Below are 71,917 nucleotides of genomic sequence, written 5' to 3'. Positions count from 1 at the left end.
ATTGTTTCCACTTTCAATTGAAAGATTTGGGCTATTTTGACCAATGTGAACGAGGCTGTCTCTTTCTCAGGGCTATTTCTACCGTGGTGATGGTCAGTTAACATCGCAGCTGTGACAATGAAGGAGACAGTCACATCTTTCAGTTCTGATTAAGAGAGGTTGCGGTCATTGAAATATGTTGGAGCTGCCTCTACAGGTGGCCCTGGCACCTCAGTGAGACTTGAAGGTGACTTTTCAAAGTGTTGAAACCAAACAAAACCAAGATGCAATATTGCTGGAGTATCTCTGACCATTTCCATGTCTGTCTATCGCTGCACACTTTGCTGTCTGCTGATGTAAATGCTCATTGTATTAACCAATAATATTGAATATTGGTACATGTGTCTTTGCTTCAACTAATTACTTGTGTTTTTATATATAAAAAACTCAGCTGCCTTTTCAGCAAAACCCCTTACTGTGAATTATGGAAATCTGTCAGGAAATTGGATTTGTTTGTATTCTTGTTTTAAACACACTTGTCAAACTATTGTGCCAATATTTTGAACCTGATCTTTGAGTTCATTCTTTCTCATGAACCTAGGAATTGTTGTGCCAACCTTTGAAAATCTTGGCTTTTTAATTGGGAGTAAGGCAGTTTGGTATCCGGGGTGTTGGAGTGTTTAAAGTGCCAGGACTTTATTTCCACATAAGGTCCTCAGAATGAGTTACTATTTGGTCAGCCTTTCCATTGCCAATGTGACACCAACTCTTCAGTATCCATTTCAGGTGAACCTAAAGATGGACAGGATGTATGGGTGGATTGGAGAATGTAAAGATACCAACTTCCCCGGTAAAATCAATTACCGACTGCCTTACCCTCCAGGACCGGGTGGAGCACACGGTTCAAGCGGGAGAGAATTTGCAGGGCTATGGGGGAAGAGCTTGGGGTGGGGATGGGGGAGCGAGACTAATTGGATCGCTCTTTCAAAAAGCTACAGCACAGGCATGATGAGCCCAATGGCCTTCCCCTGTGCTGTGAGGTGCTACTACTGGTTTAAATTACTATTGCCGAGAAGGCAGTAGCTGAATGTTTGCCCCGACAGAATGGTGGAGTAACTGTAGTGATTTTAATGTGCAATATTCGACAGAGGGAAAGATTTCCTCACAAATATTAACCCACAGAGCTATTTTTATTGGCTATTTTCCTAACCAGTGTTGTCTTCAAGAGACCATTTCCGGAATGCTGCCAATAGGTTGTGGTTTTATACCTTAGTCCCCCAGTGATGAGGCGCCCCCCAGTAGCAAGGCATTGGTTAGAGTCAAGACCATGATGGGCAGTTGCTAAGTGGAGGCCTGGTGTTTCTGCAGGAAGAGCAGCCATTCTATTTTTAATAAGATGAGGTTGGGGCCAGTAAAAGACTCCAGGTCCCAAAAACATCTGTCTGCCTCTCTCCTCGCAGAGACGCTGAGCATCATATCCCTCAGGTCCCTCCCCGGGGTGTGAAATCACTGTCTTTTGTGCAGATTGGGTTTACACCCAACACCTTGCATTGTGGTGAATTCCCGACACGCCACGCTGCAGTGTATCTCGTGCAAACAGCTGGTGGTACAGCATGGGCATGCCATGTGGTTTACCAAACGCTCTTCCAACACACTATACAAATTGGTGACTTTCTGTGTTGTGCCCGTATGTCCACGCGGTTTTGTCAAACTGTCTACTTTTAATTGGCATCTATGCATCCTATGTTTTGGGAAAGTAGATCAGACCGCACTTCCTGTGAGAAGGGGTTGGAGGGACTGTGACAAGATGTTATCGCGAGAGGCGCGCTGTGGGAAATTGTTACTAGTGCAGAGTCTGGGATTCCAAGATGCCCTTTGGCAAGAGGTTTCCTGGGATGAGAAGGGCGATGCGTGTGTTTCAGATTTTTAAAACAGGGTGAGAGGGAGGGCAAGGAATTGGGCAATTGATTTATATATTTTTAACCTTTTCAAACTAAAAAAGATTTTCACACACCAAATGGAAAGCTGGGAATGAGTGATTTTGATATTTTGACCTGTTTGTATGTTTTACATTTATTTTCCAAATGACACTCCTGATTAAAACGTGCTGTGATTTTTCACTGGCGGGACTGACAGTACGGACAGGAGTTATTTAAATAATAAAAACATTTTCAACAATTTGATAACCTGCGTCTTTCTAGATTTGTGCCTCAGATTGTTTGAATAAAAATTTTTTGAGAAACCTATCAAGGGACAATGTTTCCTGCTCTGTGCTAACACATGCGAATGTAAGTGGTCATGATGTGGAGATGCCGGCGTTGGACTGGGGTAAGCACAGTAAGAAGTCTCACAACAGGTTAAAGTCCAACAGGTTTATTTGGTAGCAAATACCATAAGCTTTCGGAGCACTGCTCCTTCGTCAGATGGAGTGGATATCTGCTCTCAAATAGTGCACAGACACAGAAATCAAGTTACAGAATACTAATTAGAATCCGAATCTCTACAACCAGCCAGGTCTTAAAGGTACAGACAATGTGGGTGGAGGGAGCATTCAACACAGGTTAAAGAGATGTGTATTGTCTCCAGACAGAACAGCTAGTGAGATTCTACAAGCCCAGGAGGCAAGCTGTGGGGGTTACTGATAATGTGACATAAATCCAACATCCCGGTTTAGGCCATCCTCATGTGTGCGGAACTTGGCTATCAGTTTCTGCTCAGCGACTCTGCGCTGTCGTGTGTCATGAAGGCCGCCTTGGAGAACGCTAACCTGAAGATCCAAGGCTGAATGCCCGTGACTGCTGAAGTGCTCCCCCACAGGAAGAGAGCAGTCTTGCCTGGTGATTGTGGAGCGGTGTTCATTCATCCGTTGTCGTAGCGTCTGCAATGTAAGTGGTAACAGGGCTATTTGACCTCAGGGCATTGAAGTTGAGCTGCTCCATCACAGTGTGATCGGGAGTGGGAACAGAGACACTGGTTTTTCTAAGCTAAAGTCAGTGAGGCTAACCAGTGCATCACTTGTTTTCCCCATCATTCTTTCATAGGCTGTAGTTGCCACTGGCAAGGCCAGCACTTATCACCCTTGAGAAGTTGGCTGTGAATTGAGGTAACTTTGATTTAAAAATCATCATCCTTGTTTTCCAATCTCTCCATGGCTTCACTCCCCCTCTGTCTCTTTAATCTTCTCAAGCCCCTACATCCCTTTGAAATCTCTGCACTCCTCCAGCTCTGGCCTCCCGATTTTAACTGTTCCGCCATTGGTGACTGTGCTTTCAGTTACCTGGGACCCAAGCTCTGGAATTCCCTCCCTAAACTTCTCTCTCTCCTTCGCTTTTGATCAACTGCACCTGTATTTCTTTGCGACTTGGTGTCAAATTTTATTTGATAATGTTTGGAATGTTTTACTACATTAAGGGCACGAAGCTAAAATCCCAACCGAGCCACACCCACCGATCATGGCAAAGTCTACACCACAAAACAGGCTAAAAAGTGAAGGCATGTAGAATCGCCGGCAACAATTCACCCCTCCCCGATGAGCCCAACGCATTTTATACCCACTTGGAGCAAGAGGTCAGCGAGAGGAAGCCTTCCACCTTGGTTGAACCAGTATCTGAGATCACCATCACAGATGTCATATCAGCTATCTTGAAAGTTAATGCATGGAAAGTGACTGGCCTGGATGTGGTACCCTGATGAGCTGGCGAGGGTATTCACAGATGTCTAACCTCCCCTTACACCAATGTGAGGTCCTTGCCTGCTTCATCCACGTGACCATCATCCCTGTACCAAATAAAAGCCAGCCAGCGTGCCTTAATGACTACCACCCCGTGGCTCTGACATCCATCATTATGAAGTGCTTCGAAAGGTTAGTCACGACATGCATCAACCCCAGCCTCCCAGATTGCCTGGATCCACTACAGTTCATCCACTGCCGCAACAGGTCCACAGCCGACGCCATCTCCCTGGCCCTGCACTCAACCCTGGAACACCTAGATAACAAGGACACCTATGTCAGACTCCTATTTATTGACTACAGCTCAGCCTTCAACACCATTATTCCCACAAAACACATCTCCAAACTCTGGGGCTTGGCTCCTCCCTCTGCGACTGGATGAGACTTCCTAATGCACAGACCACAATCAGTAAGGATAGGCAACAACAACACCTCCACGATCATCCTCAACACCAGTGCCCCACAAGGCTGTGTCCTCAGTCCCCTACTATACTCCTTATACACCTACGGCCAAAGTCCCCTCCAACTCGATTTTCAGGTTTGCTGATGACACCACCATAGTGGGTCGTGTCTCAAACAATGATGAAACGGAGTACAGGAAAGAGAGAATCTGGTTAACTGGTGCGATAACAATAATCTCTCCCTCAATGTCAACAAAACGAAGGAGATAGTCATCGACTTCAGGAAGCGTAATGGAGGATATGCCCCTGTCAGCATTAATGAGGATGAAGTGGAAATGGACAAGAGCTTCAAGTTTTTAGGTGTTCAGATCACCAACAACCTGTTCTGGTCCCCCCCATGGCTAAACTATAGTTAAGAAAGCCCACTAACATCTCTACTTTCTCAGGAGATGAAGGAAATTTGGCACGTCCGCTGCGACTCATCAACTTTTACAGATGCACCATAGAAAGCATTCTTTCCGGCTGTATCTCGAGGAATTAAGGGCTATGGGGAGAGAGCGGGTAAATGGAGTTGAAATCAACCATGATTGAATGGTGGAGTGGACTCGATGGGCCGAATGGCCTTACTTCCGCTCCTATGTCTTATGGTCTTATGTATCACAGCTTGGTATAGCTCCTGCTTTGACCAAGACTACAAGGAACTACAAAAGGTTGTGAATGAAGCCCAGTCCTTCACACAAACCAGCCTCCCACCTGTTGATCTGTCTACACTTCCCACTGTCTCAGAAAAGCAGCCAGCATAATTATTGTCCCCATGCACTTCGGGCATACCTTGCTCTGTCGGGAAGAGGATACAAAAGTCTGAGATCATGTCGCAACTGACTCAAGCAGCTTCTTCCCTGCTGCCATCAGACTTTTGAATGGACCTATCTTATATTCAGCTGATATTTCTCTGCACACTGGCTATGACTCTATCACTATGTTCTGCACCCTATCCTTCTCCCCTATGTACTCTGAATGGTATGTTTTTGACTGTATACCATGTACAAAATACTTTCCATGTATCCCAATACATGGGGCAATAAATCAAATTAAATACAACATACTGCTGTTGATGGTGTTGGTACACCCACAGTGCTGTTAGGGAATTCCAGGATTTTGACCCAGTGACTGTGATAGAATGGCAATATATTTCCAAGTAAGGATGGTGAGTGTCTTGGAGGGGAACTTGGTGATGGTGTTCCCATGTGTCTGCTGCCCTTGTCCTAAATGATCGAGGCCATGGGTTTGGAAGGTGTTGTCTAAGGAGGCTTGGCTGCTATAGTGCATCTTGTATAATACAGATGGCAGCTGTGGTGTGCTGATTGTGAAAGGAGTAGATATTAAAGAATCACTCCTCGACACTTATGTACCATTCTACAGCTTGTTACTGTACTGTTTAATATCCTCCCCCAGTTTGATTATGAAGTTATTAGTTGCTGTGTTTCCAGCTCCTGACTCAAGGTATTAACAGGATTCAGAAAAGATTTGGAAATCTCAATGGCAACAGGTGTTCATAGAATAGAATCCGTTGTTCAGACCCTGGAGAGAATAGGCTGGAGGCTCTGTTAATTAGCTCAGAAGTTCAGTCTAAGCTGTTTCCATTATGCACACAGACCAAAGTCCTTCTAATCACAACTTCCACTCAAGCTGGATTATAATACCTTCCTCTCTCAGCCTGACATCAGCCTTGCCTGTTGCACAAAGCATATTGTTAGCATTCCTTACAGCATTGAATAACAAGAGCAGGGTGTGTGCACTAGCCTTAAAGAACAAAGAACAGTACAGCACAGGAAACAGGCCCTTCGGCCCTCCAAGCCTGTGCCGCTCCTTGGTCCAACTGGACCAATCGTTTGTATCCCTCCATTCCCAGGCTGCTCATGTGACTATCCAGGTAAGTCTTAAACAATGCCAGTGTGTCTGCCTCCACCACCCTACTTGGCAGCGCATTCCAGGCCCCCACCACTCTCTGTGTAAAAAAAACATCCCTCTAATATCTGAGTTATACCTCGCCCCTCTCACCTTGAGCCAGTGACCCCTCGTGATCGTCACTTCTGATCTGGGAAAAAACTTCCCACCGTTCACCCTATCTATCCCCTTCATAATCTTGTACACCTCTATTAGATCTCCCCTCATTCTCCGTCTTTCCAGGGAGAACAACCCCAGTTTACCCAATCTCTCCTCATAGCTAAGACCCTCCATACCAGGCAACATCCTGGTAAACCTTCTCTGCACTCTCTCCAATGCCTCCACGTCCTTCTGGTAGTGCGGCGACCAGAACTGGACGCAGTACTCCAAATGTGGTCTAACCAGCGTTCTATACAGCTGCATCATCAGACTCCAGCTTTTATACTCTATACCCCGTCCTATAAAGGCAAGCATACCATATGCCTTCTTCACCACCTTCTCCACCTGTGTTGCCACCTTCAAGGATTTGTGGACTTGCACACCTAGGTCCCTCTGTGTTTCTATACTCTTGATGGCTCTGCCATTTATTGTATAACTCCTCCCTACATTATTTCTTCCAAAATGCATCACTTCACATTTATCCGGATTAAATTCCATCTGCCACCTCTCCGCCCAATTTTCCAGCCTATCTATATCCTGCTGTATTGCCCGACAATGCTCTTCGCTATCCGCAAGTCCAGCCATCTTCGTGTCATCCGCAAACTTGCTGATAACACCAGTTACACCTTCTTCCAAATCATTTATATATATCACAAATAGCAGAGGTCCCAGTACAGAGCCCTGTGGAACACCACTGGTCACAGACCTCCAGCCGGAAAAAGACCCTTCGACTGCTACCCTCTGTCTCCTGTGGCCAAGCCAGTTCTCCACCCATCTAGCCACTTCTCCTTGTATCCCATGAGCCTTAACCTTCTTAACCAACCTGCCATGTGGGACTTTGTCAAATGCCTTACTCAAATCCATATAGACGACATCCACGGCCCTTCCTTCGTCAACCGTTTTTGTCACTTCCTCAAAAAACTCCACCAAATTTGTAAGGCACGACCTCCCTCTTACAAAACCATGCTGTCTGTCACTAATGAGATTGTTCCGTTCTAAATGCACATACATCCTGTCTCTAAGAATCCTCTCCAGCAACTTCCCTACCTCGGACGTCAAGCTCACCGACCTATAATTTCCTGGGTTATCCCTGCTCCCCTTCTTAAACAACGGGACCACATTCACTATCCTCCAATCCTCAGGGATCTCACCTGTATCCAAAGAAGAAATTCTTGTATTTCTTTGAGCATAGAACATTACCTGGATCCACTACAGTTTGCCTACCGCCGCAACAGGTCCACAGCAGATGCCATTTCCCTGGCTCTGCACTCAACCCTGGAACACCTAGATAACAAGGACACCAATGTCAGACTCCTATTTATTGACTACAGCACAGCCTTCAACACTATTATTCCCACGAAACTCATCTCCAAACTCCGTGGCCTGGGCCTCAGCACCTCCCTCTGCGACTGGATCCTGAACTTCCTAACTCTCAGACCACAATCAGTAAGGATAGGCAACAACACCTCCTCCACGATCATCCCCAACACCGGTGCCCCACAAGGCTGTGTTCTCAGCCCCCTACTATACTCCTTATACACCTATGACTGTGTGGCCAAATTCCCCTCCAATTCGATTTTCAAATTTGCTGACGACACCACTGTAGTGGGTCGGATCTCAAACAATGATGTGACGAGCGTACAGCAATAGATAGAGAATCTGGTTAACTGGTGCGGCAACAATAATCTTTCCCTCAATGTCAACAAAACGAAGGAGATTGTCATCAACTTCAGGAAGCGTAAAGGTGAACATGCCCCTGTCTACTTCAATGGGGATGAAGTAGAAAGGGTCGAGATCTTCAAGTTTTTAGGTGTCCAGATTACCAACAACCTGTCCCGGACTCCCTCCCCCCCCCCCCCCCCCCCCCCCCCCCCCACCCCTCCCCCCCGCTCTCATGTTCTCTTTCTGTTAGGGAACACTTCAGTGGTCACGGGCGTTCGGCCTCTGATCTTCGGGTAACCGTTCTCCAAGGCGGCCTTCATGACACACGACAGCGCAGAGTTGCTGAGCAGAGACTGATAGCCAAGTTCCGCACGTACGAGGACGGCCTCAACCGGGATCTTGGGTTCGTGTCACATTATCTGTAACCCCCACGACTTGCCTGGGCTTGCAAGATCTCACTAACTGTCCTGGCTGGAGACAATACACATCTCTTTAACCTGTGCTTAACCCTCTCTCCACTCACATTGTCTGCACCTTTAAGACTTGATTACCTGTAAAGACTCGCATTCCAACCATTATTTTGTAAATTGAGTTTTTGTCTTTATATGCCCTGTTTGTGAACAGAACTCCCGCTCACCTGACGAAGGTGTGCTCCGAAAGCTAGTGGCTTGTGCTACCAAATAAACCTGTTGGACTTTAACCTGCTGTTGTGAGACTTCTTACTGTGTTTACACCAGGTTATTGGCAAGGCGAAGGAGAGAAGACTTGCTCTCTCTCGCTCACTCACTCTCACCCACCCTCTCGCTCTCACTCTCTGTCACTTGCTTTCACTTGTTCTTTCCCTCTCTTATTCTCGCCCTCACACACACACACAGACACACGAGTATTTAATCAGTAAAGGAATCAAAGGTTATGGGTTACTGTGGAATCATAGAATCTCTACGGTGCAGAAGGAGGCCATTCGGCCCATCGAGTCTGCACTGACAACAATCACACCCAGGCCCTATCCCCGTAACCCCACATATTTACCCTGTTAATCCCCCAATGGGCAATTTAGCACGGCCAATCCACCTAACCTGCACATCTTTGGACTGTGGGAGGAAACCGGAGCACCCGGAGGAAACCCAAGCAGACACGGGGAGAATGTACAAACTCCACACAAACAGTGACACAAGGCCGGAATTGAACCCAAGTCCCTGGCACTGTGAGGCAGCAGCGTTAACCACTGTGCCGCCCCAGGGAATGTGGAGTTGAGGATTGTCATTTCAGATCAGTCATGATCTCATTGACTGGCGGAGTAGACTTGATGGGCCGAATGGTCTCCTTGTGCTCCTATGTCTGATGGTTTTATGGGCAGGAAGTGAGGAGAACTATAAAATTCCTTACCCACTTACAAAGAAACCTAAAGAAACCTAAAGACTCACCTGGGCCTGCCCTAGAAATCAAAGCCCCTCCCGGTAGGTCTGTACTTGGCGGTAGATAAAGGATGGGGGGTGACGCTGAATCTATCATTGCTCCCTCACTCTAGATTTGGTTTAAATTGTAATCTGAGCCCCGTGACATCACCAGCCCTCATTCTGCAACAATTGTGTGCCACCTTGCCCCATAGATTTATTTGCAATAATATACTTTATTCATAAAATACCTGGAAGAAACATTACAAAACATTTCAAATTGTTACAACAGTAATGTGCAATGATATTCATGTTTTCTCCAGAGATCGAGATGCACTCTGAGGTTCTTCAGGTCGGCAATGAGAACATTAACAAAAATATTGAAATATTTGTACAGGAGGTACAACTCTGTTCAAACTATATACATCAGTCCACTCTGCGGTGATTCAATGCAATTACATACCAAAGAACAAAGAAAATTACAGCACAGGAACAGGCCCTTCGGCCCTCCAAACCTGCACCGACCTTGCTAGAAACTATCATTATCACGAAAGAGGTAGTGTTGGGCAAGCTAATGGGGCTAAAGGTAGACAAGTCTCCCGGCCCTGATGGAATGCATTCCAGGTCCTAAAAGAGATGGCGGGAGAAATAGCAAATGCACCAGTGGTAATTTACCAAAATTCGCTGGACTCTGGGGTGGTTCCCGCAGATTGGAAAACAACAAATGTGACACCACTGTTTCAAAAAGGAGGTAGACAAAAGGCAGGTAACTATAGGCCGGTTAGCTTAACTTCAGTAGTAGGGAAAATGCTTGAATCTATCATCAAGGAAGAAATAGCGAGACATCTGGATATAAATTGTCCCGTTGGTAAGATGCAGCATGGGTTCATGAAGGGCAGGTCATGTTTGACTAATTTGGTGGAATTCTTTGAGAACATTACATGTGCAGTGGACAATGGGGAACCTGTGGATGTGGTGTATCTGGATTTCCAGAAGACATTTGACAAGGTGCCGCACCAAAGACTGCTGCAAAGACTGAAATACTTAATACGATTAATGTTACCAGAGAGGCAGTGCTGGGTAGACTAATGGGACTGAAGGTGGACAAGTCCCCGGGTCCGGATGGAATGCATCCCAGGGTATTGAAAGAAATGTCAGAGGTAATAGTGGATGCGTTAGTGATTATTTATCAAAACTCGTTGCATTCTGGGGTAGTGCCGGTTGATTGGAAAACGGCTAATGTTACGCCGCTGTTTAAAAAAGGAAGGAGACAAAAGGCGGGTAACTATAGGCCGGTCAGCTTAACGTCTGTAGTAGGGAAAATGCTGGAATCCATTATTAAAGAGGAGATAGCAGGGCATCTGGATAGAAATGGTTCGATCAATCAGACGCAGCATGGATTCATGAGGGGAAAGTCGTGCTTGACGAACATGTTGGATTTTTATGAAGATGTGACTAGGGCGGTTGATGGAGGAGAACCGGTGGATGCGGTGTTTTTGGATTTCCAAAAGGCGTTTGATAAGGTGCCCCATAAAAGGCTGCTGAAGAAGATTAGGGCACACGGAGTTGGGGGTAGTGTGTTAAAGTGGATTGGGGACTGGCTATCCGACAGGAAGCAAAGAGTCGGAATAAATGGGTGTTTTTCCGGTTGGAGGAAGGTAACTAGTGGCGTGCCGCAGGGATCGGTACTCGGGCCGCAACTGTTTACCATTTATATAGATGATCTGGGGGAGGGGACGGAGTGTAGGGTAACGAAGTTTGCAGACGACACAAAGATAAGTGGAAAAGTGAATCGTGTGGAGGACGGAGAAGATCTGCAGAGAGATTTGGACAGGCTGAGTGAGTGGGCGAGGATATGGCAAATGGAGTATAACGTTGAGAAATGCGAGGTTATACACTTTGGAGGAAATAATAACAAATGGGATTACTATCTCAATGGAAACAAATTAAAACATGCTACCGTGCAAAGGGACCTGGGGGTCCTTGTGCATGAGACGCAAAAGCCCAGTCTGCAGGTACAACAGGTGATCAAGAAGGCAAATGGGATGTTGGCCTATATTGCGAAGGGCATAGAATATAAAAGCAGGGATGTCTTGATGCACCTGTACAGGGCATTGGTGAGGCCGCAGCTGGAATACTGTGTGCAGTATTGGTCCCCTTATATGAGGAAGGATATATTGGCATTGGAGGGAGTGCAGAGAAGGTTCACCAGGTTGATACCGGAGATGAGGGGTTTGGATTATGAGGAGAGGCTGAGGAGATTGGGTTTGTACTCGTTGGAGTTTAGAAGGATGAGGGGGGATCTTATGGAGACTTATAAGATAATGCGGGGGCTGGATAGGGTGGAGGCGGAGAGATTCTTTCCACTTAGTAAGGAAGATAAAACTAGAGGACACAGCCTCAAAATAAAGGGGGGTCGGTTTAAGACAGAGTTGAGGAGGAACTTCTTCTCCCAGAGGGTGGTGAATCTCTGGAATTCTCTGCCCACTGAGGTGGTGGAGGCTACCTCGCTGAATATGTTTAAAGCGCGGATGGATGGATTCCTGATCGGTAAGGGAATTAAGGGTTATGGGGATCAGGCGGGTAAGTGGTACTGATCCACGTCAGATCAGCCATGATCTTATTGAATGGCGGGGCAGGCTCGAGGGGCTAGATGGCCTACTCCTGCTCCTATTTCTTATGTTCTTATGTTCTTATAAGAAAAAGGTGCACGGTGTTACGGGTAATGTATCAGCATGGTTAGAGGATTGGTTAGCAAAGAGTGGGGGTAAATGGTGTTTTTCTGATTGGCGATCAGTGACTAGTAGTGTGCCTCAGGGATCAGTGTTGGGACCGCAATTGTTTACGATTTACATAGATGATTTGGAGTTGAGGACCAAGTGCACTGTGTCAAAATTCGCAGATGACACTAAGATGGGTGGAAGAGCAAAGTGTGCAGAGGATGCTGAAAGGGATATAAATAATCTAAGTGAGTGGGCGAGGGTCTGGCAGATGGAGTACAATGTTGGTAAATGTGAGATCATCCATTTTGGTAGGAATAACAGCAAAATGGACTATTATTTAAATGGTAAAAAATTGCAGCATGCTGCTGTGCAGAGGGACCTGGGTGTCCTTGTGCAGGAATCTCAAGGAGTTGGTTTGCAGGTGCAGCAGGTAATTAAGAAGGCAAATGGAATTTTGTCCTTCATTGCTAGAGGGATGGAGTTTAAAAACAGTGAGATTATGTTGCAGCTGTATAAGGTGCTGGTGAGGCCACACCTGGAGAACTGTGTACAGTTTTGGTCTCCTTACTTGAGAAAGGTTATACTGGCACTGGAGGGGGTGCAGAGGAGATTCACTAGGTTGATTCCGGAGTTGAGAGGGTTGGCTTATGAGGAGAGACTGAGTAGACTGGGGCTATACTCATTGGAATTCAGAAGAATGAGGGAGATCTTATAGAAACATATCAGGTTACGAAAGGAATAGATAAGATAGAAGCAGGGAAGTTGTTTCCGCTGGCGGGTGAAACTAGAACTAGGGGGCATAGCCTCAAAATAAGGGGAAGCAGATTTAGGACTGAGTTGAGGAGGAACATCTTCACACAAAGGGTTGTGAATCTGTGGAATTCCCTGCCCAGTGAAGCAGTTGAGGCTACCTCATTGAATGTTTTTAAGACAAAGATAGATAAATTTTTGAACAGTAAAGGAATTAAGGGTTATGGTGAGCGGGCGGGTAAGTGGAGCTGAATCCACAAAAAGATCAGCCATGATCTTATTGAGTGGCGGAGCAGGCTCAAGGGGCCAGGGGGTCTACTCCTGCTCCTAATCCTTATGTTCTTATGCTGCCCGACTTAACTAAAACCCCCTACCCTTCCGGGGACCATATCCCTCTATTCCCATCCTATTCATGTATTTGTCAAGACGCCCCTTAAAAGTCACTACCTTATCCACTTCCACAACGAGTTCCAGGCACCCACTACTCTCTGTGTAAAAAATCTGCCTCGTACATCTCCTTTAAACCTTGCCCCTCGCACCTTAAACCTGTGTCCCCGAGTAATTGACTCTTCCACCCTGGGAAAAAGCTTCTGACTATCCACTCTGTCCATGCCTCTCATAATCTTCTAGACTTCTATAAGGTCGCCCCTCAACCTCCGTCGTTCCAGTGAGAACAAACCAAGTTTCTCCAACCTCTCCTCATAGCTAATGCCCTCCATACCAGGCAACATCCTGGTAGATCTTTTCTGTACCCACTCCAAAGCCTCCACATCCTTCTGGTAGTGTGGCGACCAGAATTGAACACTATATTCCAAGTGCGGCCTAACTAAGGTTCTATAAAGCTGCAACATAACTTGCCAATTTTTAAACTCAGTGCCCCAGCCGATGAAGGCAAGCATGTCGTATGCCTTCTTGACTACCTTCTCCACCTGCATTGCCACTTTCAGTGACCTGTGTACCTGTACACCCAGAACCCTTTGCCTATCAATACTCTTCAGGGTTCTGCCATTTACTGTTTATTTCTTATCTGTATTAGACCTTCCAAAATGCATTACCTCACATTTGTCCGGAATACTGTTAGGATTAAGCACACAATCCGAGGGGTATTAGCCAGTTACTATATTGGCTGAGAGGGCTTACACGTTGGCCTTTTCCCCCACTGAGCCTTGGCGGCAGATGCCCCTGAGTGCGTTCCTCAGCACGTAGCCCCGGCCCAACAGATAGTTAGGATCAAGCCCCGTGGGGACAGGAAGGGGTTAAATTGCTGCCTTCCAATTGTCTGCAACATCCTCTCCTGAAATGGTTTCTCTCAGGCTTGGCTGCAATGAGTTAAAATTAACCCAACTTTTCTCCAAAATTGCAGCAGGATTTCAAAAATAAGATAGATTGGTAAATGCCAAAAGAAAGTTACCAAAATTGTGAGAATTTTTAGAGGAGCATGTTTAGTATGAGTAAAGAAATGTTAACTTGTCCTAAACTCAGAAGCACGATTAATGTCTCGCTCCAAGTAGTTACAGATTTAGAACTTTGGGTTGCAAATTTAAAGATCCAAAAATATCCTCCACTCAATACCATTTATTTAGTTAACAAAGTACTTCAAATATTTGTGCACAATTACCATGTTAATGATTAATTCAATGATTTATCTTGTTACCACTTATAGAGTAACAGAGTTAGTCACTCATTAGCAATTGTGAAGTCATAGAGTTAGGAAGCCACTTGTTTCCACTTGTAAAGTAATAGAGAGTTACTCATTACCACTTGGAGAGTAACAGTGTTAGGGTGTCATTACAACAAAAAGGGCCATTTTGCGCATCAAGTTCATGTAGAGAATCCAATCAGCCTAATTCCCTCGCTCTCTCCCCCCGGGCCTGCAGGTTTATTTCCCTCAAGTGACCTTTCCTTTTGAAATCATTAACTGTCTCCCTTGTCGGCAACAAATTCCAAATGCAGCATAAAAATGTTCTTCCTCATTTTGCTCTCCTGCATCTCGAGACCAAAGCTTTTATTTTGTCTTCCCCGGTCCTTGTACTATCAGCCAATGGGAACATTGTCTACCTGATTTAACCCTGTCATAATCTTGGTCATCTCGATCGAATCTCCCCTCAATCTCCTTTGCTCCAAGGAGAACAACCCCAGCTTCTCCAACCCAACTTTGGAACTAAAATCCCTCATTGCTGGAACCAATCTCCCTTTGCACTCTCTCAAGGACATTCGCATCCTCCCTAAAGTGTGGTGACCAGAACTGGACACAATTCTCTAGTTGTGACCTAACCAGAGATTTATAAAGGTTCAGCGTAACTTCCCTGTCTTCCTACTCAATGCCCCTATTTATGACACGCAAGATCCCATTTTCTTTACTAACCATTCAATGTCCTACCACCTTCAATATCGATGCACACGAACCCCACAGTCCCTCTGTTCCTACACACTCAAGTGTTTTTAAGTCTATATTACCTCTCCCCATCCCTTTTGTCAAAATACATCACCTCATTCTTCTCTATGGTGGTTAGCGCTGCTGCCTCACAGTGCCAGGGCCCCGAGTTCGACTCCTGGCTTGGGTCACTGTCTGTGTGGAGTCTGCACGTTCTCCTGTGTCTGCGTGGGTTTCCTCTGGGCGCTCCAGTTTCCTCCCACAGTCCAAAAGATGTGCTGGTTAGGTGCATTGACCATGCTAAATTCTCCCTCAGAGTACCCGAATAGGCGACATGGGGATTTTCACAGCAACTTCATTGCAGTGTGAATGTAAGCCTACTTGTGACAGTAATAAATAAACTTTGAACTCTATTAAATTCTAACTACCGCTACCCTGCCCTGCCCTACTCTATGTCATGTTGCACCATCCTCACTGTTTGTACACCTCCAAGTTTGGCAAACATTTTATGTTTACTCGGTATTCTAATATCCAAGTATCTCTATCAATATGGCAGCGATTTTAACATCGACCTCTGGGGAACATAATTGTTCACCATTCTCCAGTCTGAATAACAACCATTTAACACGACTCATTGTTTTCTGACCTCAAGCTAATTTATTTATCCAAGCTGACACTGCCCCTGCTATCCCATGAGCCTCAGTTTCATTAACCAGCCTTCCATGTGGTATTTTATCAAACATTTTCTTGGAAGTCCATACAGACAACATCCACCGCATTCCCTTCATCAACCTTCTCTGTTACTTCACCAAAAGATTCAATTCAGTTAGTCAAGCGTGAACTGTATTTTACAGCCCCTGATTAGTGTTTCTAATACTCACCACTGATATTGTTGGCGCAGTGGTATTGTCGCTGAACTAGTAATCCAGAGACCCAGGATAATGCTCCGGGGACCAGGGTTCAAATCCCACCATGGCAGATAGTGAGATTTGAATTCAATAAAAATCTGCAATTAAAAATCTAATGGATGATCATGAAACCATTGTCGTAACAACTCATCTGGTTCACTAATGTCCTTGAGGAAAGGAAATCTGCCATCTTTACCTGGTCTGGACTACGTGTGACTGTAGTTACTACTCTCTTTGCACCCTTTCTCTAATCCTCTGGCACCTCTCCCACATCTAGGGAAGACTGAAAGATCACCACATTTCCTTTAGAAACCTGGGATACAGGCCACTCAGCCCAAGTGACTTATTTGCCTCAAGCATAGCCACCCTTTCCAGAACCACCTCCCTTTCAATTTTCACACTATCCATGGCTTCCATCTCCGTTTCTATCAATATTTTGTCAGCTTCCTCTTCCCCAGTAAATGCTGGTGTATTCCAGCCTCCAAGTATGGATCAGCCTCTTTGTCCTTGGTATGGTACCCACTTCCTCTGCGAGCTTTACTATTTTGATGTTGTGCAATGGTTTTTGGATTCCCTTACATTCTATTCTCATATGGGGCAGCACGGTGGCACAGTGGTTAGCATTGCTGCCTCACAGCGCCAAGGACCCGGGTTCAATTCCCGGCTTGGGTCACTGTGCGTAGTCTACAAGTTCTCCCCGTATCTGTGTGGGTTTCCTCCAGGTGCTCTGGTTTCCTCCCACAGTCCAAGGATATGTGGGTTAGGTTGATTGGCCATGATAAATTGACCCTAGTGTCTGGGGGATTAGCCGGGTAAATATGGGTGGAATAGGGCCTGGGTGGAATTGTGGTCAGTGCCGACTCGATGGGCTGAATGGCCTCCTTCTGCACTAAAGGGATTCTATGATTCTAAAAGAAAATCCTCTCTTTGCCAGTTTTATTTTCCTCTTCACTTGCTCTTTTGATTGATTGTATTTGACCTGCTTCTTGGTAGAAGGTGTGTCGGAAATGTCGCTGTGTCTATTGTGTGGGTGAAGGGAGTTGATGTGCTTCCTGCTTTGCGTGTGCTTATTTGCTTCTCATTTTCAGCCCACACTGCTGACTGCAGCAATGAGAGGAAAAATATGTCAGTGTCTCCCTATCGACACACAGCCGCTTCACTGGCAAATCCTCCTCTGTGTCTCCTCGGGCTGACACACAAGGATTACGTCCCTCACAACCCGAGAGGAACTTGGAGGATGTTTGAATAATTTAACATTAATGATCCTAATGTGAATGTGGGGGGATGATCAGTAAGTTCACAGATGACACAAAAATAGTGAGGCAGAAAGTCAGACGTTACAGGACGATATAGATGGGGTGGTTAGATGGGCAGAACAGTGGCAAATGGAATTTAATTTTGAAAAGTGTGAGGTGACACATCTTGGGAAGACTAACGAGGCAAGGGAACACACAATGAACAATAGGATGCTAGGAATTACAGAGGATCAGAGGAACATTGGGGTGCATGTCCATCGATCCCTGTAGGCAGCAGGACAGGTAGATAAGGTGATTAAGAAGGCATATTGCATACTTGCCTTCATTAACAGAGGCATAGAATATAAGAGCAGGGAGGTTATGATATAAAATGTCCATTAGGCCACAGCTGGAGCACCGTGTGCAGTCCTGGTCTAGCAACAATACCACTGCACCACCGCCTGCCTCCCAAGGCGGGAATTGAACCCAGGTCCCTGGTGCTGTGAGGCAGCAGTGTTAATCCCAATGGCACATCTCTGGGATTTCCCTGCCGGTTTGTGCCAGTCCCTCTCGGGGGGCCTATACCCTCAGGAATGTAGCATTATGATTTTGCTTCTCAACTCCAGCCGCAAGGTTATCCTCTATTTTTGACACCACAATGCGCCCTGATCAGAACTGCCTCCCGTTGTTCCTTCCCTAGTTATGAGGTTTTGGGATGCCTGACTCCAGAGGCCTGAAGTTGGTCCAAAATGGGGCCCGAGGACTCAGGCTTGGGCGAAGTAAACTGAGGAGCAGCCGGGGACTCGACAGGCTGCCTACCCTTCCATGTAAATCAATTGCAGGTGGGCCTACCCCTCTGGTAGTGACCCTCAGTGGGTAGATGCTGGGTAAGAGAGGGGTGGGGGCAGGAGAGGGCACAGCAGGGGCAATTGCACGGCCATTTCCTTGGCTGTCTGCATGTCCGGTGAAATCTTTCGCAGCCAGTCCACAGGAAGCAGGGCAGCAATGAACACATCTGTACTCTGGGAACAGCTGGGCCTGATCCACACAAAAGACTCAAATTTCACATCTCAATGTGCTTCACAGCCAATGAATTAGAACCATAGAATTCCTACAGTGGAAAAGAGGCCATTCAGCCCATCGAGTCTGCACTGACTCTGACAGAGTACCTTACGCAGGCCCTCTTCCCTGCCCTATCCCTGTAACCCCACACATTTGGCATGCCTAATCCCATCAAACCTACACATCTTTAGACTTTTCTGACATGTAGTCTGTCAGAAGTGCAGCAGTCAGTTTGTGCGCAGAAAGCTCCCACAAACAGCCGTGCGATAATGACCTGATCATTTGATTAGTGGTGTTCAGTGAGGGATAAATTGACCTCAGGACACGAGGGGTGGGGTGGCTAGGGTAGCCTGTTCCTTTTTGAATACTGCCAAGGCAATCTTCTAAACTCCCCTGGATGGGCAGACAGGGTGACAGTTTAATAAAAGCAAGATACTGTGGATACTGGAAATCTGAAATAAAAACAGAAAATTCTGGAAAAGCCCAGCTGGTCTGGCAGCGTCTGTGGAGCGAGTTAACGTTTCGAGTCTGGATGATTCTTCTTCAGAACCTGTTTAGCATACTCTCCACAAACTATGGAGGCACGGTAGCACGGTAGTTAGCACTGCCGCCTCACAGCGCCAGGGACCAGGGTTCAATTCCCGGCTTGGGTCACTGTCTGTGTGGAGTCTGCACATTCTCCCCATGTCTGCGTGGGTTTCCTCCGGGTGCTCCGGTTTCCTCCCACAGTCCAAAGATGTGCGGGTTAGGTGGATTGGCCACGCTAAATTGCCCTTAGTGTCAGGGTACTTGCAGGGTAAATATGTAGGGTTAGGGGATAGGGCCTGGGTAGCTCAGAATATAAAAGCAGATAGCAAACATTTCTACAAATATATAAAACGAAAAAGAGTGGCGAAAGTAAACATTGGTTCTTCAGAGGATGAGAAGGGGGATTTAATAACGGGAAATGAAGAAATGGCTGAGGCATTGAACAGGTATTTTGTGTCGGTCTTCACAGTGGAAAACACAAATAACATGCCAAAAATTGATGACAGGAAGGTTATGGCAGGTGAGAACCTAGAAATGATCATTATCACTAAAGAAGCAGTGTTAGGCAAGCTAATGGGGCTAAAGGTAGACAAGTCTCCTGGTCCTGATGGAATGCATCTCAGGGTACTAAAAGAGATGGCGGGAAAAATAGCAAATGCACTAGTGGTAATTTACCAAAATTCGCTGGACTCTGGGGTGGTTCCAGCAGATTGGAAAACAACAAATGTGATGCCACTGTTTAAAAAAGGAGGTAGACAAAAGGCGGGTAACTATAGGCCGGTTAGCTTAACTTCAGTAGTAGGGAAAATGCTTGAATCTATCATCAAGGAAGAAATAGCGAAACATCTGGATATAAATTGTCCCATTGGTAAGACGCAGCATGGGTTCATGAAGGGCAGGTCATGTTTGACTAATTTGGCGGAATTCTTTGAGAACATTACATGTGCAGTGGACAATGGGGAACCTGTGGATATGGTGTATCTGGATTTCCAGAAGGCATTTGACAAGGTGCTGCACCAAAGACTGCTACATAAGATAAAGGTGCACAGTGTTACGGGTAATGTATTAGCATGGATAGAGGATTGGTTAACTAACAGAAAGCAAAGAGTGGGAGTAAATGTTTTTCTGGTTGGCGATCAGTGACTAGTGGTGTGCCTCAGGGATCAGTGTTGGGACCGCAATTGTTATGATTTACATAGATGATTTGGAGCTGGGGACCACGTGTAGTGTGTCAAAATTCAGAGATGACACTAATGAGTGGCAGAGCAAAGTGTGCAGAGGACGCTGAAAGTCTGCAAAGGGATATAGATAGTCTACGTGAGTGGGCAAGGGTCTGACAGATGGAGTACAATGTTTGCAAATGTGGGGTGATTCATTTTAGTAGGAATAACAGTAAAATGGACTATTATTTAAGGGTTATGGTGAGCGGGCGGGTAAGTGGAGCTGAGTCCACAAAAAGATCAGCCATGATCTTATTGAATGGCGGAGCAGGCTCGAGGGGCAGATGGCCGACTCCTAGTTCTTATGTGCTTATGGTCGGTGGAGGCTTGATGGGCCAAATGGCCTCTTCTGCATGGTCGGGATTCTATGATTCTATGAGACCAGTTCCTGTAACCGTGCAGCACTCAGTCTGCTCCGGACTTTCTGACTGAGGGGGTCAGAATGCCTGCCACCCAGTGAGACACTTCAAACCCAATGGGTACAGGAAAGACATGATCAAATGTCCTACCTGTACCCAATTTACAGAATAATGAATAATGATTGGAATGCAGTATTTACAGCTAATCAAGTCTTAAAGGTACAGACAATGTGAGTGGAGAGTGCATTAGCACAGGTTAAAGAGATGTGTATTGTCTCCAGCCAGGACAGCCAGTGAGACTTTGCAAGTCCAGGCAAGCTGTGGGGGTTACAGATAGTGTGACATGAACCCAAGATCCCGGTTGAGGCCGTCCTCATGTGTGCGGAACCTGGCTATCAGTCTCTGCTCAGCGACTCTGCGCTGTCGTGTGTCGTGAAGGCCACCTTGGAGAACACTTACCCGAATATCAGAGGCCGAATGCCCGTGACCGCTGAAGTGCTCCCCAACAGGAAGAGAACAGTCTTGCCTGGTGATTGTCGAACGGTGTTCATTCATCCGTTGTCGCAGCGTCTGCATAGTTTCCCCAATGTACCATGCCTCGGGACATCCTTTCCTGCAGCGTATCAGGTAGACAACATTGGCCGAGTCACAAGAGTATGTACCGTGTACCTGGTGGATGGTGTTCTCACATGAGATGATGGCATCTGTGTCGATGATCCGGCACGTCTTGCAGAGGTTGCTGTGGCAGGGTTATGTGGTGTCATGGTCACTGTTCTCCTGAAGGCTGGGTAGTTTGCTGCGGACAATGGTCTGTTTGAGGTTGTGCGGTTGTTTGAAGGCGAGAAGTGGGGGTGTGGGGATGGCCTTGGCGAGATGTTCGTTTTCATCAATTACATTTAACCTGGTGTTGTTAGACCCCTTACTGTGTTTACCCCAGTTCAACGCCGGCATCTCCACATCATGACTACCTGTACCCACAGTAAGGAGTCTAACAACACCAGGTTAAAGTCCAACAGGTTTATTTGGTAGCAAATACCATAAGCTTTCGGAGCACTGCTCCTTCGTCAGATGGAGTGGAAATGTGCTCTCAAACCGTGCAAACAGACACAAAATCAAGTTGCAGAATACTGATTAGAATGCGAATCCTACAGCCAACCAGGTCTTAAAGGTACAGACAATGTGGGTGGAGGGAACGTTAAACACAGGTTAAAGAGATGTGTATTGTCTCCAGACAGAACAGCTAGTGAGATTCTGCAAGCCCAGGAGGCAAGCTGTGGGGGTTACTGATAATGTGACATAAATCCAAAATCCCAGTTTAGGCCGTCCTCATGTGTGCGGAACTTGTGTGGATTTATGTCACATTATCAGTAACCCCCACAGCTTGCCTCCTGGGCTTGCAGAATCTCACTAGCTGTTCTGCACTGTTCTAGCACCAGCAGTGCTCCGAAAGCTTATGGTATTTGCTACCAAATAAACCTGTTGGACTTTAACCTGGTGTTGTGAGACTTCTTACTGTGTTTACCCCAGTCCAACGCCGGCATCTCCACATCATGACGACCTTTACCTACACAGGGGGGAGCGGTGGGGGGGTCTTCCTCGGGGCAAGGAGTGAAGACCCTCATAATAAGTAAAGAGATCAGTGTGTGCAGAGGGAGGGGATTTGCATCCTGTGAAAGTACTGGGGAGATAAAGGCAAATTACTGCAGATGCTGGAATCTGAAACCAAAAGAGAAAATGCTGGAAAATCTCAGCGGGTCTGGCAGCATCTGTAAAGAGAGAAAAGAGCTGACGTTTCGAGTCCAGATGACCCTTTGTCAAAGCTAAAAGGCAGAGAAAGTGGGAGATATTTATACTGCAGGGTGAGGGAATGAAAGATGAGTCACAGCCACAGAAACCAGGGGAAAGGCTGCTAATAGCAATAGCAGATTTCCACTCCATCTGATGAAGGGGCAGCGCTCCGAAAGCTAGTGGCGTTTGCTACCAAATAAACCTGTTGGACTTTAACCTGGTGTTGTGAGACTCCTTACTGTGTTTACCCCAGTCCAACGCCAGCATTTCCACATCAATAGCTATCCACAGAGAGGATAAAGGGGAGATAAAGGTCACACATCTTTATACAAGGAGAGTGGGGAAGCGCTATTGAAATTGGATATTGTTGTTTAACTGGTAGAACAGGTAACCGATTAACGAGGAATGAGGAAACTGCTGTGATTTACGCCCCAGCTTCAACTCAACTCAGTCGGCGCATAAATACCAGTTCAGCCGGTGATTCCGTCCCTAATGCTGTGGAACTTTACAACTCCATCAGGATCTCTGGTTCCCCTCAAAGAGCAAGCCTAGCTCAGTCCCTTGTTTGAACTTTAATCTAGCCTTGAGGCTGAAAGCGGCGACTGAAATACTCACTCCGCTGTGAAGCCTGTCTCAGAATCTGTTTGAAAATTGCAACTCTTTGGATGTCAGGTAATTGCTGGGAGATGTTGGACTGGGCCCTTGGGGAGGTCCATTCTTCATGAAGCAGCTGCTCTGTTCTCAAAAGGTACACTGCTTGTTCCTTAAAGAAAGTAACGATTGGGACGCGGGCGCCACTGTCTGGCCAGCATTTATTGCCCGTCGCTAATTACCCTTCAGACAGTGGCGGTGAGCTACCTTCTTGAGTTGCTGCAGTCCATGTTGTGTAGGTACACCCACAGTGCTGTTAGGGAGGGAGTTCCAGGATTTTCACCCAGCAACAGTGAAGGAATGGTGATATATTTCCAAGTCAGGATGGTGAGTGAGTTGGAGGGGAATCTCCAGGTGGTGGTGTTCCCAGGTATCTGCTGCCTTTGTCCATCTAGATGGTAGAGGTCACGAATTTGGAAGGTGCTGTCAAAGGAGCCTTGGTGAGTTCCTACAGTGCAACTTGTAAATGGTACACACGGCTGCCCCTGTTCATCTTTGGTGGAAGAATATTAGAATCCCTGCAGTGCAGAAGGAGCCCATTCAGTCCATCAAGCCTGCACCGACAACAATCCCACCCAGGCACTATCCCCGTAACCCCACAGATTTACCCTGCTAATACCTCTAATCTATGCATCCCAGGACACTAAGGGACAATTTAGCATGTCCAATGCACCTAACCCACACATCTTTGGATCGTGGGAGGAAACCGGAGCACCCGGAGGAAACTCACGCAGACACAGGGAGAATGTGCAGACTCCACACAGACAGTGACCCAAGCCGGGAATTGGACCTGGATCCCTGGAGCTGTGAGGCAGCAATGCTAACCAGTGTGCCACTGTGCCATGTTTAAGGCAGTGGGTGGGGTGCCAATCAAATGGGCTGCTTTGTCCTGGATGGTGTCGAGCTTCTTGAGTGTTGTTGGAGCTGCACCCATCCAGGCAAGTGGGGAGTATTCCATCACACTCCTGATTGATCCACCTCTGTGCAATGTCACTCAATGCAGATTGACATCAAGCTGTTTTCGGCCATCAATGGACCCACAAGCGAAACAGTTACCAGGCATTGACGGTAGCAATAGAGGGAGCTTTGCTTTGAAGATAACTCTGTGCTGCCTTGCAGTAGTGTAAGAATAAATCCATTCCCTTCCTGTTCTCTCTTACCCAGTTAAGGGGCAGTTGTCTTGAATTTAAATGCTGGCGCAATGTCTTTCTGTATTTGCTGATTGGTTTTTGTCTATTTTGTAGCCTGCAGAAGGTGAACATGGATCCTTTGCCAGATCAATTCAGCGCTGATCAGGGTGAGAATGAAACTAAACGATGCAACACGGGACCTATCACTGATTCAGGCTCAATGTGCTTCATTTGCGTGTTGCCAACACAACAAGCCCACAATGGCCACAGTGAGGTGGTCACAGTGGAATTACCCATCAACAGCACAGTGAGAAACCTGCGGTTATTAATATGGATGAAGGCAATTAATGAAAGTGCGACACCTTCCTTCTACCAACTTTCCAATCCTGACTCCTATCAACTCCTATACAAGAAAGGACCCACTTGGTTTGAAGTTTATGATGATCAGCAGTTTCTGCTAACTCTGGACTCGGTGAAGTACTGGAAGAGTTTGGGTTCCAAGAAGGGTCAGGTTTATGTCAGAAAAAGACACAAGGAGACAGAAGAGGACATGGAATTCTGGAAGCAACTGGCCTATCTGATTGGCTATGATATACAGAGTATCATTAGCAACGACCAGAGTGAGTTGGCCTGTGCGCGGCGAAAGCTCACTGCCGCGAGAAAGACTGAGATTCACAATCGCAACAGTCGGGATTATGCAATGGAACCTTGGCTGGCCTCAAACCCTCTCCCCACCAGCTTTGCGAATCAAATCAGCAAGGAGATGCTGGTCACTATCTATTACAGTGGCACTAGTCATAAAATGAAGGTGGGCATTTATGACACGCCGGACATGGTCATTAATGCCTACACACAGAAGATGGTGGACAGACAATTGCCAATCAGTGATACTGATGGTAGCTTAGTCCTGAAGATCTGTGGAAGAGAAGAGTACATCACGGGAAATTGGTCGCTGGTTGACTTCATCTGGGTCAGGCGCTGCATCAAGAATAAAGAGGAGCTCAGACTGGCATTGATGCCCTCTCCGCCCTTTGCAGACGATAAGGCCAACATTGAGGACTGGCCTTTGGTTGACCAATGCACAGGCCTCACTGCCACCCATGACCAACTGACCCTCAGAGGCAAGGATATTGAGCAGATTCTGGCTCTGTCACTCTGGGATTGTAATCGGTACTTTCGTGTCAAGCTTGTGGGTTTGGACATTCCAACCCTACCAAACAAAAGCCTCCCAAATGTATATGTGGAGGCCGCTGTGTATCACGCAAAGAATGTCCTCTCATCCACAAGGTCTCAATCGATGCCTTTCGGTGAAGAGATTTTGTGGAATACTTGGCTTGAGTTTGACATCTTGGTGAAGAACATCCCCCAAGGATCGAGGTTGAGTTTGTCAGTGTATGGACTGGACTCGGAGAGCTCCAGCTCAAAGGAAGGAAAGTCTGCCCCATCGACCACTAAAGACGGAGATTTGTCCAAAGGGAAAAGCAAGCTGCTCTACTTTGTCAATCTCCTCCTGATTGACCACCGGTCATTCCTTCAGCAAGGCGAACACATTCTTCACATGTGGCCTTACTCAAGTCGTGAGGAAAGTCTTGTTACCCATGAGGTAGACAAACGCTCATCCAAGACTAACCCAGATGTTGAGAACTCGATGGCAATCTGTATCGTGTTGGACACGTACAATTACCCAGTGGTCTTACCAAGCAGCAGGAGGTTAGGATCCAGTAAGATCGACCAATCGTCAGATGATGAGGACCTCCCAACAAATGAGGAAGTGAAGCATGAAGAGGCTGGGGCCACCCAGGGTGCTGCAAAGCAGAATATACTGAAACGATTCACTGAGGCCTGTGGCCAGTACAGCCTTTCACTGCCCAAATTCCTCAGCACAGTACAATGGGGAGATCTGAAAGCAGTGGAGGAGGTTCACTGGCTCTTTGACCACTGGAATCCTCTGGAACTGGACATTTCGATTGCTCTGGAACTCCTCAGCATTGATATTGCTGATGAGAAAGTGAGGGCATTATCTGTTAAACGGCTGGAGGAATTAGACAGTGACCACCTGCTGAGATACCTCCTGCAGCTCGTACAGGTGACACCAGTTTCTATTTTATCACTTCTCTTTCCTCTGGGTATGGACCTATGCTGGAGAATGACTCCAGGAGTAAGAATACAGAACAGAGGGCAGAGGGCTGAGGTGAGGAGTAAGTGGCTTGAAGGGGATCTGAGGAACAATCTTTTCACTCAGAGGGTGGTGGAAATATGGAACGTGCTGCCTGAGAGGGTGGTGGAGGCAGAGACCCTCGCAACATTGAAGAAACATCTGGATGAGCACTTAAATCGTCAAGGCATAGTGGGCTATGAGCCAAGTGCTGGTAAATGGGATTAGTATAGACTGGTATTCGATGGTCAGCATAGACATGGTGGGCCAAAGGGCCTGTCTCTGTGCTGCATGACTTTATAAAACAATGAGAAATATAAGCAGAGGAGACCATTCAGCCCCTTAGGTCTGTTCTATCACCCATGGCTGAACTTTTGACCTCAGGTCCACTTTATTCCTTGATTCTCTTAGAAACAAAAATGTATTAATCTCAAACTTGAATATATTCAATAACTGAATATGCGCGGTTCTCTGGGTGGGATAAATATTGAGAAGATCAAAGCAATTTGACTTGGTTCCTGCTCCAAACTGTGTCCCTGAGCCACTGGCCACGCACTCTCACCGCCACAGCCTGCGATGAGACCAGTCTGTTCACAGCTTTGCTGTCACATTGACCTGGGACTGAGCTTCAGTGAAACCTCTGTAACATTACCCAACCTCATCCTCAGCTCAGCCGCGGCTGAAACCCTCATCCATGCTCCCCCCAGACTCCACAAATTCCAGCCAAATCCTCCCCACTGGAAAGCAGAGATCATCCAAAACTCTGGTGATTATATTTTAATTCACATGGACCTATCCACATATCACTCTGTGTACACTGACAGGCATAAGACCATAAGACATAGGAGCAGAAGGAGGCCATTCAGCCCATCGAATCTGCTCTGCCAGTCAACGAGATGATGACTGATCTGATATAATCTTCAACTCCGCTTCCCCGTCTTATCCCCACAATCCTCGATTCCCTTATTGATTAAAAATCTGTCTATCTTAGCCTTGAACTTACCTAACCACCCAGCTTCTACAGCCCTCTGCGGGAAAGAAATCCACAGATTCACTACCCTCTGAGAGAACAAATTCCTCCTCATCTCTGGGTTAAATGGGTGACCCCTTACTCAGTGCCCTCTGGTCTGTGACTCACCCACAAGGGGAAACAACCTCTCAGCATCTACCCTGTCAAGCCCCCTGAGAATCTGATACATCTCAATAAGGTCATCTCTCATTCTTCTGAACTCCAAAGAGTACAGGCCCAACCTACTCAACGATGGGTATAGAGGGATATGGGCCAAATGCGGGCAATTGGGATTAGCTTAGGGTTTTTTTTTTAAAATAAGGGCAGCATGGACAAGTTGGGCCAAAGGGCCTGTTTCCATGCTGTAAACCTCTATGACTCTAACCTCCCCCTCTTAAGAAAATCCCTCCATACCCGGGATCGAACTAGTGGACCTTCTCTGGACTGCCTCCAATGCCAGGTTCAAACGTTGCCATCTTGAAAATGCCCCTCTTATCCCAACACTTTGTCTTCTATCAATTAGTCAATCCTCTATCCATGCTAATATACTATCCTCAACATCATGGGCGCTTATTTTATTAAGCAGCCTTTTGTGTGGTACCTTATCAAACGTTTTTTGGAAATCCAAGTATATTACATCGACTGGTCCCCCTTTATCTATCCTGATTGTTACCACTTCACAGAAATACATAGAACATAGAACATAGAACAGTACAGCACAGAACAGGCCCTTCGGCCCACGATGTTGTGCCGAGCTTTATCTGAAACCAAGATCAAGCTATCCCACTCCCTATCATCCTGGTGTGCTCCATGTGCCTATCCAATAACCGCTTAAATGTTCCTAAAGTGCCTGCTCCACTATCACTGCAGGCAGTCCATTCCACACCCCAACCACTCTCTGCGTAAAGAACCTACCTCTGATATCCTTCCTATATCTCCCACCATGAACCCTATAGTTATGCCCCCTTGTAATAGCTCCATCCACCCGAGGAAATAGTCTTTGAACGTACACTCTATTTATCCCCTTCATCATTTTATAAACCTCTATTAAGTCTCCCCTCAGCCTCCTCCGCTCAAGAGAGAACAGCCCTAGCTCCCTCAACCTTTCCTCATAAGACCTACCTTCCAAACCAGGCAGCATCCTGGTAAATCTCCTCTGCACTCTTTCCAGCGCTTCCACATCCTTCTTATAGTGAGGTGACCAGAACTGCACACAATATTCCAAATGTGGTCTCACCAAGGTCCTGTACAGTTGCAGCATAACCCCACGGCTCTTAAACTCCAACCCCCTGTTAATAAAAGCTAACACACCTTCTTCACAGCTCTATCCACTTGAGTGGCAACCTTTAGAGATCTGTGGATATGGACCCCAAGATCTCTCTGTTCCTCCACAGTCTTCAGAACCCTACCTTTGGCCCTGTAATCCACATTTAAATTAGTCCTACCAAAATGAATCGCCTCACATTTATCAGGGTTAAACTCCATTTTCCATTTTTCAGCCCAACTTTGCATCCTATCTATGTCTCTTTGCAGCCTACAACAGCCCTCCACCTCATCCACTACTCCACCAATCTTGGTGTCATCATCTAATCAATTTGCCAGGCATGATTTCCCCTTCATGAAGCCACGCTGTCTCTGCTCGATATAATTGTGTATTTCTAAATGCTCCCCTATTACAATGGACTGTAACATGTTCCCAATGTTAGATGTTAAGCTAACTGGCCTATATATGTTTTTCTCTCCCTCCCTTTTTGAAAAGGGTATTATATTGACAGTTTTACAATCTTCTGGGGCTTGTCCAGAATTTAAGGATTCTTGGAAGATTACCAACAGTGTATCCACTATCTCTGTAGTTACTTCCTTCAATATCCTGGGATGCAACCCATCAGGTCCAGGGGATTTATCAGCCTTTAACCCCATAAGTTTCCCTTGTACTTATTCTGTAGGGATAGTTATTGTATTTATTTCCTCCTCCCTTCTGATCCCTCCCTTGACTGTTTAGTATTTTTGGAATGTTATTAGTGTTTTCCACTGTGAAGACTGACGCAAAGTATTTATTTAATTCCTCTGCCATTTCCTGGTTCCCCATTACTATTTCCCCAGTCTCATTCTCTAAGGAGCTTGTGTTGACTTTGGCCTCTCTCTTCCTTTTTATATATTAAATATTCATTTTATATATTTATATATTACTTGCAAGTTTTTCCTCGTAGTTCATCTTCTCCCTCTTTATCTTTTGGGCCTTCTTTTGTTTGTTTTTCAAAATCTCCCTAATCCTCTGCCTTACCTCTATCTTTGCCACTTTGTATATATCTATTTTTCTGTTTAATCTTATCCTAATTTCCTTGGTTAACCATGATTGACTTATCCCCTTCCGAAAATCTTTCTTCCTCACTGGGATTTAGTTGTGAGTTATGAATTATTTGCATAAATGTCTGCCAATGTTGATCAACCATCTTTCATGCTGAACTCCTCAGCCACTCCACACTCACCACCCTCTGTGTGAAAAAATTGCCCCTCTGGAATAGTGTCTGGAACAAGCTGCCAGAGGAAATAGTAGAGGCGCGTACAATTTTATCTTTTAAAAAGCATTTAGATAGTTACATGGGTACGATGGGTTTAGAGGGATATGGGCCACCGTTGGTGGCATGGTGGACAGTGAAGAAGGTTATCTCCAATTGTAGCGGGATCTTGATCAATTGGGCCAGTGGGCTGACGAATGGCAGATGGAGTTTAATTTAGACAAATGTGAGGTGATGCATTTTGGTAGATTGAACCAGGGCAGGACTTACTCAGTTAATGGTAGGGTGTTGGGGAGAGTTACAAAACAAAGAGATCTCGGGGTACATGTTCATAGCTCCTTGAAAGTGGAGTCACAGGTGGACAAAGTGGTGAAGAAGGCATTCGGCATGCTTGGTTTCATCGGTCAGAACATTGAATACAGGAGTTGGGACGTCTTGTTGAAGTTGTACAAGACATTGGTAAGGCCACACTTGGAATACTGTGTGCAGTTCTGGTCACCCTATTATAGAAAGGATATTATTAAACTAGAAAGAGTGCAGAAAAGATTTACTAGGGTGCTACCAGGACTTGATGGATTGAGTTATAAGGAGAGGCTGAATAGACTGGGGCTTTTTTCTCTGGAGTGTAGGAGGCTGAGGGGTGACCTTATAGAAGTCTATAAAATAATGAGGGGCATAGACAAGGTAGATAGTCAATATCTTTTCCCAAAGGTAGGGGAGTCTAAAACTAGAGGGCATAAGTTTAAGATGAGTGGGGAGAGATACAAAAGTGTCCAGATGGGTAATTTTTTCACACAGAGGGTGGTGAGTATCTGGAACAAGCTGCCAGAGGTAGTAGTAGAGGCGGGTACAATTTTATCTTTTAAAAAGCATTTAGATAGTTACATGAATGCGATGGGTATAGAGGGATATGGGCCAAATGCAGGCAATTGGGATTAGCTTCGGAGTATAAAAATGAAATAAGGGCGGCATGGACAAGTTGGGCCGAAGGGCCTGTTTCCATGCTGTAAACCTCTATGACTCTATGATATATGTTTGCTTTGTAAACCCACTGATGCGCTATCAATTAGGCAAAAGACTACTTGTGTGCCAAGACAACTGTAGGCTTTTATTCATTACAGAACTAGGAGCATATCCCAACAGATAACCGACCCGAACTGAACAAGGGGGAGGAAACAGCCACCTTTATACTAGGTGACAAGGGGAGGAGCCGGTAGGGGATGTGTCCAGGCAGGACAAACACACAACGGTGGTCCAGGCAGGACAAAGGCACAACTGAAGTCCACCACACCCACATTTCTCCTCTTCAGAACCATCCGCCATCTATTTAGTTTAAAGCCCTCTCTACTCCCCTAGTTATGTAGTTTGCAAGAACACTGGTCTCAGCACAGTTCAGTTGTAGGCTGTCCCAACACTACGGCCTCCACTTTCCCCACTACCCCACAAACCAAAAGTCACTTCTCCCACACCAGTCTTTGGGCCACGTATTCAGCTCTTTAATTTTATGTACCCTTTGCCAATTTGCACGTGGCTCAGATAATAATCCAGAGATTATAATCTTGGAGGTTCTGTTGTTTAATTTAGTGTCTCGTTCCTCAAACTCTCTATGAAGAACCTGTTTCCTCATTCTGCCTATGTCACCGGCACCTACATAGACCATGACAACGGGACCTCCCTCTCCCACTGCAAGTTCCCCTCCAGCCCGGAGCAGATGTCCTGAACCCTGGCATCAGGCAGGCAACACAGCCGTCTGGACTCTTAGTCCTTGCAACAGAGAACAGTGTCAATCCCCCTCACTACACTGTCCCCCTCCTACCATTAGCTTCTTATGTGCTCCCCCCACTTGAATGGCTTCCTGTACCACAGTGCCAACGTCAGTCAACCCAGAAGAACTAGGAGCAGGAGTAGGCTATCTGGCCCCTTGAGCCTGCTCCGCCATTCAATAAGATCATGGCTGATCTTTTTGTGGACTCAGCTCCACTTACCCGCCCGCTCACCATAACCCTTAATCCCTTTACTGTTCAAAAATTTATCTTTCCTCGCCTTAAAAACATTCAATGAGGTAGCCTCAACTGCTTCATTGGTCAGGGAATTCCACAGATTCACAACCCTTTGTGTGAAGAAGTTCCTCCTCAACTCAGTCCTAAATCTACTCCCCCTTATTTTGAGGCCATGCCCCCTAGTTCTAGTTTCACCCGCCAGTGGAAACAACCTTCCTGCTTCTAACTTATCTATCCCTTTCAGAATCTTATATGTTTCTATAAGGTCCCCTCTCACTCTTCTGAATTCCAATGAGCATAGTCTTTCCTCATAAGCCAACCCTCTCAACTCCGGAATCATCCTATTGAATTTTCTCTGCATCCCCTCCAGTGTCAGTATATCCTTTCTCAAGTAAGGAGACCAAAACTGTACACAGTACTCCAGGTGTGGCCTCACCAGCACCTTATACAGCTGCAACATAACCTTGCTGTTTTTAAACTCCTCCCTCTAGTAATGAAGGACAAAATTCCAATTGCCTTCTTAATTATCTGCTGCACCTGCAAACCAACTTTTTGTGATCATGCACAAGGACACCCAGGTCCCTCTGCACAGCAGCATGCTGCAATTTTTTACCATTTAAATAATAGTCCATTTTGTTGTTATTCCTACCAAAATGGATGACCTCACATTTACCAACATTGTACTCCAGCTGCCAGACCCTCGCCCACTCACTTAGACTATCTATATCCCTTTGCAGACTTTCAGCGTCCTCTGCACACTTTGCTCTGCCACTCAACTTAGTGTCATCTGCAAATTTTGACACAGTGCACTTGGTCCCCAACTCCAAATCATCCACTCTGCAGCCCCCATTCTCATCCAAACAAACTGAAAGAACCTCAACCCTGTTGGACAATCGCAGAGGCTGACACTCCTGCTCGGTGGGTCTTGCCTGCCTCAGCTACAATCACACTCTCCTGTCCCTGACCATTTCCCAAGCCGAAAGATTCGATCCTAATGAGTGTGACTGCCACCAGGTAACTCCCTCCCTCCCTGATGTGACGCAGTGTCTGCAGCTCAGCCTCCGGCTAGATGATTCTGAGCTGAAGCTTCTCAAGCTGCAAACCGTGTTCTCCAAGAACTCCCACATGCTGCAGCCTTGCCACATCACCGGTCCCACCATCCTTATTGCGTTTTAAATAATTGCTTCATTAAATTATTTCATTATTCATGATGCTGTAATATATTTTATAAAATAACCACCGTGTTGTGCACAATTTAAAACCCCAGGGAAAGAGTAGAGGTTTCCCACTTACCAGATTCACGCCAAACAGCTAATTCCTTTCCCTGTCATAGAGTAACTACCAATTGTAAATAGTGAGAAAGATAGAAAAAGCAAAGAGAAATAAACACCTCTTACCCCCTTCACCAAATCGCCCTCTCACCAAACTCCTCACGTACCAAATTCCCCACTTACCAAACTCCAAGCTTGCACTCCGAACCTTGGCGCACTCCGTTTGCCCTTGGCTGCATTGAAAAGAGACCTGATCCGGGATTACTGGCCTAGTAACCAGATTAAACCAGTCAACTATTTTTTTAGTTGATTTGATTAATTATTGTCACATGTATTAACATACAGTGAAAAGTATTGTTTCTTGCACGCTAAACAGGCAAAGCATACCGTTCATAGAGAAGGAAAGGAGAGAGTGCAGAATGTAGTGTTACAGTCATAGCTAGGATGTAGAGAAAGATCAACTTAATGTGAGGTAGGTCCATTCAAAAGTCTGACAGCAGCAGGGAAGAATCTGTTCTTGAGTCAGTCGGTACGCGACCTCAGACTTTTGTATCTTTATCCCGATGGAAGAAGGTGGAAGAGAGAATGTCCGGGGTGCGTGGGGTATTAATTACGCTGGCTGCTTTTCTGAGGCGGCGGGAAGTATAAATAAAGTCAATGGATGGGAGGTTGGTTTGCGTGATGGACTGGGCTTCATTCACGACCCTTTGTAGTTTTATGCGGTCTTGGGCAGAGCAGGAGCCATACCAAGCTGTGATGCATCTGGAAAGGATGCTTTCTATGGTGCATCTATGGTGAGAGTCGTAGCTGACATGCCAAATTTCCTCAGTCTTCTGAGAAAGTAGAGGCGTTGGTGGGCTTTCTTAACTATAGTGTCGGCATGGGGGGACCAGGACAGGTTGTTGGTGATCTGGACATCTAAAAACCTGAAGCTCTCGACCCTTTCTACTTCACCCCCCGTTGATGTAGACAGGGGCATGTTCTCCTTTACGCTTCCTGAAATCGATGACAATCTCCTTCATTTTGTTGACATTGTGGGAGGGATTATTGTCACCGCACCGGTTCATCACCAAATTAACTGCTCTGATTCCACAGTGAGAGTGAGTTTACCCTGTCAAAATGCTGGAAATAAAGAAAGTTCTTAGTCGGCTTACACTGGTTCCTGATGAAGCAACATTTTGAGTTTAAAGTTCTCACCCTTGTTTTCAAATCCCTCCCCGGTCTCCGACCCCCCCCCCCGCCCCCCCCCCCCCCCCCCCCCCCCCCCCCCCGCCTCCCCCATCGCTGTAATCACCTCTGCTCCCACAATCCTCCCCAATCTCCTCCAATTCCAGCCTCTTGTGTATCCTCGATTTACATCACTCCAACATTGGTAGCCGAGCCTCCAGCTGCCTGGGGCCCTAAGCTCAGGACTTCCCGCAAAAGCCTCTTTCCCCTCGCTTGCTCCCTTTCAGACAGAGAGTGGCAGCTTCCCCTCTCATTCAGACTGGGGTTGGTATGGGGTGGACATTCAGTGTAAATGAAGCATTGCTGACCCATCCCACCTCCCAGGCTGCTCTCGTCAGCCTGATAAGGGTGCTGGAAGCATCTCGAAACCCTGACCCAGGAGAGTGGGGGTGATGTTGCCCCCCCCCCCCCCCCTTCCCTGGCGTGGCTGTGGGCATCAGGGGGGAGGCTGAGACTTGGTGGGGAAAGGCTGGCCATTCACACTGCTTTCTCAGCTGTTGTTTGTTGTCTGTTTTTTTTAGGCGTTGAAGTTTGAACCGTATCACGACAGTGCGTTAGCGAGGTTTCTGATTCGCTGTGCATTAAGGGTGAGTGTCTAACACAGGCAGTGAGCTGACTGCAGTAACACATCACAATGTTCATCCCCGTCCCCACAGCAACTCCTCACCGAGCTCCCGGGAAAACCCGACGTTCCAATTCACACTTTCACCAACTCACCACATCCCAAAAAAATACTTACCCGAAGTGTCATCACTGTCGTAATGCAGAAAACACAGCAGAGAAATTGTGCACAGCAAGATCCCAGAAACAGCAATGAGATCATCAATTTTAATAACATTAAGCAGGGGATAAATAGGGGGGCGGCTCGGAGGCACAGTGGTTAGCACTGTTGCCTCAGAACGCCAGGGACCCAGGTTCGATTCCCGGCTTGGGTCACTGTCTGTGTGGAGTTTGCACATTCTCCCCGTGTCTGCGTGGGTTTCCTCCGGGTGCTCCGGTTTCCTCCAACAGTCTGAAAGATGTACGGGTTAGGTTGATTGGCCATGTTAAATTGCCCCTCAGTGTCAGGGGGACTAGCTGGGCTAACTAAATGCATGGGGTTATGAGGATAGGGCCTGGGTGGGATTGTGGTCGGTGCAGACTCAATGGGCCGAATGGCCTCCTTCTGCACTGTAGGATTCTATGATTCTTTGAACTGACAGTGCGGCACTCCCTCAATAATGACCCTCTGACAGCGCGGCACTCCCTCAGTACTGACCCTCTGACAGTGCAGCACTCCCTCAGTACTGACCCTCTGACAATACGGCACTCCCTCAGTACTGACCCTCTGACAGTGCGGCACTCCCTCAGTACTGACCCTCTGACAGTGCGGCACTCCCTCAGTACTGACCCTCTGACAGTGCGGCACCCCCTCAGTACTGACCCTCTGACAGTGCAGCACTCACTCAGTACTGACCCTCTGACAGTGCGGCACTCCCTCAGTACTGACCCTCTGACAGTGCAGCACTCCCTCAGCACTGACCCTCTGACAGTGCGGCACTCCCTCAGTACTGACCCTGTGACAGTGCAGCACTCCCTCAGCACTGCACCTGTGACCTTGTGGTCAGGATTTCGTGCTCCAGTCACTGGGATGGGTGTTGAACCCCCACGCTGACTGTGTGGGGAGCGGTATTACCCGGGCAATGACTTTCAGAAGTGTTGAATTAATGGAGATGCAGAGAGATTTCAGAGTCCATGTATTTTTTTGCCTCTCTGCTATCTCAGTGCCCTCTGTTTCCCGCAGAGTAAGCGGATTGGCCATTTTTTCTTCTGGTATCTGCGGTGTGAGGTGACTGGATCTCCCTATTTCTGTGACCGTTTCGCTGTCATCCTGGAGGCTTATCTGATTGCCTGTGGGAAGTCTATGTTGGAGGGATTTGGCAAACAGGTTCAGCTGGTCCAAGGTCTCAGCCAGGTGGCCACCGAGATCAAAAAGATGATTCCGGAGAAGAGCGATCTCCCACCCAATGGTGAGTAGCCTCTCACAGAGGTCGGAGGTCAGCTCACCCACCCAGAATAAAAGTTTGAGCTGCCTGTCTCACTGAGACCCACCTGGAAAGAATGGGAGGGGAGGGAAGGTTGGCGCGGGAATGTGGTGGGGGTACAGGGACGGGGAGGGAATGTGGTGGGGGTACAGGGATGGGGAGGGAATGTGGTGGGGGTACAGGGACGGGGAGGGAATGTGGTGGGGGTACAGGGGCGGGGAGGGAATGTGGTGGGGGTACAGGGGCAGGGAGGTGACTGCAGAGGAGTGGGAGTGCTGATTGTTTGGGGGGAGTTGGGAGGGGGCACAATGTGTACTGGGAAGGGCAGGCTGTAGAGCACAGGGAAATCCACTAACTCCCAGGCTGTGTCCGCACCCATGAGGCCTAGAGGAATAGGCCCCACAACCTGCTGGATTCCCCAACTCATCTGTAGGGAAACAGGCCTCAGGCCTCTGGACAGATGTTGGCAGAGTGGTAATGCCATTACGTCCATCTGACAGTGCGGCACTCCCTCAGTACCGACCCTCTGACAGTGCAGCACTCCCTCAGTACCGACCCTCTGACAGTGCAGCACTCCCTCAGTACTGACCCTCTGACAGTGCAGCACTCCCTCAGTACTGACCCTCTGACAGTGCGGCACTCTCTCAGCACTGACCCTCTGACAGTGCGGCACTCTCTCAGCACTGACCCTCTGACAGTGCAGCACTCCCTCAGTACTGACCCTCTGACAGTGCGGCACTCTCTCAGCACTGACCCTCTGACAGTGCGGCACTCCCTCAGTACTGACCCTCTGACAGTGCGGCACTCTCTCAGCACTGACCCTCTGACAGTGCGGCACTCCCTCAGTAGTGACCCTCTGACAGTGCGGCACTCCCTCAGTACCGACTTTCTGACAGTGCGGCACTCCCTCAGTACTGCACTGGGAGTGTCAGTCTGGATTATGGACGCTATTCCCTTGTGTGTGTTTGAAACCTGAGCGATGTTGACAGGGAGTTGAGAGGGAGTGCTGCCCAACGTGTAATTTCAGTCGGCAGTTAGGAAGGCAAATGCAATGTTAGCATTCATGTCGAGAGGGCGTGAATACAAGAGCAGGGATGTTGTTCTGAGGTCTCTATAAGGCTCTGGTCAGACCCCATTTGGAATATTGTGAGTAGTTTTGGACCCTGTATCTAAGGAAGGATGTGCTGGCCTTGGAAAGGGTCCGGAGGAGATTCACAAGAATGATCCCTGGAATGAAGAGTTTGTCGTATGAGGAACGGTTGAGGACTCTGGGTCTGTACTCATTGGAGTTTAGAAGGATGAGGAGGGATCTTATTGAAACTTACAGGATACTGCGAGGCCTGGATAGGGTGGACGTGGAGAGGATGTTTCTACTAGTAGGAAAAACTAGAACCCGAGGGCACAACCTCAGGCTAAAGGGACGACCCTTTAAAACAGAGATAAGGAGGAATTTCTTCAGCCAGAGAGTGGTGAATCTGTGGAACTCTTTGCCGCAGAAGGCTGTGGAGGCCGGGTCATTGAGTGTCTTTAAGACAGAGATAGATAGGTTCTTGATTAATTCGGGGATCAGGGGTTATGGGGAAAAGGCAGGAGAATGGGGATGAGAAAAATATCAGCCATGATTGAATGGCGGAGCAGACTCGATGGGCCGAGTGGCCTAATTCTGCTCCTGTGTCTTATGGTTTGGCTCCTCACACAAGCTGGTCAGCCGCAGTGAGTTGTGTGGGAAGTGGCAGAGCAGCGCCGCAGCCTCACAGCCACGTCGACCTTTTTCTTTCTCATTGCAGCTAACAGCCTGGTCCAGGAGATGTTGAGGAACACTGAGCTCCCCCAGGACTTTCTGGCTCCCTACGACCCCCACATCAAGGCTGCCAGCATCCTGGTGAGAAACAAAACCATCACTACACAATCTGGCAAGGGCGGCATGGTGGCACAGCGGGTTAGTGCTGCTGCCTCACAGCGCCAGGGAACCGGGTTCGATTCCCGACTTGGGTCACTGTCTGTGCGGAGTCCGCACGTTCTCCCCGTGTCTGCGTGGGTTTCCTCTCGGTGCTCCAGTTTCCTCCCACAGTCCGAAAGACTTGCTGGTTAAGTACATTGGCCATACTAAATTCTCCCTCAGTGTACTCAAACAAGCGCCGGAGTGTGGTGACTGGGGGATTTTCACAGTAACTTCATTGCAGTGTTAATGCAAGCCTACTTGTGACACTAATAAATAAATTTTAAATGTGACACAGTTCAGCAAGATCCCACATGCTTGATGCTGATTGATCAGAGAGCTGGAAGCCAGGCTTGCTGCTCTGGATCCTGTCCTGGAGAGGTTATGATATGATGTAGCATTTGCTACCAAATAAACCTGTTGGACTTTAACCTGGTGTTGTTAAACCTCTTAATGGAGAGGTTAAGCAGAGAACAGTCCATTTGTTCCTTGCGCCTCTCCCACTGTTTTATTAGCGTTGTATCAGGGGCAGGGTCTTTCCTCGGTCACCCGGTTAGAGTCTGAGCCCAGTGTAATCGCGGACTCGGAAACCATTCCAGAACATCAGTGATGCCTCACGCGGTGGACTGACTGTTGGGGTTTCTCACCATTTCTCTCCTTGTGTGACCGACATTCACAGCAACACCTGGATCTTTACAATTCTCTTCCATGTCTTTGCCCCTCCTTATCTCTGTAACCCCCTCCAGCCCCACAACCCTCCGAGATCTCTGCACTCTCCCAACTCTGACTTCAATCAAAGCAAAATACCGCGAATGCTGCAAATCGGAAATAAAAACAGAAAACTCTGCAGGCCCGGCAGCGTCTGTGAAGAGAGAAAGAGTGAATGCGGCGAATTTTACCATCCCGCCCGCCACGGGAATCGGAGCGGGGGCGAGGGGTGGATCATGGAAAGGTCTGTTGACCTCGGGCGGGATTTCCCGGCTCCGGGGGTGAGAGCGGCTGGAAGATCCTGCCTGATGTTTCAAGTCTGTGTGAGCCTTCAACAGAATTGAAAAGGTCAGAGACTCATTTTGGACTCGAAACGTTAACTCTGTTTCTCTCTCTCCAGAGACGCTGAGGCTTTCCAGCATTTTCTGTTTTTATTCCTGATTTTAACCGCGCCACCATTGGAGGCCGTGCCTTCAGCTCCCTGGATCCCAAGCTCAGGAATTCCCTCCCTAAATCTCTCCAACCCTGACCTCACTCTCATCCTGTGAAACTGACCTTTCTCTACACCCTAGCTATGACTGTAACACTACATTCTGCACACTCTCCTTTCCTTCTCTATGAACGGTATGCTTTGGCTGGAGAGCGCGGAAGAAACAATACTTTTCACTGTATGTTAATACATGTGACAATAATAAATCAAATCAAATCATCATCCAGAATTTTGGTCACTGGTTGTAAGGTCTTGTTTTATTGGCCCGATATCAAATGTTTGATATGAATTCTGTTTTTTGACAATGTCCAGGGTGCTATATAAATGTAAGTTGTTGTTGTTGACTGTTCTCCTGCTTCTCCATAGATTGACCGCTGTAAGATCATGGCCTCTAAGAAGAAGCCTCTGTGGTTGGAGTTCTCCTGTGAAGATCCCACTGGCACTCAGTGCCAACCTGTGGGCATCATTTTCAAACATGGTGATGACCTGAGACAGGACATGCTGATTATCCAGGTATAGCCGCCATGACCACAACTCACTGACCGCCTGAGAAACGCGGATCCAGGATTAGCTAACTGACAGAAGGCAGAGAGTTGGGATAAGAGAGGGAATTTTCAGGATGGTAACCTGTAACTAGGGATCAGCGCTGGGTCCACAATTATTTACAATATACATTAATGACTTGGACGAGGGAAGTGAATGTACTTTTGCCAAGTTTGAGGATGACACACAGGTAGGTTGGGCAGGCAATGGCCTCGTGGGATTATCGCCAGACTATTAATCCAGAAACCCAGCTAATGTTCTGGGGACTCAGGTTCAAATCCCGCCACGGCAGATGGTGGAATTTGAATTCAATTAAAAGCAATCTGGATTTAAGAATCTACTGATAACCATGAAACCATTGTCGGAAAAACCCATCCGGTTCACTTATTTATTTATTAGTCACAAGTAGGCTAACATTAACACTGCAATGAAGTTACTGTGAAAATTCCCTAGTTGCCTCACTCCGGTGCCTGTTCAGCTACACTGAGGGAGAATCTAGCATGGTCAATGCACCTAACCAGCACGTCTTTCCAACTGTGGGAGGAAACCGGAGCACCCGGAGGAAACCCAAGCAGACACGGGGAGAACATGCAAACTCCACACAGACAGTGACCCAAGGCCGGGAATCGAACATGGGTCTCTGGCGCGGTGAGGCAGCAGTGCTAACCACTGTGCCACCGTGCCTCTTTAGGGAAGGAAATCTGTCATCCTTACCTGGTCTGGCCTACTTGTGACTCCAGAGCCACAGCAATGTGGTTGACTCTCAACTGCCCTCAGGCAACTAGGGATGGGCAATAAATGCTGGCCCAGCCAACGACACCCATGTCCCACGAATGAATAAAAAAAAGTTGGGAATGGAAGTGGTGAGGATGACACAAAGAGAGATATAGACGGGCCAGGTGAGTGAGCAAAAACTTGGCAGGTGGAATATAATGTAGGAAAATGTGAAGTTGCGCAGTTTGGTAGGAAGAATAAAGGAATATTATTTAAATGGAGAAAGACCGCAGAAAGCTGCAGCACGGAGGGATTTGGGGGGGTCCTTGTGCATAAATCACTACAAGCTTGCAGCAAGTTCAGCTGGTAATAGGGAAGGCAAATGGAATGTTGCCCTTTATTTCAAAGGAAATGGAATATAAAAATAGTGAAGTCTTGCTAAAACTATACAAGGCACTAGTTAGACCACAGCTGGAATACTGTGAATGGTTTTGGTCCCCTGATTGAAGGAAAGAGATTGGGTCTGTACTCGTTGGAGTTTAGAAGAATGAGACGTGACCTTATTGAGATGTATCGGATCCTCAGGAGGTTTGACAGGGTCGATGCTGAGAGGTTGTTTCCCCGTGTGGGAAAGTCTGGGACCAGAGGACAGAATCTCACAGTGAGGGGGTCGCCCATTTAACACAGAGATGAGGAGGAATTTCTTCTCTCAGAGGGGAGTGAATCTGTGGAATTCTTTCCCGCAGAGGGCTGTAGAGGTTGGGTCGTTAAGTACGTTCAAGGCTGAGATTGACAGATTTTTAACCAGTAAGGGAATCGAGGGTTATGGGGTTAAGACGGGAAAGTGGAGTTAAGGATTATCGTATCACATCAGTCATGATCTCATTGAATGGTGGAGCCGACTTGATGGGCTGAATGGCCTACTTCTGTTCCTACACATTATGGCCTTGTGGAGACTCTGAGGTCAGAGGGTAATGAGTGGTCACTGAGAGAGAATCCACTGGGAATTTTAGTGATGAGTCCAGCTGCATGTGATACTGCAGGAAACCATCAGAGGGCAGCGTCACACAGCAAACACCAACTCATTGAAATCAGGGTTCAGGGGCCGGGATTATTTTTGGGGTTCAGGACTGTGTGTTGGGATTCAGGGTCAGAGGCTGTATATCACAGTTTGGATTACCGGGGTAAAGGGCTATGTATAAGCATTCAGGGCTGTTTAGAGGGGCATGGATCTGCACATTAGTTTGGGGCTGTGTTTTGGGATTCAAGGCTGTGTATTGGCGTTCCAAGCTGCGTATTGGGGTTTGGGGCTGTGTATTGGGCTTCTGGACTGTGTATTGGGGTTTGGGACTATGTATTGGGGTTCAGGGCTGTGTATCGGGGTTCGAGGCTGTGTATTGGGGTTCGGGGCTGTGTATTGGGATTCAGAGCTGTGTTTTGGGGTTTGAGGCTCTGTTTTGAGGTTTACAGCTGTGTTTTGGGGTTTAGGCTGTGCATTGGAATTCGGAAATGCGTGTTGGGTTCAGGGGCGTTTATTGAAGTTCGGGGCTGTGTGTTGGGGTTCTGGGCTGTGCACTGGGGTTCTGGCTGTGTGTTGGGGTTTGGACCTGTGTATTGGAGTTCCGGGCTGTGTGTTGGGGTTCCGGGCTGTGTGTTGGAGTTCGGGGCTGTGTATTGGGGTTTGGGGCTGTGTATTGGGATTCGGGCTGTGTATTGGGGTTCGGGGCTGTGTGTTGGGGTTCTGGGCTGTGTGTTGGAGTTCAGGGCTGTGTATTGGGGTTTGGGGTTGTGTATTGGGGTTCGGGGCTGTGTATTGGAGTTCGGGGCTGTGCATTGGGGTTTGGGGCTGTGCGTTGGGGTTTGGGGCTGTGTGTTGGGGTTTGGGGCTGTGTGTTGGGGTTTGGGGCTGTGTATTGGGGTTCTGGGCTGTGTATTGGGATCTGGGCAGTGTATTGGAATTTCGGGCCGTTTATTCAGGTTCTGGGCTGTTTATTGGGGTTCTGGGCTGCATATTGGGGTTCAGGACTGTGTATTGGAGTTTGGGGCTATGTTTTGGAGTTTAGGGATGTTTATTGAGGTTCGGTGCTGTGTGTTGGGGTTTGGAGCTGTGCATTGGGGTTCTGGACTGTGCGTTGGGCTTTGGAGTGTGTACTGGGGTTTGGGACTCTGTATTGAGGTTCGGGGTCGTGTATTGGAGTTCAGGGGCCATGTATTGGGGTTTGGGACTGTGTGTTGGTGTTCAGGGCTGTGTTTTTAGGTTCAGGGCTGTGCATTGGGGTTCAGGGATGTTTATTGGGTTTGGGGCTGTGTATTGGGGTTTGGGGCTGTGTAATGGGGTTCGGGGCTGTGTATTGGGGTTTGGGGCTGTGTATTGGGGTTCAGGGCTGTGTGTTGGAGTTTGGGGCTGTGTATTGGGGTTCAGGGCTGTGTATTGGGGTTCTGGGCTGTGTAATGGGGTTCTGGGCTGTGTATTGGGGTTCGGGGCTGTGTATTGGGGTTCGGGGCTGTGTAATGGGGTTCGGGGCTGTGTATTGGGGTTTGGGGCTGCGTATTGGGGTTTAGGGCTGTGTGTTGGGGTTCTGGGCTGCGTATTGGGGTTTAGGGCTGTGTGTTGGGGTTCTGGGCTGTGTGTTGGGGTTTGGGGCTGTGTATTGGGGTTTAGGGCTGTGTGTTGGGGTTCTGGGCTGCGTATTGGGGTTTAGGGCTGTGTGTTGGGGTTCTGGGCTGTGTGTTGGGGTTCCGGGCTGTGTGTTGGGGTTCCGGGCTGTTTGTTGGTGTTCCGGGCTGTACGTTGGGGTTCGGGGCTGTGTATTGGGGTTCGGGGCTGTGTATTGGGGTTCGGGGCTGTGAATTGGGGTTCGGGGCTGTGTATTGGGGTTCAGGGCTGTGTGTTGGGGTTCGGGGCTGTGTATTGGGGTTCAGGGCTCTGTATTGGGTTTCGGGGCTGTGTATTGGGGTTCGGGGCTGTGTATTGGGGTTCGGGGCTATGTATTGGGGTTCGGGGCTGTGTATTGGGGTTCGGGGCTGTGTATTGGGGTTCGGGGCTGTGTATTGGGGTTTGGGGCTGTTTATTGGGGTTCGAGGCTGACTATTGGGCTGTGTATCACAGTTCAGTAAGAGGAGTACACAGAGCAATACTCAGAAGTCAGTCACTTTATTAGCATCCTATTGGAGTTACTGTTGCTGTGGTCGTTCTCCCACCCCCATTCCCCCGAGGGCTAGTGTTCTGAGGGAACAGCCCCCACTCACTCTGGCTCAGCCAGCAACTGCCAGCTGGCTATTTAACCATGATCGCCTCATAGTTGCTGCACTGTGACTCCCTGGCTCAGGGAGCTGCGGTACTGGGGAGGGTGGGGGGGTGGCGCGGGGTGGGGGGGGGGGGGGGGGCGGGGGGGGCAGTGATTAGGAATTCCTGGCCCCACTCCCAATATTTCAGCAAGACTGGGGGAGGTGAATGTGGCACCCGCCCCCAGCACCATCGTGATGATGCAGTATCTGGGGGGGTGAGGCTTGTCCAGGGCCCCCTGTCCAATCCGTACCAGCCCCAGTGTGTACCTAACCCTGCTGCATCTTTCCACAGACGCTGGTGATTATGGATTCCATTTGGCAAGAAAATTCGCTTGATTTGAACCTCATACCGTATGGATGCATCGCCACGGGATATAATATCGGTCTGGTCAACCTCACACACAATCTCTGTCTCTACTGCGTTCTATCCCCTTCTCTCTCTCTCTCTCTCCCAGTCTCCCTATCTCTCATTCCCCCCTTTCTCTTTCCCTATCCTGCTCTCTCTCTCCCTCTTTCCCTATCCTGCTCTCTCTCTCCCTCTTTCCCTATCCTGCTCTCTCTCTCCCTCTTTCCCTATCCTGCTCTCTCTCTCCCTCTCTCCTTTTCTTTCCCTCTTCCTCCCTCTGTCTCTCTCTCTCTCCGTTTTTCTCCCTCTCTCTTTCTCTCCCCCTCTCTCCCTATCCTGCTCTCTTTCTCTCCCTCTCTCCCTTTTTCTCTCTCTCTCCCGCCATCCTTTCTACGTCTCTCCCTCTCTCTCTCGCTCTTCCTATCTCTGTGTCTCTCTCTTTCACTCCGTTTTGGTCTCTTCTTATTTAAGAAAATGTAGAATTGTCAGAAGTTCAGTTCTGAGAAGGTTCACTTGACTGATTCCCGGGATGTGGGGGTTATCCAATGAGGAAAGGTTTGATAGGTTGGGCCTTTACCCATTGGGGTTTATCAGATTGAGAGGTGGTCTTATTGAAACATTAGATCCTGAGGGAGTTTGATAGGGAGGATGCTGAGAGGGTGTTTCCCCGTGTGGGAGAGCTGAGAGCCGGGGGAATACAGTTGAAAAAGAAAGGGTTTGTAATTTAAGGCAGAGTTGAGAAGTTTTTTTCTGGGAGGCGGTGAGTTTGTGGAGGTCTCTTCCCCGGGGATCAGGTTGGTGAATATTTGTAAGGCTGATTTACATCAATTCTCAATCGACAATGGAGAGAATCGGGGACAGAGAGCAAAATGGAGTTGAGGCCACAGTTAGATCAGCCAAGGTCTTATTGAACGATAGAGTGGCCTCAAGGGGCCGAATGGCCTTCTCCTGCTCCGAGTTTGTATGTTTGTGTGTGTAAATGAGCACACAGGGGATAGGATGCTACCGGGGACTTGATGGTTTGAGTTATAAGGAGAGGCTGGATAGACTGGGACTTTTTCTCTGGAGCGTTGGAGGCTGAGGGGTGATCTTATAGAGGTCTATAAAATAATGAGGGGCACTGATCAGCGAGATAGTCATTATCTTTTCCCAAAGGTAGGGGAGTCTAAAACTAGAGGGCATAGGTTTAAGGTGAGAGGGAAGATACAAAAGGGTCCAGAGGGGCAATTCTTTCACACAGAGGGTGGTGAGTGTCTGGAACAAGCTGCCAGAGGTGGGTACAATTTTGTCTTTTAGAAACATAGAAACATAGAAAACTACAGCACAAAACAGGCCCTTCGGCCTCACAAGTTGTGCCGAACTTATCCCTACCTTTTCGGCCTACCTATAACCCTCCATCCTATTAAGTCCCATGTACTCATCCAGGAGTCTCTTAAAAGACCCTATTGAGTTTGCCTCCACCACCACTGACGGCAGCCGATTCCACTCGCCCACCACCCTCTGTGGGAAAAAATTCCCCCTTACATTTCCCCTGTACCTACACCCCAACACCTTAAACCTGTGTCCTCTCGTAGCAGCCATTTCCACCCTGGGAAAAAGCCTCTGAGAGTCCACCCGATCTATGCCTCTCAACATCTTATATACCTCTATTAGGTCTCCTCTCATCCTACGTCTCTCCAAGGAGAAAAGACCGAGCTCCCTTAGCCTATCCTCATAAGGCATGCCACTCAACATCCTTGTAAATCGCCTCTGCACCCTTTCAATCTTTTCCACATTCTTCCTGTAATGAGGCAACCAGAACTGAGCACAGTACTCCAAGTGGGGTCTGACGAGGGTCTTATATAGCTGCATCATTATCCCCGGACTCCTAAACTCAATCCCTCGATTGATAAAGGCCAGCACACCATACGCCTTCTTAACCACCTCCTCCACCTGCGGAGCCGATTTTAGAGTCCTATGGACCCGGACCCCAAGGTCCTTCTGATCCTCTACCGTACTAAGAGTCTTTCCCTTTATATTGTACTCCTTCATCCCATTTGACCTGCCAAAATGGACCACTACGCATTTATCTGGGTTGAAGTCCATCTGCCACTTCTCCGCCCAGTCTTGCATCCTATCTATGTCCCTCTGTAACGTCTGACATCCCTCCAGACTATCCACAACCCCACCAACCTTTTAAAAAGCATTTAGACAGTTACATGGGCACAATGGGTATAGAGGGATATGGGCCAAATGCGGGCAATTGGGATTAGCTTAGGGGTTTTTTAAAAAAGGGCAGCATGGACAAGTTGGGCCGAAGGGCCTGTTTCCATGCTGCAAACCTCTATATCTTCAACAGCTTAGTAACTGAACCATTCGACAGTGTTTACCTGCTGTGACCCTCGCCATGAGAGGGTGACTCTCCAACCCCTCACCCACCTCCACAGCCCCTCCTACCCCCACAGCCCCCTCCTCCACCCCCACCGTCTCTCCCCCTCCCTCACGATCCCCCCCTCCGGTGCACAGGTTGCCTGGCAGTATGTAAATGAATGCCCATTCTGCAGTGTGAACGTCTCCCCTCTCATTCCCCTTTCCTCTGTCTCCCCCTCTCTCTCTCTCTCTATCGCCCAGAAGAGCAGGGCCGGGTTGGGGCGGCGGGGGGGTTGGGGTTGGGGGTGGGGGGGGGGGGGGGGGAGGAGGTGGGGGCACGAAGGCAGCAGGTTGGGGGAATACAGTCTTCACTGTGTTCTGGGCCAATATCTTTTCCATAACCAACATCCCGTTGAAAATGAATACTGTTTGTGGGATCTTGCTGTGTGTAAATTCACTGCCATGTTTCCGACATTACAGCAATTACTCAGCAATAAAAAACCTGATTAAATTGCCATCAAGCAATTTGGGATATTGGCGGTGGGGACAGGTGGGTGGCGCAGTGATTAGCATTGCTGCCTCACAGCGCCAGGAACCCGGGTTCAAATCCAGCCTCGGGTCACTGTCTGTGTGGAGTTTGCACATTCTCCCCATGTCTGCGTGGGCTTCCTCCGGGTGGTCCGGTTTCCTCCCACTGTCCAGCGATGTGTGGGTTAGGTGGATTGGCCAGGTTAAATTGCCCCTTCGTGTCCCAAGATGTGTAGGTTAGGGGAATTATCTGGGTAAATGTGTGGGGTCACGGGAACAGGAGGGCCTGGGTAAGATACTCAGTTAAAGAGTGGGTGCAGATTCGATGGGCAGAATGGCCTCCTGTAGGGATTCTATCGAAATGCGAGTCCTCATATTGCAGTTCCTTGTGTAATCCTCCAGGGATGATCGAGATCGTGAGGGATGCAACAACAATTGCGACAGTGCAGCGGAGCAAAGGCGGGCACACGGGGGCGTTTAAAAACGATGCTTTGTGCGACTGGCTCAAATCCAAGTTGCAGGTCGAGGAATTGGTGAGTCTCGGTGGAAACTCCTGTGGAATTCGTCCTCTCAGTAACCGTTCCTCCCAGGATTGCCCGGGGTCAGTTTCTGACCTGGTTTTGGAGTCAGTGCTCAGATCCCCTTTTTCAACCTCCGTAAATCGCTCGACCTTGGTCCTGTCTCAGCTCTTCAACTGCTGAAGCCCTCGCCCACACCCTCGCCCACACCCTCGCCCACACCCTCGCCACCTCTGCACTCCAGAACGCACTCAGTGGTTTGTCAGATATTTGATTTTAAAATGACAAGTTGTCCAAGTTGTCCCGACAGATTTCAATTCAGGCAAATTCTATTAAAAAGACTCTTGCGGGTTTGGAAGGTGCTTTCGAAGGCTTGCTGAGGCTGCAGTGCATCCTGTAGACGGTGTACACAGCTGCCACTGCATGCTGGTGGTGGAGGGAGTGTTTAAGGTGCTGGACTGCACTGTCTGAGAGTGTGGTGGAAGCAGGCTCAATCGAGACAGCCTCCCTCACCCACCCCCTGCACCCACAATACCCCCACCCCCACCCAGCCCCTGCACCCACAATGCCCCCACCCCCACCCACCCCCTGCACCCACAACGCCCCCCCCACCCACCCCCTGCACCCACAACGCCCCCCCAACCCAGCCCTTGCACCCACAACACCCCCCCCACCCAGCCCCGGCACCAACAATGCCCCCACCCCCACCCAGCCCCGGCATCCACAATGCCCCCACCCACAATGCCCCCACCCCCACCCAGCCCCGGCACCCACAATGCCCCCACCCACAATGCCCCCACCCCCACCCAGCCCCGGCACCCACAATGCCCCCACCCCCACCCAGCCCCTGCACCCACAATGCCCTCACCCCCACCCAGCCCCTGCACCCACAATGCCCCCACCCACAATGCCCCCACCCTCCCAGCCCCGGCACCCACAATGCCTCCATCCCCCCAGCACCGGAACCCAGAATACCCCCACCCTCACAGCACCATGGGCCCCGGTTAATAGAATCCATACAGTGCAGAAGGAGGCCATTCGGTCCATCGAGTCTGCACCGTCCACAATCCTACTCAAGCCCTATTCCCGTAACCATACATATACAAGACAATGAACTCAAGCTGGGTTGTGGAGGTGAAACTTAGTGAAGCATTTCTACATCAGTCACTGAGTTGAAATCTGTGTCTGACCAATAATCACATGCTCTGTCTCTCTCTCTCTCTCTTTCGGTGTCCAGTACTATCAGGCAATGGAGACCTTTGTGACTTCCTGTGCAGGCTACTGTGTCGCCACTTATATTCTTGGCATTGGCGATCGTCACAATGATAACATCATGATAACAGAGCAAGGTACAAACCTCTAACCTGTTCATGGATTGGATCTGATTTATTATTGTCACATGTATTAACATACAGTGAAAAGTATTGTTTCTTGCGCGCTATACAAAGCATACCATTCATAGAGAAGGAAAGGAGAGAATGCAGAGAGTGTTCCAGTCATAGCTCGGATGTAGAGAAAGATCAACTTAACGCAAGGTAACTCCATTCAAAAGTCTGACAGCAGCAGGGAAGAAGCTGTTCTTGAGTCGGTTGGTCCGTGACCTCAGACTTTTGTATCTTTTTCCCAACGGAAGAAGGTGGAAGAGAGAATGTCCGGGGTGCGTGGGGTCCTTAATTATGCTGGCTGCTTTTCCGAGACAGTGGGAAGTGTAGACAGAGTCAATGGATGGGAGGCTGGTTTGTGTGATGGATTGGGCTACATTCACGACCTTTTGCAGTTCCTTGCGGTCTTGGGCAGAGCAGGAGCCCAGACCAAGCTGTGATACAACCAGAAAGAATGCTTTCTATGGTGCATCTGTAAAAGTTGGTGAGAGTCGTAGCTGAAAGGAGAATGATAACTTTCGGAACAGGAGGAGGCCATTCCACCGCTCAAACCTATCGCCATTCTCTTCAATGTAAACCTACCAATCACATGTAAGGATTAGTGAAACAATCAGGTGAGTTCTTTAGTTGAAGATAAGATTATTTACAAAGAAAGTACAGGGCCGGAGGAACAGGCCCTTCGGCCCTCCAATCTGCACTGATCATGACGCCCTAACTAAACTAAAAAATACCTTCTGTCCTTACTCGGTCCGTATCCCTCTATTCCCTCCCTATTCATCTAAGAACATAAGAACTAGGAGCAGGAGTAGGCCACCTGGCCCCTCGAGCCTGCTCCGCCATTCAATAAGATCATGGCTGATCTTTTCGTGGACTCAGCTCCACTTACCCGCCCGCTCACCATAACCCTCAATTCCTTAACCCATGTACCCAGCCAGCTGTGTGCTGCTTGCTGTGATATATTTTCACAATACTGCTTAGGGTTGCTGTGTTTGTGCCTCAGATTGTGTTCCAGTCCCAGTCAGCTTACTCGCTGTTTCTGAGTTGAGTTATTCTTCTGTTTTGTTGCACTGTTGTGTTATTTGTTGTTCGTAGTTGATGCGATTTTGGTTCTGGGCTCAAACTGAGGATTTCTGCTGGATTTCAGATGTTAAAGTTTGGATGTTTATAGAATCATAGAATCCCTACAGTGCAGAAGGAGGCCATTCGGCCCATCGAGTCTGCATCTACCACAATCCCACCCAGGCCCTATCCCCATAACCCCATGCATTTATCCTAGCTAGTCCCCCTGACACTAAAGGGCAATTTTAGCATGGCCAATCCACCTAACCCGCACATCTTTGTTCTGGAAATTTCTGTCCAGTGACCAGATTGGGTCACTTGTTATCCCCTTGTGGGTCATGGACATCTTCCCTTGTTTTTCGGCCAAAGCATCACGTACTCCTGGGAGTACGGACCCAGGGATGGCTGGGGAGTTTGTCTACACTTGTCGGTCAGACAGTAATTGTGAGATGGTTCCACAGTGTGAAGTTAGCAGATTTGGAATGGTGTATATATCCGGTTCAAAGTGTGTCACACAACCTGTTGCCTGATCTGCATTGCAGGGTGAGAGGTGATCTTCCCTCAGTGAAGGCACGGGGTTTCCGATAGGCTCTGGACCTCACCATTACCCTGACGGTGCCATTGGGTATCTGCATGATGGTAAACCTCTGGTTACTGTGGAGTCCTCCATATAAAACATCTGGAGGGACCAGGGTGAGGTTTGGGGTGTAATGGGTCTCACAGCTGGAATCTCAGCCATTGGATGCGCTGAGTTAGGCAATGGTTTGCTGAATCATTACTTGCCCCCTCTGTGGGTGCGTACGTTACAGTGTGGGAATGATGTGGAGACGCCGGTGTTGGACTGGGGTGGACAAGACAAGAGGTCACACGACACCAGGTTCGAGTCCAACAGGTTTATTTGTAATCACCAGCTTTCGGAGCGCTGCTCCTTCGCCACTTCAGTCACCTCACGGTGTAGGAAGGGAAAGGATGTTTGTACCCGCAGTGGTACACAGTTTTGCAAATAGATTGACCCAACATCTGTGGGCACATAATCTGGACAAACCGACACCAATAATAGTCTGAAAATATCTGGCCTCGGAAGCGAAGCCAATTCCGGCCGCGTTCGCAGGAAACTGCCTGGAAAAACCGGGTGCAGTCGGCTCCAACCAATAGCTTCTTCTGAGGGTTGTTGAGGAGATGTGATTGGATGGGAATAGCCTGATTGCTTCTTGTTTCTCTTCCCTCTTTTCCCAGGGAATTTATTCCACATCGATTTTGGCCACATTCTGGGCAATACGAAGCGAATTCTGGGTGTAAACCGGGAGCGAGTCCCCTTTGTTCTGACCCCAGACTTTCTCTTTGTGATGGGACGTGTAAACAGGAGACCCAGTCTCTACTTCCAGCGATTCAAGGTGAGAGAGTGACTCTGGACACTGCTCCTGCCCATTGCAGAAGGGTCAATGTTTGATTTGATTTATTATTGTTACATGTATTAACATACAGTGAAAAGTATTGTTTCTTGCGCACTATACAGACAAAGCATACCGTTCATAGAGAAGGAAAGGAGAGAGTGCAGAATGTAGTGTTACAGTCATAGCTAGGGTGCAGAGAAAGATCAACTTAATGCGAGGTAGGTCCATTCAAAGGTCTGACAGCAGCAGGGAAGAAGCTGTTCATGAGTCAGTTGGTACGTGACCTCAGACTTTTGTTGTTTTTTTCCCAACGGAAGAAGGTGGGAGAGAGAATGTCCGAGGTGCGTGGGGTCTTTAATTATGCTGGCTGCTTTGCCAAGGCAGCGGGAAGTGTAGACAGAGTCAATGGATGGGAGGCTGGTTTGAGTGATGGATTGGGCTACATTCACGATGTTTTATAGTTCCTTGCGGTCTTGGGCAGAGCAGGAGCCCCAGACCAAGCTGTGATACAATCAATGTGGTACCGACAGCCTCTCTCGTCTCCAGTCATGGCTGGAACTACTGCTGATCACCGTGTGTCGGCAATCTGAAATACAGACTAGAATTCTCCAGTCTCACACACCCTGCTACCACCGCCACTGAGAACCGAGAATTCACCGCACAGCCAAATCTCCATTCACAGCCCGGGGTGAGGTCGGAGAATCCCAGCCCGGGGCGAGGTCGGAGAATCCCAGCCCGGGGCGAGATCGGAGAATCCCAGCCCGGGGCGAGGTCGGAGAATCCCAGCCCGGGGTGAGGTCGGAGAATCCCCCCGCGGGGTGAGGTCGGAGAATCCCAGCCCGGGGCGAGATCGGAGAATCCCAGCCCGGGGCGAGATCGGAGAATCCCAGCCCGGGGCGAGATCGGAGAATCCCAGCCCAGGGCGAGATCGAAGAGTCCCAGCCCGGGGCGAGATCGGAGAATCCCAGCCCGGGGCGAGATCGGAGAATCCCAGCCCGGGGCGAGGTCGGAGAATCCCAGCCCGGGGCGAGGTCGGAGAATCCCAGCCCGGGGCGAGATCGGAGAATCCCAGCCCGGGGCGAGATCGGAGAATCCCAGCCCGGGGCGAGATCGGAGAATCCCAGCCCGGGGCGAGGTCGGAGAATCCCAGCCCGGGGCGAGATCGGAGAATCCCAACCCGGGACGAGATCAGAGAATCCCAGCCGGGGGGTGAAGTCGGAGAACCCCAGCCGGGGGAGGGGTGAGGTCGGCGAATCCCAGCCCCGGGCGAGGTCGGAGAATCCCAGCCCGGGGCGAGGTCGGAGAATCCCAGCCCGGGGCGTGATCGGAGAATCCCAGCCCGGGGCGAGATCGGAGAATCCCAGCCGGGGGGTGAAGTCGGAGAACCCCAGCCGGGGGAGGGGTGAGGTCGGAGAATCCCAGCCCCGGGCGAGGTCGGAGAATCCCAGCCCGGGGCGAGGTCGGAGAATCCCACCGCGGGCGAGATCGGCGAATCCCAGCCCGGGGCGAGATCGGAGAATCCCAGCCCGGGGCGAGGTCGGAGAATCCCAGCCCGGGGCGAGATCGGCGAATCCCAGCCCGGGGCGAGATCGGAGAATCCCAGCCCGGGGCGAGATCGGAGAATCCCAGCCCGGGGCGAGTTCGGAGAATCCCAGCCCGGGGCGAGATCGGCAAATCCCCCCGCGGGGCGAGATCGGAGAATCCCAGCCCGGGGCGAGATCGGAGAATCCCAGCCCGGGGCGAGTTCGGAGAATCCCAGCCCGGGGCGAGATCGGCGAATCCCCCCGCGGGGCGAGATCGGAGAATCCCAGCCCGGGGTGAGATCGGAGAATCCCAGCCCAGGGCGAGATCGGAGAATCCCAGCCCGGGGCGAGATCGGAGAATCCCACCGCGGGCGAGATCGGAGAATCCCAACCCGGGGCGAGATCGGCGAATCCCCCCGCGGGGCGAGATCGGAGAATCCCAGCCCGGGGTGAGGTCGGAGAATCCCAGCCCGGGGCGAGATCGGAGAATCCCAGCCCGGGGCGAGATCGGCGAATCCCAGCCCGGGGCGAGATCGGAGAATCCCAGCCCGGGGCGAGATCGGAGAATCCCAGCCCGGGGCGAGTTCGGAGAATCCCAGCCTGGGGCGAGATCGGCGAATCCCCCCGCGGGGCGAGATCGGAGAATCCCAGCCCGGGGCGAGATCGGAGAATCCCAGCCCGGGGCGAGATCGGAGAATCCCAGCCCGGGGCGAGATCGGAGAATCCCAGCCCGGGGCGAGATCGGAGAATCCCAGCCCAGGGTGAGGTCGGAGAATCCCAGCCCGGGGCGAGATCGGCGAATCCCCCCGCGGGGCGAGATCGGAGAATCCCAGCCCGGGGCGAGATCGGAGAATCCCAGCCCGGGGCGAGGTCGGAGAATCCCAGCCCGGGACGAGATCGGAGAATCCCAGCCTGGGGGGTGAAGTCGGAGAATCCCAGCCGGGGGGTGAAGTCGGAGAATCCCAGCCGCGGGGTGGAGTCGGAGAATCCCAGCCGGGGGTGAAGTCGGAGAATCCCAGCCCAGGGGGGTGAGGTCGGAGAATCCCAGCCCGGGGTGAAGTCGGAGAATCCCAGCCCGGGGTGAGGTCGGAGAATCCCAGCCCGGGGTGAGGTCGGAGAATCCCAGCCGGGGGTGAAGTCGGAGAATCCCAGCCCGGGGTGAGGTCGGAGAATCCCAGCCGGGGGTGAAGTTGGAGAATCCCAGCCACAGTTTCAATATGAGTGGGCGACACTAGATTGGGATATGCCATTAATACTGAGGAAGAATGTGGGAAAAAAAATCAATAAACTTGGTGAACGGGTGTTTAACCGGCAAACGGATGTGAATATAGGGAAGTGTGAGGTGGTACATTTGGCAGGGAGAATAAGTAAGCCACATACCCCTTGGGAAGTAAGTGTCCATTGGAGTAGAGGAATATCGAGATCGGAGGATGCAGATAGACAAATCACTCAAAGTAGCCAAAAGAGAAAATGCTGGAAAATCTCAGCGGGTCTGGAAGCATCTGTAAGAAGAGAAAAGAGCTGATGTTTCAAGTACAGATGATCCTTTGTCAAACCCCTAAAAGCCCTAAACCCTCAGCTTTGACCAAGGGTCACCTGGACTCGAAACATCAACTCTTTTCTCTCCTCACAGATGCTGCCAGACCTGCTGAGATTTTCCAGCATTTTCTCCTTTTGGTTTCAGATTCCAGCATCTGCAGTAATTTGCTTTTATTTGACTCAAAGTAGGCATGCTGGGTAATAAAACAAACTCTCCACTGGGTTCAATTTCCAAACGGATAGAATTTTTTTTTCATTCATTCATGGGACATGGGCGTCGCTGGCTGGCCAGCATTTATTGCCCATCCCTAGTTGCCCCTTGAGAAGGTGGTGGTGAGCTGCCTTCTTGAATCGCTGCAGACCATGTTCTGTGGGTTGACCCACAATGCCGTTAGGGAGAGAATGGAGAATAGAGAATTATTCTTATCCTTGCATAGACCCTTGGCTATATCACACGTAGAGTACTGGCTGCAGTTCTGCTCTCTACACAGACAGAGAGGTACTTGAGAAGGATTTCCAGGACTGAGAGGTTTTCTCTATCGGAAACGACTGCAGGGATTGGGGCTCCAGACTGGAGGAAAGTGATGTGTGAGGCAATGGCCGACTAGAGGTCTTGGTCATTATTCGAGCAGTTTGGTTGAATAATCACAGGAAGTCTCATTTCAGAATTCCCTTCGGAAACCCTTCACCATTTCTCCACCTCACCCTCCCTCACTGAAACCAAACCTTGCCTACCAAGCTCTCTGTCACACCTGAGATTGTAATTCTGGAACTGAAGCAGCAACCTCGCACTCGGAGAGTTCAAATCCCTTCAGGTCAGTTTTGGAAAGAGATCTGAAGAAGTCTACATGGGCTGCCACCAGATAAAGTGACCCGAACGATGCAGTGGTGGGATTGTCACTGGGCTAGTAACCAAGAGGCCCAGGCTAACGTCCAGAGGACACAGGTTCAAATCCCACCATTGCAGCTTAGAATTCAAATTACCCTCAGTACTGACCCTCTGACAGTGCGGCACTCCCTCATTTTTCGACAGGATATTGTTATACTAGAAAGAGTGCAGAGAAGATTTACTAGGATGCGACCAGGACTTGATGGTTTGAGTTATAAGGAGAGGCTGAATAGACTGGGACTTTTTTCTCTGGAGCGTAGAAGGTTGAGGGGTGACCTTATAGAGGTCTATAAAATAATGAGGGGCGGAGATCAGTTAGATAGTCAATATCTTTTCCCAAAGGTCGGGGAGTCTAAAACTAGAGGACATAGGTTTAAGGTGAGAGGGGAGAGACACAAAAGTGTCCAGAGGGGCAATTTTTTCATATAGAGGGTGGTGAGTGTCTGCAACAAGCTGCCAGAGGTAGTAGTGGAGGCGGGTACAATTTTGTCTTTTAAAAAGCATTTAGTCAGTTAGATAGGTAAGATGAGTATAGAGGGAAATGGGCCAAAGGCAGGCAATTGAGACTAGCTTAGGGTTAAAAAAAAGGGGCGCCATGGACAGATTGGGCCCGAGGGCCTGTTTCCATGTTGTAAACCTCTATGACACTCTGATAGAGTACTGACCCTCTGACAGTGCGACACTCCCTCAGCACTGACCCTCTGACAGTGCGACACTCCCTCAGCACTGACCCTCTGACAGTGCGGCACTCCCTCAGCACTGACCCTCTGACAGTGCGACACTCCCTCAGTACTGACCCTCTGACAGTGCGACACTCCCTCAGTACTGACCCTCTGACAGTGCGACACTCCCTCAGTACTGACCCTCTGACAGTGCGACACTCCCTCAGTACTGACCCTCTGACAGTGCGGAACTCCCTCAGTATTGACTCTCTGACGGTGCAGCACTCCCTCAGTACTGACCCTCTGACAGTGCAGCGCTCCCTCAGTACTGACCCTCTGACAGTGCGGCACTCCCTCAGTACTGACCCTCTGACAGTGCGGCACTCCCTCAGTACTGACCCTCTGACAGTGCAGCACTCCCTCTGTCCTGACCCTCTGACAGTGCGGCACCTCCTTAGTACTGACCCTCTGACAGTGTGGCACTCCCTCAGTACTGACCCTCTGACAGTGCGGCACTCCCTCAGTACTGACCCTCTGACAGTGCAGCACTCCCTCTGTCCTGACCCTCTGTCAGTGCGGCACTCCCTCAGTACTGACCCTCTGACAGTGTGGCACTCCCTCAGCACTGACCCTCTGACAGTGCAGCGCTCCCTCAGTACTGACCCTCTGACAGTGCGGCACTCCCTCAGTACTGACCCTCTGACAGTGTGGCACTCCCTCAGTACTGACCCTCTGACAGTGCGGCACTCCCTCAGTACTGACCCTCTGACAGTGCAGCGCTCCCTCAGTACTGACCCTCTGACAGTGCAGCACTCCCTCAGTACTGACCCTCTGACAGTGCGGCACTCCCTCAGCACTGACCCTCTCACATTGCGGCACTCCCTCAGTACTGACCCTCTGACAGTGCAGCACTCCCTCAGCACTGACCCTCTCACATTGCGGCACTCCCTCAGCAGTGACCCTCTGACAGTGCAGCACTCCCTCAGTATTGACACTCTGACAGTGCAGCACTCCCTCAGTACTGACCCTCTGACAGTGCAGCACTCCCTCAGTATTGACACTCTGACAGTGCAGCACTCCCTCAGTACTGACCCTCTGACAGTGCAGCATTCCCTCAGTACTGACCCTCTGACAATGCGGCACTCCCTCAGCACTGACCCTCTGACGGTGCGGCACTCCCTCAGTACTGACCCTCTGACAGTGCGGCACTTCCTCAGTACTGACCCTCTGACAGTGCAGCACTCCCTCAGTACTGACCGTCTGACAGTGCGGCACTCCCTCAGTACTGACCCTCTGACAGTGCGGCACTCCCTCAGTACTCACTCTCTGACAGTGCACCACTCCCTCAGTACTGACCCTCTGACAGTGCGGCACTCCCTCAGTACTGACCCTCTGACAGTGCGGCACTCCCTCAGTACTGACCCTCTGACAGTGCGGCACTCCCTCAGTACTCACTCTCTGACAGTGCACCACTCCCTCAGTACTGACCCTCTGACAGTGCGGCACTCCCTCAGCAGTGACCCTCTGACAGTGCAGCACTCCCTCAGTACTGACCCTCTGACAGTCTGGCATTCCCTCAGTACTGACCCTCTGACAGTGCGGCACTCCCTCAGTACTGACCGTCTGACAGTGCGGCACTCCCTCAGTACTGACCCTCTGACAGTGCGGCACTCCCTCAGTACTCACTCTCTGACAGTGCAGCACTCCCTCAGTACTGACCCTCTGACAGTGCGGCACTCCCTCAGCAGTGACCCTCTGACAGTGCAGCACTCCCTCAGTACTGACCCTCTGACAGTGCGGCACTCCCTCAGTATTGACCCTCTGACAGTGCGGCACTCCCTCAGCACTGACCCTCTGACAGTGCGGCACTCCCTCAGCACTGACCCACTGACAGTACAGCATTCCCTCAGTACTGACCCTCTGACAGTGCGGCACTCCCTCAGTACTGACCCTCTGACAGTGCGGCACTCCCTCAGCACTGACCGTCTCACATTGCGGCACTCCCACAGTACTGACCCTCTGACAGTGCAGCACTCCCTCAGTACTGACCCTCTGACAGTGCAGCACTCCCTCAGTACTGACCCTCTGACAGTGCAGCACTCCCTCAGTACTGACCCTCTGACAGTGCGGCACTTACTCAGTACTGACCCTCTGACAGTGCGGCACTCCCTCAGTACTGACCCTCTGACAGTGCGGCACTCCCTCAGTACTGACCCTCTGACAGTGCGGCACTCCCTCAGTACTGACCCTCTGACAGTGCAGCACTCCCTCAGTAATACGCTGGCAGTGTTGGCCTGGATTGTGCGCTGATGTATCCAGGGTGGTACGCGAACCATCTGGTTGAGCGGCGAGAGAGATTCCACCCATTGGGTCAAACTGTCCTTATTTGGGGGAAGACCTTGGGGCCTCTCTGTCTGAGAGAGAAAGCCCCCACATGTGGGGAAGCTGTAACTCTGCTGATGTGAAAGTCTAACTGTTTGTTTTTCAGGATATTTGTATCCAGGCCTACATGAGCCTGCGCAGCCACTCCAACCTCCTGGTGACACTCTTCTCCCTGATGATGTTAACTGGAATTCCGGAGCTGAGCTGCATGAAGGACATTGAGTACCTGCAAGAGGCACTGGCTGTTCATAAAGATGAGAAGACAGCGCATGAACACTTCCTGAACCAGATCACTATCTGTGAGAACCTGGGCTGGACCGTCCAAGCTAACTGGTGGTTTCATATGTTTATGGGTATTAAACAGACCTGAGCAGGAAGATGGACTGAGTGGTCACACAATCATTATAGCACAGAGGAGACCATTCAGCCCTTTGAGTCCATGTTGACTCTCACATCCCTGTGGGAGTTTGCATGTTCTCCCCGTGTCTGCGTGGGTTTCCTCCGGGGTGCCCCCAGTTTCCTCCCACAGTCTGAAAGACGTGCTGGTTAGGGTGCATTGGCCGTGCTAAATTCTCCCTCAGTGTATCCGAACAGGCGCCGGAGTGTGGCGACTCGGGGATTTTCACAGTAACTTCATTGCAGTGTTAATCTCTTGCCGAAAATCTTATTCTGTGTTGCCTCGTCACTGTCAGCCAATGGGATCAGCTTTTCTTTCTCTGCCTGATTTAACCCTATCACAATCGAGTTCACCTCGATCGAATCTCCCCTCAATCTCCTTCACTCAAGGAGAACAACCCCAGCTTCTCCAACCCAACCTCGGAACTAAAACCCCTCATTGCTGGAACCGATCTGGTTAATCTCCCTCCCCACCCTCTCAGTGACCCTCACATCCTTTCTGAAGTGTAGTCTTTTTTAGCGTATCTTTACACCCACATTACTAGTTTCCCCTTTGGGGAATAGTGGGGAAGTGGGAGGAGGATTCTTGAGCTGATGAGAAGGCCTTTGAACCGCGTTGAACGCTCCTTCCGTGGCTGACAAGCTCTGGCAGTGGACATGAATTGGATCTTGTCCAGAAGTAGACACATAACCCCTCCACGTTCTGTAATCCAGCCTGGGAGTTTCATCCTGAACCACCTCAACCCCCCTTTGTACAGGTGGGAAAAACACTCCTTTTGATGAAGATATTACCCCTTCAATATAAACACATCCTAAACTTGGTCCGTGCCTGATCCTGGTTCAACGCATATGCTCCATGTACCTGTTGCCTCACTGGGACAGTATCGGCAATGATTGGATGCCATTCGTGGCCCGGAGGCAGCTGGTGGGTCCTGGGGGGGAGACAGGGAGGATGTGGGCGCACCATGGATTGCCCAGCCCACATGCTGATTGAGATATTTGGGAGAGTGCAGGGTGGAGGCAGTGATTAGGAAGGTGGGGGAGGGCTAGGCGAGAGAGGCCATTGGCAGCCTGAGGTTGTAAGGCAGAGCTAAGAGGAACCAATCCTAATCCATGATGAAGTCAGTGAAAAAAATTCAAATTGCCCGTTTTGGTGGTGGCCCTTTAAGGGGCGTTAGCCCAGCATCCAGGTACCCAGGATGCCCGTGTACACATACCTGGCATCTCATGCAGATGTGTAGAGTCAGTTTCTGGAAACATAGAACATAGAGCATTACAGCGCAGTACAGGCCCTTCGGCCCTCGATGTTGTGCCGACCTGTGAAACCAATCGAAAGCCCCTCTAATCTACACTATTCCAATATCATCCATATGTTTATCCAATGACCACGTAAATGCCCTTAATGTTGGCGAGTCCACTACTGCTGCAGGCAGGGCGTTCCACGCCCTTACTACTCTCTGAGTAAAGAACCTACCTCTGACATCTGTCCTATATCTATCACCCCTCAATTTAAAGCTGTCACCTCGTGCTAGCCATCACCATCCGAGGAAAAAGGCTCTCACTATCCACCCTATCTAATCCTCTGATCATCTTGTATGCCTCTATTAAGTCACCTCTTAACTTCTTCTCTCTAACGAAAACAGCCTCAAGTCCCTCAGCCTTTCCTCATAAGACCTTCCCACCAGACCAGGCAACATCCTAGTAAATCTCCTCTGCACCCTTTCCAATGCTTCTACGTCCTTCCTATAATGCGGCGACCAGAACTGTACGCAATACTCCAAGTGTGGCCGTACCAGAGTTTTGTACAGCTGCAACATGACCTCCTGGCTCCGAAACTCAATCCCTCTACCAATAAAAGCTAACACTCCGTACGCCTTCTTAACAACCCTATCAACCTGGGTGCCAACTTTCAGGGATCTATGCATATGGACACTGAGATCTCTCTGTTCATCCACACGACCAAGTATCTTACCATTAGCCCAGTACTCTGTAATCCTGTTACTCCTTCCAAAGTGAATCACCTCACACTTTTCCGCATTAAACGCCATTTGCCACCTTTCAGCCCAGCTCTGCAGCTTATCTATGTCCCTCTGTAACCTGCAACATCCTTCCGCACTGTCCACAACTCCACCGACTTTAGTGTCATCCGCAAATTTACTAACCCATCCCTCTAGCGTTAGGGCGAGCAAGTGTTAACTTCCTAACAAGCGTTAGGGCCTTTCACATATCCCAATGTGGGCTTTCCGCCTGTAGACACTGAAGGTGACTAGTTTTAAAAAGTTTATTTATTAGTGCCACAAGTAGGCTTACATTAACACTGCAATGAAGTTACTGTGAAAATCCCCTAGTTGCCACACTCCGGCGCCTGTTTGGGTACACAGGGAGAATTTAGCACAGCCAATGCATCTAACCAGCACATCTTTTGGACTGTGGGAGGAAACCGGAGCACCCGGAGGAAACCCACACAGACACAGGGAGAACATGCAGATTCCACACAGATAGTGACCCAAGCCGGGAATTGAACCCGGGTCCCTGGCGCTGTGAGGCAGCAGTGCTAACCATTGTGCCACCGTGCTGCCATTTATGGTATGGGGAGAGAGTAGGAGTATGGCGTTGAAGTAAAGGATCAGCCATGGTCATTTTGAATGGCGCAACAGACTCAAGGGGCTGAATGGCCTTCTCCTGCTCCTATTTTCTATGTTGTACTATGGCTGACGGTGCACTCTCCTGGGCACACACTGTCCGCCCGCCATATTGGACCCAGAGGCACCCTTTCAATGCCCCAAGTGCCCACATCATCTCCAGACTACTGGCTGTTTCTTCCTTTGTTCTCAACCTGGTGAATGGGTGAATCTTTTTGCAGAGTAAGTGGGCATTGAACCCTTGGTGCCTGTGCCAACTGTTTTATCCAATTCATCCCACTCTGCTCCTCCTCCCCAGCCTGCTTTGTCTTCCTGTTCCACGATTCCCCCAATTCCCTTTTTGAAAGTTCCTGTTGGATCTGTTTCCATCGCCCCTTCCAGATCACAACAACGCGCTGCGGAAGATCAATATTTTCCTCACATCATCTCTGGCTCTTTTCCCGATCCTCTTCAAGCTTTGTCCCTCTGCTTACCCGCCCTCCTGCCACTGGAAACACTTTCTCCTTATTTACTCTATCCAAACCCTTCCTGATTTTGAACACCTTGATTAACTCTCACTTTAGTCCTCTCTCTTTAAGCAGAACAATCCCAGCTTCTCCGCCTAACTGAAGTCCCTCAATCCTGGAACCATTCTAGGAAATCTACACAGTAACCTCTCCAAAGCCCTGACATCCTTCCCAGAGCGCAGTCCGGAGTTTGATCAGTGATTGATAAAGATTTAGAGCCATAGAGGTTTACAGCACGGAAACAGGCCCTTCGGCCCAACTTGTCCATGCCGCCCAGTTTTACCACTAAGCTAGTCCCAATTGCTCACGTTTGGCCCATATCCCTCTATACCCATCTTACCCATGTAACTGTCTAAATGCTTTTTAAAAGACAAAATTGTACCCGCCTCTACTACTGCCTCTGGCAGCTCGTTCCAGACACTCACCACCCTCTGAATGAAAGAATTGCCCCTCTGGAGCCTTTTTTATCTCTCCCCTCTCACCTTAAACCTATGCCCTCTAGTTTTAGACTTCCCTACCTTTGGGAAAAGGTGTTGACTATCTACCTTATCTATTCCTTTCATGGGTGGCACAGTGGTTAGCACTGCTGCCTCACAGCGCCAGGGACCTGGGTCCCTCCCACAGTCCGAAAGATGTGCTGGTTAGGTGCATTGGCCATGCTAAATTATCCCCGTGTGCCCGAACAGGCACCAGAGTGTGGCGACTAGGGGAGTTTCACAGTAACTTCATTGTAGTGTTAATGTCAGCCTACTTGTGACATTAATAAATAAACTTAACTTAAATATTATTTTATAGACCTCTATAAGATCACCCCTCAGCTTCCGACGCTCCAGGGAAAAAAGTCCCAGTCTATCCAGCCTCTCCTTATAACTCAAACCATCAAGTCCCGGTAGCATCCTAACAAATTTTTTCTGCACTCTTTCTAGTTTAATAATATCCTTTCTATAATAGGGTGACCAGAACTGTACACAGTATTCCAAGTGTGGCCTTACCAATGTCTTGTACAACTTCAACAAGACGTCCCAACTCCTGTATTCAATGCTCTGACCAATGAAACCAAGCATGCCGAATGCCTTCTTCACCACTCTGTCCACCTGTGACTCCACTTTCAAGGAGCTATGAACATATACCCCTCGATCTCTTTGTTCTGTAACTCTCCCCAATGCCCTACCATTAATTGAGTAAGTCCTGCCCTGGTTCAATCTACCAGAATGCATCACCTCGTATTTATCTAAATTAAATTCCATCTGCCATTCATCAGCCCACTGGCCCAATTTGTCAAGATTCCGTTGCAATCCGAGATAACCTTCTTCACTGTCCGCTATGCCACCAATCTTGGTGTCATCTGCAAACTTACTAACCATGCCTCCTATATTCTCACCCAAATCATTAATATAAATAACAAATAACAGTGGACCCAGCACCGATCCCTGAGGCACGCCGCTGGTCACAGGCCTCCAGTTTGAAAAACAACCCTCTACAACCACCCTCTGTCTTCTGTCATCAAGCCAATTTTGCATCCAATTGGGTATCTGGATCTCTTGAGATTTAACCTCATACAACAACCTACCATGCGGTACCTTGTCAAAGGCCTTGCTAAAGTCCATGTAGACAACATCAACTGTACTGCCCTCATCTACCTTCCTGGTTAACCCTTCAAAAAACTCTATTAAATTTGTGAGACATGATTTTCCACTCACAAAGCCATGCTGACTGTCCCTAATCAGTCCTTGCGTCTCTAAATGCCTGTAGATCCTGTCTCTCAGAATACCTTCTAACAACTTACCCATTACAGACATTAGGCTCACTGGCCTGTAGTTCCCAGGCTTTTCCCTGCAGCCCTTCTTAAACAAAGGCACAACATTTGCCACTCTCTAATCTTTAGGTACCTCACCTGTGACTATCAATGATTCAAATATCTGTGTTCGGGGACCCGCAATTTCCTCCCTCACCTCCCACAGTGTCCTGGGATACACTTCATCAGGTCCTGGGGATTTATCTACTTTGGTGCGCTTTAAGACTTCCAGCACCTTCTCTGTTATATGTGCACTACTCAAGACATCACTATTTATTTCCCCAAGTTCCCTAACAAAGAACAAAGAACAAAGAACAATGCAGCACAGGAACAGGCCCTTCGGCCCCTCCAAGCCCACGCCGCTCCCTGGTCCAAACTAGACCATTCTTTTGTATCCCCCCATTCCCACTCCGTTCATGTGGTTATCTAGATAAGTCTTAAACGTTCCCAGTGTGTCCGCCTCCACCACCTTGCCCGGCAGCGCATTCTAGGCCCCCACCACCCTTTGTGTAAAATACGTCCTTCTGATATCCGTGTTAAACCTCCCCCCCCTCACCTTGAACCTATGACCCCTCGTGAACATCACCACCGACCTGGGAAAAAGCTTCCCAGAGTTCACCCTATCTATGCCTTTCATAATTTTATACACCTCTATTAGGTCACCCCTCATCCTCCGTCTTTCCAGTGAGAACAACCCCAGTTTACCCAATCTCTCCTCATAACTAAGCCCTTCCATACCAGGCAACATCCTGGTAAACCTCCTCTGCACTCTCTCTAAAGCTTCCACGTCCTTCTGGTAGTGAGGCGACCAGAACTGGGCGCAGTATTCCAAATGCGGCCGAACCAACGTTCTATACAACTGCAACATCAGACCCCAACTTTTATACTCTATTCCCCGTCCTATAAAGGCAAGCATGCCATATGCCTTCTTCTCCACCTGTGACGTCACCTTCAAGGATCTGTGGACTTGCACACCCAGGTCCCTCTGCATATCTACACCCTATATGGTTCTGCCATTTATCGTATAGCTCCCCCCCTACGTTAGTTCTACCAAAATGCATCACTTCGCATTTATCTGGATTGAACTCCATCTGCCATTTCTTTGCCCAAATTTCCAGCCTATCTATATCCTTCTGTAGCTTCTGACAATGTTCCTCACTATCTGCAAGTCCAGCCATTTTCGTGTCGTCCGCAAACTTACTGATCACCCCAGTTACACCTTCTTCCAGATCGTTTATAACATCCATGCTTTTCTCAACAGTAAATACCGATGAGAAATATTCATTTAGGATCTCACCCATCTCTTGTGGATCCGCACATAGATGACCTTGTTGATCCTTAAGAGGCCCTACTCTCTCCCGAGTTACTCTTTTGCCCTTTATGTATTTGTAGAAGCTCTTTGGATTTTCCTTTGCCTTATCTGTCAAAGCAATCTCATGTAAGCATAACTCTTTGACTTTAGTGCTCTGTTCTCTATTAAATGAACTATTAAAGTTAACTTAGCGTAACGTCCTTGTTTTTGTACGCTGTGCTTCCATTGATAAAGCTTCTCAATATGTCCCGTCTTTTTCAAAGACTGTACAAAGGCCCCGGGCCTCACCGTTCCTGCAGCATCTTTGAAGTTGTGTTTGTAGTTCATACAGCCTCTTCTATGTGTTAAATTGTACCTGCCACACGACTCCCCATCCTGGAGTGGGACGTGGGTGTTAATGGCAAAGCCCAATCCCCATTGCCTTTGTACTGAGCGACTTGTCTTGGCCGCTGCAGAGACCACATTGCTGTGGCTCTGGAGTCACAAGTAGGCCAGACTGGAGATAGGCAGCAGATTTCCTTCCCTAAAAGGACCAGGTGGGGTTTTTACAACAATCGTTTCATGGTCACCATTACTGAGACTAGCTTTATATTCCAGATTTATTCATGGAATTTTAATTCCCCAGTTGATTTGATCCCGTGACCCCACAGAGCATTAGCCTAGGCCTCTGGCTTACTAGTTCAGTTACATTGCCACATCGCTATTTTTAACCAGTCTCTGTCTTTCTGAAGTCCATTACTGTTTTCCTCATTGTTCACCACATGCCTGGAGGTCACCACTCTACACCTCATAGAATGGTTACAGCAGAGAAGGAGACCATTTGGCCCATCATGTCCATACAGGCTCTCTGCAAGAGCAATTCGCCTCATCCCCACCGCCTGCCTTTTCCCCACAGTCCTGTAAACTTTCCTCTTCAGCTGTTTATCCAGTTCCTTTTCGAATGCCTTTGTTGAATCCGTCTCGACCACACTCTCAGACAGTGCATTCCAGATCCTAACCACTCGCTGTGTGAATCTGTCTCCACCACACTCTCAGACAGTGCATTCCAGATCCTAACCACTCGCTGTGTGTGATGCGCGATATAACACACGAGAGGCGTGATGTACTCGGGAAATAAAGGCTTTTATTGCCAACAATAACAGAGCTACCATATACAGTATACGATCCCCGACTAAAGGGTCACCAGGCAGAGCAGTGACCTTTATACCTCTCCCAGGAGGCGGAGCCGACTGGGGTGTACCACAACAACTATATTAACAGGTAGAACAGCCCAACCCTAACCCCAACAGTATATACAGACTCATAGTACTGGCCAGACCATGGCTCAGCACTACCTAGTGGGAACCAACAATGGTTCACCACAGTGTGAATCTGTCTCCACCACACTCTCAGACAGTGCATTCCAGATCCTAACCACTCATATAGAACATATAGAACATGTAGAACAGCACAGCACAGTACAGGCCCTTTGGCCCACGATGTTGTGCCGAACCTTTTCCAAAACCAAGATCAAGCTATCCCACTCCCTATAATTCTGGTGTGCTCCATGTGCCTATCCAATAACCGCTTGAAAGTTCCTAAAGTGTCCAACTCCACTATCACAGCAGGCAGTCCATTCCACACCCCAACCACTCTCTGAGTAAAGAACCTACCTCGTACATCCCTCCCATATCTTCCACCACGAACCTTATAGTTATGCCCCCTAGTAACAGCTACATCCACCCAAGGAAATAGTCTCTGAACATCCACTCTATCTATCCCCCTCATCATCTTATAAACCACTATTAAGTCACCTCTCAACCTCCTCCGCTCTAAAGAGAAAAGCCCTAGCTCCCTCAACCTTTCCTCATAAGACCTACCCTCCAAACCAGGCAGCATCCTGGTAAATCTCCTCTGCACTCCTTCCAGCGCTTCCACATCCTTCCTATAGTGAGGTGACCAGAACTGCACACAATATTCCAAATGTGGTCTCACCAAGGTCCTGTACAGTTGCAGCATAACCCCACGGCTCTTAAACTCCAACCCCCTGTTAATAAAAGCTAACACACTATAGGCCTTCTTCACAGCTCTATCCACTTGACTGGCAACCTTTAGAGATCTGTGGATATGGACCCCAAGATCTCTCTGTTCCTCCACACTCTTCAGAACCCTACCTTTGACCCTGTAATCCACATTTAAATTTGTCCTACCAAAATGAATCACCTCACATTTATCAGGGTTAAACTCCATTTGCCATTTTTCAGCCCAGCTTTGCATCCTATCTATGTCTCTTTGCAGCCTACAACAGCCTTCCACCTCATCCACTACTCCACCAATCTTGGTGTCATCAGCAAATTTACTGATCCACCCTTCAGCCCCCTCCTCCAAGTCATTTATAAAAATCACAAATAGCAGAGGACCCAGCACTGATCCTTGTGGTACACCACTGGTAACTAGTCTCCAGTCTGAACATTTTTCATTTTCCATCCACCACCACCCTCACACTCACTGTGTGAATCTGTCTCCACCACACTCTCAGACAGTGCATTCCAGATCCTAACCACTCGCTGTGTGAACCTGTCTCCACCACACTCTCAGACAGTGCATTCCAGATCCTAACCACTGACTGTGCAAGAATGTTTCTCCTTGTGTTGCCAACGTTTCTTTTGCCAGTTCCCTTAAATCTGTGTCCTCTCGTTCTCGATCTTTCCACCAATGGGAACAGTTTCTCCCTGTTCAGTTTCTCTGTTCAGATCCCTTGTGGTTTTGAGAACTTTGATTAAATCTCCTCTCAACCTTCTCTTCTCCAAAGAGAATAGTACCCGATTCTCCAATCTATCCTCACACCTAAAGTCCCTCAAGTCTGAAGCCATTCTTGTGAACCTCTCCTGCACCCTCTCTAATAGCTTCACGTCCTTCCTGACGTGTGGTGTCTCTAAGCTGATCAACAGTCCAGTTTATTATTAAACGCCGAAAGATGCAGCTTTGTGCTGTTTGACGTTAAAGCCAGTGTGATTTGGCAGAGTACTGCCTCAGTGAACTCCTCTCTACACCTTGCTTCCCATCCCACATTGAGTCCAGTCAACGCTTGGAGCAGTCACAAGAACAAACCCAAAGGCTAAAGATTGGGGCCTCAGATTGTGAAGTGCCTTGGGGGTGTTTACGATATTAAGGATGCTATCTAAATGTGAGTTGTTGTTGATTAGCCTTGGTGTAGAGTCTCAGGCAGTGTATTAATGGTGGACAGAAAGATTTGCAATGCTTCCTCCATTTAATTAATCATTACTCAGAACCCAAGTGGGAGAATTACAGTTGCCTTGACAACTGTGGAAGAAGGAAGGGCCTGTGGGGGGGGTTTCCAAATACCTAAATTCCTGAGAGTTAGTCAGACACCCAGGGAGAGAGCAGAACCCAAGAGAGAGGGCACGGGAATTTGCCAGGTAGATGAACGGTTAGATTTCTCACTCAGAGGAGACAAAGGGTTCATTTCTGTTGCTTGAACTGCCTTGCGATTTCCTCCAGGTTTGGGGAAGGCCATTCTTTAACAGAGAGTTACGAGGGGGAAGGTGAGATTGGAGAGAAGTACAGGACCTGGAATAAGAGAGTGCTGGAAATAGTGCGCAGAGCAGGTCAGCGCGGCGAGGAGGGTGGCGGGAAAGACGGGCAGATGTACATTTCAAGACAACGTCACTGTTTGTCTCAGGGAAAAAAGCAACAAATTGTCGATGGTAAAGGAACAAGGCAATTCCCCGAGGCGTCCAGACAATCACAGACGCTGGGCCAGGGAAACAGGCATTAACAACAGGTGAGGCAGTTTGCAGAGAGTGGTTTAAAGGAGAGTGAGAGGGAGGATTAAACTGTATTTTAATAGCGCCTTGCATAACCACAGGTTGTCATAAAGTGATTCACAGCCAATGAAATACTTTTAAAAATGTAGTCACCGTTTTAATGTGGGAAACACAGTAGCCAATTTCTGCACAGCAAGATCCCACACACAGCGCCGTGATATTTATCTGTTAATATGTTTTTTGCGATGCTGTTTGTCTGGGGCACCAGAGAAAATCTACCCTGATCGTCGTTGAGATAATGTCCATCTTTTACCCGGGAGAGCACACAAGAGGGTATGTGGGCAGCACAGTGGTCAGTGCCGCTGCCCCACAGTGCCAGGAACCCGGGTTCAAATACGGCCTTGGGTGACTGCCTATATGGAGTTTGCACATTCTCCCCGTGCCTGCGTGGGTTTCCTCCGGGTCCTCCCACACTCCAAAGATGAGCCGGTTAGGTGGATTGGCCATACTAAATTCCCCCTTGGTGTCCAAATGTAGGTTAGGGCGATTAATGAGGTAAATGTGTGGGGTTACAGGGATAGGGGCAAGGTAAGATGCTCTGTCGGTACAGATTTGGAGATGAATTCCCACTCACCTGAAGAAGGGGCTCAGAGCCTCGAAAGCTTGTGTGGCTTTTGCTACCAAATAAACCTGTTGGACTTTAACCTGGTGTTGTTAAACTTCTTACGGTACAGATTTGACAGGCCGAATAGCCTCTTTCTGCACTGTAGGGAACCTCTGATATTCAGTTTAACATCTCATCTGAAAGGTGCTACCTCTGACAGTGCGGCACTCCCTCAGTACTGACCCTCTGACAGTGCAGCACTCCCTCAGTACTGACCCTCTGACAGTGCGGCACTCCCTCAGTACTGACCCTCTGACAGTGCGGCACTCCCTCAGTACTGACCCTCTGACAGTGCGGCACTCCCTCAGTACTGACCCTCTGACAGTGCGGCACTCCCTCAGTACTGACCCTCTGACAGTGCAGCACTCCCCCAGTACTGACCCTCTGACAGTGCGGCACTCCCTCAGTACTGACCCTCTGACAGTGCAGCACTCCCCCAGTACTGACCCTCTGACAGTGCGGCACTCCCTCAGTACTGACCCTCTGACAGTGCGGCACTCCCTCAGTACTGACCCTCTGACAGTGCGGCACTCCCTCAGTACTGACCCTCTGACAGTGCGGCACTCCCTCAGTACTGACCCTCTGACAGTGCGGCACTCCCTCAGTACTGACCCTCTGACAGTGCAGCACTCCCCCAGTACTGACCCTTTGACAGTGCGGCACTCCCTCAGTACTGACCCTCTGACAGTGCAGCACTCCCCCAGTACTGACCCTCTGACAGTGCGGCACTCCCTCAGTACTGACCCTCTGACAGTGCGGCACTCCCTCAGTACTGACCCTCTGACAGTGCAGCACTCCCCCAGTACTGACCCTCTGACAGTGCAGCACTCCCCCAGTACTGGCCCTCTGACAGTGCGGCGCTCCCTCAGCACTGGCCTTTTGACAGTGCGACATTCCCTCAGTACTGACCCTCTGACAGTGCGGCACTCCCTCAGCACTGACCCTCTGACAGTGCGGTACTCCCTCAGTACTGACCCTCTGACAGTGCAGCACTCCCCCAGTACTGACCCTCTGACAGTGCGGCACTCCCTCAGTACTGACCCTCTGACAGTGCAGCACTCCCTCAGTACTGACCCTCTGACAGTGCAGCACTCCCTCAGTACTGACCCTCTGACAGTGCAGCACTCCCTCAACACTGACCCTCTGACAGTGCAGCACTCCCCCAGTACTGACCCTCTGACAGTGCAGCACTCCCCCAGTACTGACCCTCTGACAGTGCAGCACTCCCTCAGTACTGACCCTCTGACAGTGCGGCACTCCCTCAGTACTGACCATCTGACAATGCGGCACTCCCCCAGTACTGACCCTCTGACAGTGCGGCACTCCCTCAGTACTGACCCTCTGACAGTGCAGCACTCCCCCAGTACTGACCCTCTGACAGTGCGGCACTCCCTCAGCACTGGCCTTCTGACAGTGCGGCACTCCCTCAGTACTGACCCTCTGACAGTGCAGCACTCCCTCAGTACTGGCCTTCTGACAGTGCGGCACTCCCTCAGTACTGACCCTCTGACAGTGCAGCACTCCCCCAGTACTGACCCTCTGACAGTGCAGCACTCCCCCAGTACTGCACCGAGTGTTGTGTTCAGGTCTCCGGTTCCAGCCCAGTTGGGAGAGAGCTACCTAACGGAACCATGGATTGGGAAGAGAATTCCAGAGGCTCGGTGCAGTGATGGGAGTTGGGGGTAGGGGGAGGGGGAGGGAATCACAGGGCAGAGCGAGAGGAATGGAAAGGCCAGGATTGGAGGTGGATTCTCACAGGCAATGAATGACATTAGAGTTGTTGTTCTGTAACTCAGCCAGAGCTAGATAGCCAATCGGCAGTGAGACACACGGTCAGCTGACTGGTTTTTGGTGGTGTGGGCTGAGAGAGGAATGTTGACCGGGACAGAGTTTTCGACATTGAGTTTTGTTGAAAGTTTTTGGTGTCTCTTCCAGTTAAACAATGTGCAGGATTCGAGCTTGTGGATCTGGCCTGTTACTGAGGTACTATATTCATGTCCGATAAACACTCATGGAAACAAATTAAAACATGCTACCGTGCAAAGGGACCTGGGGGTCCTTGTGCATGAGACGCAAAAGCCCAGTCTGCAGGTGCAACAGGTGATCAAGAAGGCAAATGGGATGTTGGCCTATATTGCGAGGGGGATAGAATATAAAAGCAGGGATGTCTTGATGCACCTGTACAGGGCATTGGTGAGGCCGCAGCTGGAATACTGTGTGCAGTATTGGTCCCCTTATATGAGGAAGGATATATTGGCATTGGAGGGAGTGCAGAGAAGGTTCACCAGGTTGATACCGGAGATGAGGGGTTTGGATTATGAGGAGAGGCTGAGGAGATTGGGTTTGTACTCGTTGAAGTTTAGAAGGATGAGGGGGG

General features: G+C 49.1%; 1 protein-coding gene and 1 long non-coding RNA gene across 3 annotated transcripts in view; both read left to right on the top strand.

The window, feature by feature from the left end:
* LOC144491751 (uncharacterized) overlaps positions 1-4,633 on the top strand; it is a 10,837-nt gene extending 6,204 nt beyond the window's left edge. For both annotated transcript variants that reach the window (XR_013497496.1, XR_013497495.1), the window contains exons 2-3: positions 3,021-3,082; positions 3,391-4,633. This is a non-coding gene — a long non-coding RNA (uncharacterized LOC144491751). The remainder of the gene's footprint in view (positions 1-3,020; positions 3,083-3,390) is intronic.
* Positions 4,634-22,695: 18,062 nt separating this feature from the next.
* LOC144491760 (phosphatidylinositol 4,5-bisphosphate 3-kinase catalytic subunit gamma isoform) lies at positions 22,696-60,217 on the top strand. Its single transcript, XM_078210016.1, has 11 exons — positions 22,696-22,891; positions 24,115-26,086; positions 34,703-34,768; positions 35,965-36,190; positions 37,993-38,087; positions 39,709-39,855; positions 44,180-44,270; positions 47,513-47,643; positions 48,866-48,977; positions 51,306-51,463; positions 58,565-60,217. Exons 2-11 carry the CDS (start codon positions 24,131-24,133, stop codon positions 58,826-58,828), a joined length of 3,246 nt encoding a protein of 1,081 aa, XP_078066142.1. The 5' UTR covers positions 22,696-22,891; positions 24,115-24,130; the 3' UTR covers positions 58,829-60,217.
* The last annotated feature ends 11,700 nt before the right edge of the window (positions 60,218-71,917 follow it).

The sequence above is a fragment of the Mustelus asterias genome, chromosome 3 (genome assembly GCF_964213995.1).
Source record: "Mustelus asterias chromosome 3, sMusAst1.hap1.1, whole genome shotgun sequence".
NCBI lineage: Eukaryota > Metazoa > Chordata > Chondrichthyes > Carcharhiniformes > Triakidae > Mustelus > Mustelus asterias.
This window is presented reverse-complemented; position numbering and strand designations above follow the sequence as displayed.

Coding starts and splice junctions, on each gene's coding strand:
- LOC144491760 (XM_078210016.1), top strand. CDS start 24,131: ATGGATCCTTTGCCAGATCAATTCAGCGCTGATCAGGGTGAGAATGAA. Junction 44,271..47,512: donor CGCCACGGGATATAATATCG/GTCTGGTCAACC, acceptor GTAATCCTCCAG/GGATGATCGAGATCGTGAGG. Junction 48,978..51,305: donor CATCATGATAACAGAGCAAG/GTACAAACCTCT, acceptor CTCTTTTCCCAG/GGAATTTATTCCACATCGAT.